This window comes from Oryx dammah, unplaced genomic scaffold (assembly GCF_014754425.2).
Source record: "Oryx dammah isolate SB20612 unplaced genomic scaffold, SCBI_Odam_1.1 HiC_scaffold_11232, whole genome shotgun sequence".
NCBI lineage: Eukaryota > Metazoa > Chordata > Mammalia > Artiodactyla > Bovidae > Oryx > Oryx dammah.
Window position 1 is genome coordinate 6,295,826 of NW_024080625.1, and position 72,089 is coordinate 6,367,914.

The 72,089-nt window shown below is 37.1% G+C and overlaps 2 protein-coding genes across 6 annotated transcripts; one reads left to right on the forward strand and one right to left on the reverse strand.

The window, feature by feature from the left end:
* Positions 1-1,955: 1,955 nt before the first annotated feature.
* On the reverse strand, positions 1,956-30,245 carry LOC120861265 (interleukin-1 receptor-associated kinase 4). 3 transcript variants are annotated; one of them, XM_040236886.1, is made up of 12 exons: positions 30,147-30,245; positions 24,169-24,338; positions 21,639-21,784; positions 20,804-20,986; positions 20,256-20,416; positions 18,987-19,051; positions 15,050-15,164; positions 14,519-14,628; positions 9,047-9,230; positions 7,859-7,921; positions 3,211-3,369; positions 1,956-3,095 (listed from the first exon to the last, which is right to left on the reverse strand). In XM_040236886.1, the coding sequence occupies exons 2-12, from the start codon at positions 24,327-24,329 to the stop codon at positions 3,060-3,062; spliced, it is 1,383 nt and encodes a 460-aa protein (XP_040092820.1). In that variant the 5' UTR covers positions 24,330-24,338; positions 30,147-30,245; the 3' UTR covers positions 1,956-3,059. The 3 variants fall into 3 exon arrangements, with proteins under 3 accessions (XP_040092820.1, XP_040092821.1, XP_040092822.1); XM_040236887.1 differs by lacking the exon at positions 30,147-30,245 and adding an exon at positions 30,031-30,121; XM_040236888.1 differs by lacking the exons at positions 21,639-21,784; positions 30,147-30,245 and having other exon boundaries at positions 24,169-24,340.
* Positions 30,246-30,334: 89 nt separating this feature from the next.
* On the forward strand, positions 30,335-53,156 carry LOC120861266 (pseudouridylate synthase 7 homolog-like protein). 3 transcript variants are annotated; one of them, XM_040236889.1, is made up of 9 exons: positions 30,335-30,449; positions 35,977-36,902; positions 39,553-39,712; positions 41,306-41,498; positions 44,189-44,287; positions 45,152-45,233; positions 46,749-47,029; positions 51,267-51,320; positions 52,499-53,156. In XM_040236889.1, exons 2-9 carry the CDS (start codon positions 35,990-35,992, stop codon positions 52,823-52,825), a joined length of 2,109 nt encoding a protein of 702 aa, XP_040092823.1. In that variant the 5' UTR covers positions 30,335-30,449; positions 35,977-35,989; the 3' UTR covers positions 52,826-53,156. The 3 variants fall into 3 exon arrangements, with proteins under 3 accessions (XP_040092823.1, XP_040092824.1, XP_040092825.1); XM_040236890.1 differs by lacking the exon at positions 30,335-30,449 and adding an exon at positions 31,536-32,446; XM_040236891.1 differs by lacking the exon at positions 30,335-30,449 and adding an exon at positions 33,284-33,372.
* Positions 53,157-72,089: the final 18,933 nt, after the last annotated feature.

The following is a 72,089-nucleotide window of genomic DNA, read 5'->3' on the forward strand; positions in this document are numbered from 1 at the left end:
TTTTTCCCCAGCAGCATTGGAGATACTGCTCACCTGATTAGTAATAACATTGGTTTTTATTTAACCAAGCAATGACATTCATTTTTATTTGACCAAGCAATTTTCTTATTTACCTTTCCTCAACAGAATCCACTTTGTTCATGAGAAGAACAGTGGTGGAGGAGTTCCTATTCACTTTTCTGCTATTTGATAGTCATAAATGTATAGGCTTTAGAATTTGAGGAAGTGGGGTGAGCATCCACACTCTGCCCCTTGATTAGCTGTGTGGTTTTTAACAAGTCATTTCTCCTCTCTCTGCCTGCTTTTTCTTTTGTAAATCACAGTTCATAGACTCTTTCTTACAAGACCGTTCTAGATATGGAAGCAGATAATCCAGGGAGAGCATTAAGCACAGTTTCAACGACAAAGAAAACTTCCTGAAACATCAGCCAAGCCACATCAGGCAACTGGCCTGTATATAAAGGAAATGCTGAGTACAGAGTAGATGCTTATGAAATTATTTCTGACTGATAAAGAGGGTAAAGGGAAGGTAACCTGTCACGTGAGAGCTCTCAGAGAACACAGTGGAGGAAGCCAACTTAACAAAGATTGAGTCTGATGGAACAGATTAGGTACCTTGTGCAATCTTACGGAACTACCTTTTGGCTCTTCCCCTGCGGAGAGATAGGGTCTTAGCTAATAACGCACATCCTTCTCTTTTCTCTGAAAGCCCATTTCCTGAGCAAATGCATGCTTTGGAGAGGTGGTTAGCGAACAACCCAGATCCCAGGTTTAATGGACAATTTCTTTAGGGTGAAATTGAAGGGTAGAGCATCATTTTCTGTCTTTCCTTCTCACGCCTCCCCCACCTCTCAAACAACCCATCTCACAGTCATTAAGGTCCCAATGGTGCAAGAAATCTCAACTGCATACAACATGAGAGCTTGCTACATCTATCCTGTGGGCATCCTCTTTTTTTTTTTTTTAATCCTGTTTTTGCTTACTAACCACTTTCATTTTGCAGACAAAGACTCCTTTGCCAAAGGCAGGATAAATAAACTCAGACACATCCTGTCTCTTTGACATCTTTGTTTATCCATAAACTGTCAAAAACACAGATGAAAATCCACTGAAGAGTGGATGAAGTGGTTAGACAAAGGCCAATAGAGACTGTTGCATAGAAGCTTGATGTCAGGGAAGATATTATCTAAAATGATACCAAGCCAGCTTGGTATGATGACATGAACAAAAATTAAAGTTACCAACAAAAGATGACCAACTAACTCAGCTAAGAACAGACTCAATTGTGTAAAAAAGTAATCATGAAAAAAATCAATGTGAGAAAGCATCTGTATAGTTAGTAGGAAACTGACTGCACTATTGGGATCCCAATAACCATGAGGTAAGTTAGTTGAGAGGTGAGGCAAGGGTGAGGAGAAAGAGAAAGCTGAAGGGTTAAGAGCATAGGCTTACATATGAGAGTGGATTTGAAGCCTGGCTCCTCGTTTACCATTTTATTTCAAGAAATAATTAAATTCTCATTATATTTTCAAACCACATCATTTTCAGTTATAGGCCATAATGTACCTCAGATTATGTGGGTCCCTAGTGAGATTGTTATCAAGTGATTTTACTTATTTTCCTTTCCCACTAGCAAACATTTCTTTTTGCTTAAATGCTTAGTTTATAAAGGTGATTTGAAAAGTGTACTATCTTTGATTCCCAAGAAAACATTTAGGAAAGTCTAAATAATATAGAGGACAATCACCTTCTACTATAGCTCACTCTGCCCATTCTTGAGAGGGGTTAATGAAAGAATTAATGATATCAAGATTATTGAATGAATGAGTAATTGCAGACACCTGGTATTGTGGATATAACCTATGAACATGGCAGACTGTCCCCATGGGAGAGCCATGGGAATATCTATATTCATTTTCTATTGCTGCATAAAAAAATATCACAGACTTAGTAGCTTATAGCAACTCATTTATTATCTCACAATTTTGTATGTCACAAGTCCAGGCACAGAAATCCATGTTTGCTACTGAGGGTCTCACAAGGCTGAAATTTAGGTGTCAGCAGGGGTTATGGTGTTATCTGAAATTTGAAGTACTCTTCCAAGCTAATTCGGGTTTTTGGAAAATTGAGTTTCTTGGTGTTACACAACCAAGGTTCCAGATTTTTCTTGCTGACTGATAGCTGGAAGGTAGCTCTCATCTCCTAGAGGCTATCAGTAAATTATAGCCAATGTGGCTTTCCTACAACATGGTAGCTTACTTCAAGGTCCATAGGAGGATTGCTCAGATTTCTTGTAAGAGCTTACCTTATTAGGTCAGGCCCCCAAAACAGCATCTTATTATTGATACTCAAAGTCAGCAGATGAGGGACCTTAACTGCATCTCAAAACACCTTCAAATTTGCCAATAACATAATAATGGCCACATCATCATGGGAATACCATCAGGGCATAACTGGCTTATGGTGAATGATTGCTAATAGCACACTGTGAACATGACCCTATAAACAAATGAAAACTATAATAGGATTTTATAATTATTTATATAAACACTAAGTTTTATATCCCTTTACAAGTTACAAAGTGCTTGTACATACTCTGCATCATGACTACCTGTCAGAGAGGCACAGTAGATATTAATCCAACACTACAGTTGAAAAAAACAAGGCTCAAAGCAGCTAAGACATTTCCCAAATCCTTACAGAAAACTAGTAGTAGAGTCAGGCTTCAGCACAGGGTCTTTTCACCCTATAGTCCCGTCCTCTGTTTAGCTAATTCTGAGTTTTCAAACTGTGTTTGCTGAGGTTCCGAGGAAATATCTCAGGGATTACTGTAAGAACTCAGAGTGACTCTAAGAAAGTTGGGTTGTGTTGCAACAGTGGTTCGACTATTGTTTGTCCTCTATATTGTGAGTTCTACATAAGCTTTAATAACCACTGCATTTCACCATGCTGCCTTATAAAAGATAAAGAATACTTACAAAAAAAAACCAAACACTTTAGTTTAAAAAATGATTTAGATAGCTGTATAGAAAAATCCAAGAGTCTATTCCAGTAAAGTTTTAAGAAACTGTCATTTCTTCCAGCAGCTGTTGAACCTTTTATAAAGAAAGAGAAAACAAACGCATTAAATAATTGATTGGAAATGTACACGTGGGAAAAAATGACAAACCCCACCTCCTTCACATTTTAAATACACATAAAAATGAATACCTTCTTAATGTCTGGTCTCTTATTTTTCTTTTCATGCAGACACTGACTGGCAACAGAGTACATAGTTTCAGTGGAAGTGGGATCAATGTCATTCATCTTCTTATCAACATAATCTTCAATTGTCTTTTCTTCATCTTCAATTTCTTCTTTAATATCTAGCTTTAAGGCAAAAGTTAAAACTTTAAAAGTTTCAAATAAAAGAGAAACAAGCAGGTAAATTCATAAGTGTATTTATAAATAAATATAAATTATAACTAAATTAATATTACTATGCTATAAAATAATACATTTAAATTATTTAATCTACATTATAATAACATTTACTCGTATTTACTATCTGCTGTTGTAACCTTATTAAGAATTGAGGACATCTAGGACAAACTCTATTTATTTACTTACTTATATTAATACATACATACATATCTCCTTCCTAGAAACATTTAGCCATTGCTCTCACATGCCCATTAGCAGCCCTTACTAGGCTTCCAGCACAGTGAGGTCTACTCCTGTGCTGTGCCCCCAATGATGCAGTTTCAACTCTTGAATGCAGATCTTCCTCTCTGCACAAGCACACTGCTCTGTAGGTACTCACATTGTTGAATCAAGAGAAAAAGGGAGGAAGAAAAAGGGGGCAAGGCCATGATAAAAAGGTAACAAATATGGAGAGAGGTGGAGAACGAGCATGCTGTAGTGGTTGAACAGTGGTCCCCCAACAGAAATGTCCAAGTCCTGATCCTCAGGACGTGTGACTATAACAGTATTTGGAGAAAAAGGTGTTTGCAGATGTAATTATGCTAAGCAATTTAAGATGAGATCATCCTGGATTACCCAGGTAGGCCTTAAATCCAATTATAAATATCTGTATAAGAAAGAAAGAAACACATACATACACCCACACACACACAGAGGGGAAGACAGTCACGGGGCAGACACTGGAGGGATGTGGCTACCAGTCAAGGAATGTCAACAGCCACTGGAAGATGGAATGGGCAAGGGAAGACTCTCTCCTAAAGTATCCAGAGGGAATGGTGCCTGGACAAAATTTTGATTTCAACTTCTGGTTTCCGGAACTATGACAGAGTAATTCTGTCATTGCAAGTCCTATTTTTGTGGTAGTAATCTTTTTCCCTCTTATATTTTTAATCTATACACTTTCTCTGTATAATACAATCAACATCCAAAGCTTTATGTATGCCTGTACATGAACGGCTCAAAAACTGCAACTCCAGCCCAGGCTTCTTTTCTGACCTCCAATAACCAATGGAACAGAGGATTTATTTCTTTGATAAAGACAAAATTTCACTATGTGCTACAGAGAAGCCTGGTGGGTTACAGTCCATGGGGTTGCAAAGAGTTAGATATGACTTAGCATGCACTCACCCTGTATAAAATATTATGAAATATTATAAAAATATTAACTTTTCATAATAATTGGAGGCTTTATACTTTACTATAAAATATTAGATACCATGTAACATTCAATTGGTAAAGAATCCGCCTGCAATGCAGGAGACCCCTCCAATCCCAAAGAAAGGCAATGCCAATTGCCTTTCAATTGGGAAGATTCACTGGAGAAGCGACAGGCTACCCACTCCTGTATTCTTAGGCTTCCCTTTGGCTCAGCTCGTAAAGAATCTGCTTGCAATGTGGGAGACTTGGGTTCGATCCCTAGGTTGGGACAATCCCCTGGAGAAAGGAAAGGCTGCCCACTCCATTATTCTGGCCTGGAGAATTCCATGGACCATATACGTCACAGGGTTGCAGAGTTGGACATGACTGAGTAACGTTCACTTTCACTTTTCAATATTCATTATACATATCCAAGAACCCATGGCAAGCTTTATAATATATACTTATATAAGGGACATCTGTAGCAACATTATAATACAGAGATATTACACTTATGGTTTTTCTTAAAAATATGGCATGAGCCTTTGAGAAAATATATTATACCTTTTGACTTTCTAATCTTTGTTCTAGGGAAATAATCTGGTATACACATGTCTGAATTTTTCTAATGTCCCATTAGAACACAGAAATTAGAATAAAGTCAGTGTAGGCCTTACAATAGCTGAGAAAAGAAAAGAAGCTAAAGGCAAAGGAGAAAAGGAAAGATATAAGCATCTGAATGCAGAGTTCCAAAGAATAGCAAGGAGAGATAAGAAAGCTTTCCTCGGCGATCGATGCAAAGAAATAGGGGAAAACAGAATGGGAAAGACTAGAGATCTCTTCAAGAAAATCAGAGATAACAAGGGAACACTTCATGCAATGATGGGCTTGATAAAGGACAAAAATGGTATGGAGCTAACAGAAGCAGAAGATATTAAGAAGAGGCGGCAAGAATACACAGAACTATTCAAAAAAGATCTTCACAACCCAGATAACCATGATGGTGTGATCACTTATCTAGAGCCAGACATCTTGGAATGTGAAGTCAAGTGGGCCTTAGGAAGTATCACTATGAACAAAGTTAGTGGAGGTGATGGAATTCCAGTTGAGCTATTTCAAATCCTGAAAGATGATGCTGTGAAAGTGCTGCACTCAACATGCCAGAAAATCTGGAAAAACCAGCCGTTGTCATAGGACTGGAAAAGGTCAGTTTTCATTCCAATCCCAAAGAAAGGCAATGCCAAAGAATGTTCAAAATACTGCACAACTGCACTCATCTCACACACTAGCAAAGTAATGCTCAAAATTCTCTAAGCCAGGCTTCAACAGAACGTGAACCGTGAACTTCCAGATGTTCAAGCTGGATTTAGAAAAGGCAGAGGAACCAGAGATCAAATTGCCAACATCTGCTGGATCACAGAAAAACCAAGAGAGTTCCAGAAAGACATCTATTTTTGCTTTATTGACTACACTAAAGCTTTTGAGCGCCGAACAATTGATGCTTTTGAACTGTGGTGTTGAGAGTCCCTTGGACTGAAAGGAGATCCAACCAGTCCATTCTGAAGGAGATTAGCCCTGGGGTTTCTTTGGAAGGAATGATGCTAAAGCTGAAACTCCAGTACTTTGGCCACCTCATGCAAAGAGTTGACTCATTGGAAAAGACTCTGATGCTGGGAGAGATTGGGGGCAGGAGGAGAAGGGGACAACCGAGGATGAGATGGCTGGATGGCATCACTGACTCGATGGACGTGAGTCTGAGTGAACTCCGGGAGTTGGTGATGGACAGGGAGGCCTGGCGTGCTGCGATTCATGGGGTCGCAAAGAGTCGGACACGACTGAGTGACTGAACTGAACTGAACTGAAGTGAAAGCTTTTGGCACAAAGTGACAAAGAACTAAAGAGCCTCTTGATGAAAGTGAAAGAGGAGAGTGAAAAAGCTGGCTTAAAGCTCAACATTCAGAAAACGAAGATCATGGCATCTGGTCCCATCACTTCATAGCAAATAGATGGGGAAACAGTGGAAATAGTGACAGACTTAATTTTCTTGGGGACCAAAATCACTGCAGATGTTGACTGCAGCCATGAAATTAAAAGATGCTTACTCCTTGGAAGAAAAGCTATGGCCAACCTAAACAGCATATTAAAAAGCAGAGACATTACTTTGCCAAGAAAGGTCCATCTAGTCAAAGCTATGGTTTTTCCAGTAGTCATGTATGGATGTGAGAGTTGGACTAGAAAGAAGGCTTAGTGCCAAAGAATTGATGCTTTTGAACTGTGGTGTTGGAGAAGACTCTTGAGAGTCCCTTGGACTGCAAGGAGATCCAACCAGTCCATCCTAAAGGAAATCAGTCCTGAATATTCACTGGAAGGACTGATGCTGAAGCTTTACCTCCAATATTTTGGCCACCTGATATGAAAAACTGACTCACTGGAAAAGAACCTGATGCTGGGAAAGGTTGAAGGCAGGAGGAGAAGTGGAACGATAGAGGATGAGATGGTTGGATGGCATCACAGACGGGATGGACATGAGTTTGAGTAGGCTCCGGGAGTTGGTGATTGACAGGGAAGCCTGGAGTGCTGCAGTCCATGGGGTGGCAAGGATTTGGAAATGACTGAGCAACCGAACTGAATTGAGGTATTTGAATAATTTTATGAAAAACATATGTGGTAGTATTTATGTAAGTTTTTAATTTTATAGGACCCTGTAAGTTCTTAAAATTTAGTATAAAGGAAAACAAGGCCTGGCATAACTTTACTGTAGTTTTAGCGTTCAGTTAGTCTATTTATATAATTGTCAATGAATCCCTATATAATACACAGGTAAAATTTTCTATAATAACTTTATTAAAAATATTCCATAATAGAAATGGAGAAAGAATTTTATTAGCAATTCTAGTCTGACACAAATTTCTAAGGAAGAATGTTATTTCTCCTCTGAAAATGGTATTAGTAATCACCATGAAAGTAACAAAATAAAAATACACTAGAGGAGATCTCAGAAATCATACAGCTCCATTGTGATTTTAGCTACAAAGAAACTAGAACATAGAATATATCAGTGTCTTTTCCAAGCTTCACAAATATTTCATGGCAGAGCTGAGATTAAAAATAATTGATGCTTTTTCCATATGCCACTATGTAATTGCCAACAGAAAGATTGCCAGTAGAAAATGACATTTCCAGATTCTGAATTTACCCACATAAATTTAGATTATAAACGAAAGAGAAAAGAGCTAGAAAAGTGAAATCTTTCTATTACCAATAACTGAGGTTCACGGTGTTCATCCACAGCTGGAAGTCCGGTTATTATTTCTAGTAAAACCTAAGAAGAAAGTAAAACCCATAAATATAAGACTCAAGACAACATATAAAAACTGGAAGGAACATGGCTCTTGATTATGAAATTGAATGAACCATTTCCATACACTGCATGCCTTTTAGGCATGAAAGTGGAAAGAACACAAGCTGTGGTCATTTCTTACCACCCTTTCTTCCCTGACACCTCAGAACTCATCAGTCTCCACACGTAATTCTTTAATACTGGCAACTCACTAAACAATCAGCCCCCTAAATATGTGTTCTGGACATACTCTTTTTCCTGTCTTGCAGAAGATATATCACAAGAATAATTTTCTCTGGCTTTTAGGAGAATACTATTTTCTAAACCTCAGGCATATCCTAGAAACTTGTGCCTTAACTTCACAGTGTTATGACAGTAGACATCCATAAAAGAAACACATACGAGTGTAAAAGATAAAGGATTTTCCAATTCTCCAACCACTCCTGCCCCACTCCTTACACCATCATAAAAGGTTATTATCCAACTGGTAGATCAGAAAATGCCACAACATATTTCCTTCAAAAAATTTCCTCTTTAAAATATGACACTAAAATGCATACTGTAGGACACAATTTATATACTAAGTTTCATGCTAATTCATGTGGCAAAAATATTATTTCTTACAGTAATTTCAGAAATCAATTTAAAAGCCTTACAAATTCAGAGAAGTTTTTATTACTTTCTCATTTAACTAGAGGTTAAAGTGAGCAATTTGTATCTTTACATATGAGAGCTAAGCAACATAGGTGTATTCAAAATATTCTATTTCAATTTCACAAGTAGAGCCAGAACGATTATTGTTACTAATTATATGTATAGTAAAATATAATATATTACAAGTATGTGTACATGCATGCTAGGTTGTTTCAGTCATGTCCAACTCTTTGCGACCCCATGGACTGTAGCCCACCAGGCTCCTCTGTCCATGGGATTCTCCAGGCTAGAACATTGGAGTGGGTTGCCATGCCCTTCTCCAGGGAATCCTCCTGACCCAGGGATCAAACCCATATCTCATACCTCCTGCATTGGTAGGCAGGTTCTTTACCACTAGCACCACCTGGGAAGCCTATTTACATGTATAGAGAAATACACATATATGAAACTTACCACACCAAAGCTGTAGATGTCAGATTTGGGTGTAATTTCTCCTCGCAAAGCTTCAGGTGCCATATAAGCTGTTGTTCCCACAATTCTGCTAGTCATGACTGTCTGGGCAAACTTCTCAGAAGCCCGTGCAAGCCCAAAGTCAGATATTTTGGCTGTAAAGTCTTCATCTAGTAAGATATTTGCACTGAAAAACAGTTTTTCTTTTTAAACAAATCAAATAGTTCCTTAGGAAGGTATAACACTGTATGTATTTACAGAGTATTTTATAATACACATCATAAAAGGTTGAATCTATGTAAATAAATCTGGATTAAGGATTATAGCTAAAGAAGAATAAAACTGTCTTCCTTTTTGTTTCTGTAAGGAAAATTTGAAAATAAAGTGAAGTAAAACTCTTCACATTAGTGATATTTTTATTATTTTACAAGTAATTTATTATAGGGCAACTTCCCTCAAAGTATGCGAAAGCACCCTTCTTAATTCCTCCCCTAAAATTTCTCAATTCATTTAAAAACAAACTTCCAACCAGAGTATCTCAACTATATCATTTCTTAGGGGGTACTCTTTCTGAAATCTTTTGAAGAGGAAATAATATGGCTAAAAGATCTTAATTCATTTATTTTATGCATTTGCTCATACAATCATACTTTCATTCAACAAAACTTTATTGAAGACCCACAACGTGTTACAGTATTTAAGCTCAGTGCTGGGCATGGGGACAATCTTAGGATCTTGTCTGTGACAAAGATATAGAAATAATTTTTAAAAAGTCCTAATGGTGATGCTGAGAGAACAACTGTGTGTGCAGAAGAACTGCAGAAAACTTCAAGGAGAAGGTGAAAAGTGTGTGTAGTCTTGAAGGATTATTAGAAGTTGAGGTTACTGAGGGAAAGAAAGGCATTTGAGGTAAATGGAACAGAATGGACACAGTGCTCAATTTGAAGTAACTAGTGTCAGTGGAACGTGAGGAGAACTTGAACTTTATCCTGGAAGCAACAGAATGCCCGCTGAATGTTTCTTAGTGAGGAATGATGTTATCAAACTTGATTTTTAGAACTACAACCTGGCAGTATATTAGAGAATAGACAAGAATTGGCACAGACCAATTAAAGGATGACCAGGAAAGTTTGTAAAAAAGCAAATAAGAGATAGTAAAAGTGTAAATAAAGGCTGAGGAGAAAAGGAGGTGCAAATGTTGAGGTACACTCAATAGAACCTTGTAATTTATATGGTATGGGGAATGAGGAAGTCTTTAGCTTAGAAGATGGGATGAATACTGACTTCACTTGATTAGGAAAAAAACACAGAGGGAAGAATTTGGGTTGGAAGAGAAATGAATTTGACTTCTAACATGTTGACTTAGGAACTGCTATGGAACATTGTGGTAGGGTGATTTGGTCTGGAGACACTGAAAATATAGGACTGGAGGCTGACGATATAGATTTGAGTCACCCACATGGAGGTAGCAGTTGAAGTCAACATATCCCTCAGTAAGAATACGCAGGATTAACAGAAGAGACAATGAGGTAGCAATCAATTAGAATACACAGTTAGAATACACCGAGTAAGGGATGGGAGATGGTGTATCTTCTCTTTTCTAAGGCCAATCCCTCTACAGGACTCCTCTCTACATTCTCAGGAACCTTATTCTATAAACTACCTCACTTCTCTCTTCTGTTCTATCACATCCCTCTTCCCACAGGCATAAAAGCACGCTTTGGTCTCTGCCATCTTAAGAAAAAAAAAGTTTGCTGAATGACACATTGATTTCCAGCTATCACCCTTCATGGGCTAAATAAAAGTGTCTCATTAGACTTATTTATACTCATATTTCACTCTCTCCTCAGTTCAGTTCAGTTCAGTCACTCAATCATGGCTGATCTTTGTGACCCCATGAATCGTAGCACACCAGGCCTCCCTGTCCATCACCAACTCCCGGAGTCTACTCAAACTAATGTCCATAGAGTGGGTGATGCCATCCAATCATCTCATCCTCTGTCGTCCCCTTCTCCTCCTGCCCCCAATCCCTCCCAGCCTCAGGATCTTTTCCGATGAATCAACTTTTTGCATGGGGTGGCCAAAGTGTTGGAGTTTCAGCTTTAGCATCAGTCTTTCCAATGAACACCCAGGACTGATCTCCTTTAGGATGGACTGGTTGGACCTCCTTGGAGTCCAAGGGATTCTCAAGAGTCTTCTCCAACACTACACTTCAAAAGCATCAATTCTTCGGTGCTCAGCTTTCTCCACAGTCCAACTCTCACATCCACACATGACCACTGGAAAAACCATAGCCTTGACTCAGTTCAGTTCAGTTCAGTCGCTCAGTCGTGTCCGACTCTTCGCAACCCCATGAATCGCAGCACGCCAGGCCTCCCTGTCCATCACCAACTCCCGGAGTTCACTCAGACTTGTGTCCATTGAGTCAGTGATGCCATTCAGCCATCTCATCCTCGGTTGTCCCCTTCTCCTCCTGCCCCCAATCTCTCCCAGTATCAAAGTCTTTTCCAATGAGTCAACTCTTCACATGAGGTGGCCAAAGTACTGGAGTTTCAGCTTTAGCATCATTCCTGCCAAAGAAATCCCCAGGTTGATCTCCTTTAGAATGGACTGGACTGGACAGACCTTTGTTGGCAAAGTAATGTCTCTGCTTTTGAATATGCTATCTAGGTTGGTCATAACTTTTCTTCCAAGGAGTAAGCGTCTTTTAATTTCATGGTTGCAGTCACCATCTGCAGTGATTTTGGAGCCCAGCAAAATAAAGTCTGACATTGTTTCCACTGTTTCCCCATCTATTTCCCATGAAGTGATGGGACCAGATGCCATGATCTTCATTTTCTGAATGTTGAGCTTTAAGCCAACTTTTTCACTCTCCTCTTTCACCTTCATCAAGAGGCTTTTTAGTTCCTCTTCACGGTCTGCCATAGGGTGGTGTCATCTGCATATCTGAGGTTATTGATATTTCTCCCGGCAATCGTGATTCCAGCTTGTGCTTCTTCCAGCCCAGCGTTTCTCATGATGTACTCTGCATAGAAGTCAAATAAGCAGGGTGACAATATACAGCCTTGACGTACTCCTTTTCTTATTTGGAACCAGTCTGTTGTTCCATGTCCAGTTCTAACTGTTGCTTCCTGACCTGAATATAGGTTTCTCAAGATGCAGGTCAGGTGGTCTGATATTCCCATCTCTTTCAGCATTTTCCACAGTTTATTGTGATCCACACAGTCAAAGACTTTGGCATAGTCAATAAAGCAGAACTAGATGGTTTTCTGGAACTCCCTTGCTTTTTTGATGATCCAGAGGATGTTGGCAATTTGATCTCTGGTTCCTCTGCCTTTTCTAAAACCAGCTTGAACATCTGGAAGTTCACGGTTCACGTATTGCTGAAGCCTGGCTTGGAGAATTTTGAGCATTACTTTACTAGCATGTGAGATAAGTGCAATTGTGCGGTAGTTTGACCATTCTTTGGCATTTCCTTCCTTTGGGATTGGAATGAAAACTGATCTTTTCCAGTCCTGTGGCCACTGCTGAGTTTTCCAAATTTGCTGGCATACTGAGTGCAGCACTTTCACAGCATCATCTTTCAGGATTGGAAACAGCTCAATTGGAATTCCATCACCTCCACTAGCTTTGTTCGTAGTGATGCTTTCTAAGGCCCACTTGATTTCATGTTCCAGGATGTCTGGCTCTAGGTGAGTGATCATACCATCGTGATTATCTGGGTCATGAAGCTCTTTTTTGTACAGTTCTTCTGTGTATTGTTGCCACCTCTTCTTAATATCTTCTGCTTCTGTTAGGTCTACACCATTTCTGTCCTTTATCGAGCCCATCTTTTCATGAAACTACCACCTGAATTCTGACCCAATTACTACATGGAAATAGATTTCCTGAAAGTCACTAATGACCTTCATGGCACTAATCAAATGCTTCATTTAAATGTTTTTTAAAATGTGTCATTTTTCAGTTTTCATTCTGACTTCCAGAAAGCAACTGAAAATTTTGACTAATCCTTCTCAGGCAACTGTCTTTCCTTGTTCTCAGGGATACCACACTCTCCTGGTTTTCAGCTTCATTGCATCCTTTCTTAGATTCCATTTTAGACTCATTTTGTTCTACTTCGCCATTAAGTCTTAAAGTTCCTCAGGGCTAAATCTTGTAACCTTTTCCTAATCTGTATCTTTCTTAAAGTTAAGGTACCTATGTGCTAGCTCTTCAAATCATACATAGTAACACAGAAATTGATATGTTCAGCTCAGACTTCTTTTAGCTCCACCATGTACCTCATGCTGATTAACATCTCTACTCACTTCTGTATCTTAAAGGAACCTTTAACACAACATGTACAAAAGAGAACTCACATTTTCCAATCCCAGCCTTGTCCTCTTTCTGTGCTTTCTCTGTAAATGAATCATGCCACAGTCATTCCAGAATGCAGTTCTGGAAGCCATAAATCCTCCTGCCATTCCTGACATGTTCCTCTCCCTGAATGCTACCCACCCACCCTGCAGGCAAGAGTAAGCAAGAATCCGTTCACATTTCTTCATATAAACTGTTATCACCAAATCTTCTGACAGGCTCCAAGCTACCGTTTCTTACAAATGAGTCTCTATACTCAAGCCAAAGTGATCTTCTCAAAACTCAACTATGATGCCACATTCCTCCTTATAATTATTCAATGGCATTTGATTATACTTATGATAAAAGTAGAGCTCTTATATTGGTCTATTAGGTCCTACACAGGGCTTAGCTCTCTTCCTACCTTATAAATTTATCTTATTTTTCTATCCATCACTCCTTCAATTTCTGCACTTCAGTCATTTATTTTACCTCCTGTAATCTATCATGTTCCCTCTGAACACTGGTCTCAGAAATGTGCTTCCTTATTCCCAGAATACTTTTTCCCCATATTCTATAGCTGTCCTCAAATTGTGCTCATGTCCTGTTCATTCTTTGGATCTCTGCTTAAGTATAATTTTCTCAGGGAACTCTTTTTTATACTAATCCTATAGACTATACACTAAAGTTCTACTATTATTTTGTGATTATCTGATTACTGACAGATGCTACAAATGCTACTTTTGCTAACTATATCATCTACAGTACCTGTCGTATAATGGATGCTCAATTAATATTTAACTAAATAAATACATAACAAGGAAAATAACTGAAATGTACTCATGAAGAATGAAAGTGATTCAAAAAAGAGTGATGATCCAGAAAATAAGAAAATTGACAGAATTCTGACAAGAAGAACAGAATAACATACTGTGGAAAACAAACAAAAAAACACAGGTTACTTAGGATGAGTACTAGAAATAGGTCACTGGGTTTGAAATAAGGGAGATTATAGACGTCCTTAGTGAGACAAGCTTTCATGGCAAGTTAAGAAGTTCATGTCAATAGTGAATAGGAAGAGTGAGAGAAAATTATTCTTTAAAGACCGTTCTCCAAAAGCTTTTTAAAGGCAGCATTTACCTTTTAATATCTCTATGAATATGATGGTTTTCATGTAAATAACTGAGGCCATTAGCTGTACCCTGGGCAATCTTGCATCTCATGTACCAAGAGAGTGGGGGAGTACCATCCTTACGAAGTAAGAAACAAACCAATTAAAAATAAAAGAGGAGAATAAAAAAAATCTATAGAAAATATATAACAGAACATTTCTTCTAAGCAGCTACTGACCATATTATTACATTGCTAACAATTTAGAACTACCACTTTTTAAGTTGTTAAACAAAAAGAGCTAAATAAGATCAAATGGAAGTTAGCATTTCTTATCAAACAATAAAAATATATGAGAGCATCTTCAAAGTCTAGCCTTGACTGATAATTTTACATTTTAGATTATCTGATAGAAAGGGAATTCCAATTGTTTAAATAACTGTATAGTTTTCACAAACTAGGAAAGATATTAATACAGTTTAAAAGATTCTGTCATAGAGAAAATATTAGAATTCCAACACAAAAACAGGAAGCCAAACAACCTAATAAAAAACATCTTACCAAGCAAGCCAGTCTGTCCAGCAATGAACCATTGGGCATGTAAACATACACTAAGCAGAGGTCATCGCCATCACTTGAGAAACCAAGGAGCTCTACTAAGTTTTCATGTTGACACCTGTGGCAAATAATTTTCCATCCAAAATTATTACCATATATACACATATTTCCCTGAAGGTTATGTTATTCAATTTGGAGCTTTAAAAGAACATAGAAAGAAATAATTATATGCTATACATTATTGCAATGTGATACGTATGTTTCTAAATCTTTATATATGTTTAGTATAACTGTTTATAATGTTCTGTAAACAGTTCCCTTTCGGTCAATATTAATCAACATAATTTTGATTATAAAATTAAAGCTCAATAATTCACATATAATAGTTTGGTTAAGAACTAGGTAGGTGTTTACCATTGTTTCACATAATTTTTAATGACAGCGTAAACAACAGCTCAAGAAGTGTATTGAAACGTGTACGATAACCCTTTCAAGAACTCTCAAACACATTCAAAGCACTGATTTACAGATATCTGATTTTCAATTACATCTAATTTATACATTTTTGATCTTTAATAGTATCTGGTTATTTATAACCTAATTTGAGTTTCTTTATATACTTGAGAGTAATAAGACTAAATAAAGCTGAAGTATAACAAAACTGCAGGCATCTATGGTACAGTAAGCACAAAGAAATCTGGGCTCAAATTCCTAAGTTTAAAGTACAGCTCTGCCACCTCCTGGAAATGTGACTTTTCACAAGTTAACAGCCTCACTGAGCTTCAGCAACTTTCCCTGGTAAATGTGGGTAATAATGCCTATTATGTAACATAAATGCTGTGAGAATTAAATGAGCAAATACATATGAGAGTCCTCTGGCTTCCCTGGTGGCTCAGTGGTAAAGAACCAGCCTGCCAAGCAGGAGATGCAGGTTCGATCCCTAGGCTGGGAAGATCCCCTGAACTAGCAAACGTCAGCCCACTCCAGTAATTTTTGCCTGGAGAATCCCATGGACAAAGGAGCCTGGTAGGCTACAGTCTATGGGGGTCACAAAAGAGTCAGACAGGACTTAGTGACTAAAGAGCAACAAATATGAGAGCCCAGAATATATTCTATGACGTGCAAATTAAAACAGCAAGTATTCCATTTTCCACCAAATTGGCACACTTTAAAAATGAGTAGATAACATTTGCTGAGTTTATACTAACAAGGCATGTGGTACTTGATTTACCTGCTTTGTTTAATTAACCCTTAAAATAACAAAACCAATACAGAATTGTAAAGTAAAATAAAAAATAAAATTAAAAAAAAATCTAAAATAAATAAATAAAAATAAATAAAATAAAACCTGTCTATATAAGGATGGACATTTATTGAAAATAACAGAATCCATGGTATCTTTCAAAGCAAAGATTATAATTTCCCTTTAATTTTTGATTAATTGGATTCCTCTCCAATAAAAAATTGCTATAGGTAAAAAAAAAAAGGAAAAAAAAATAATAACTTAATGAAACATTTCATTATTAAAATAATTATCCCATTTTATAAATGAGAAAACAGACAAGAAACTTGGCTGAGGTCATTCTGCTAGTAAGGGCCAGAGGTTGATATTTATTTTAAAAACAGCAATAATATTTAATGGTATTGTGGTAGCAGTTGTGAAATCGCAATAAACTGCTGGTAGAAGTATGTGAAGTGAAAGTCACTCAGTCATGTCTGACTCTTTATGACCCCCATGGACTGTAGTCCGCCAGGTTGCTCTGTCTATGGGGATTCATTCTCCAGGCAAGAATACTGGAGTGGATTGCCATAGCCTTCTCCAGGAGATCTTCTGGACCCTGGGACTGAACCTGGGTCTCCTGCATTGCAGGCAGATTCTTTATCATCTGAGCCACCAAATTATTATAACAACTACAAAGTCATTTAGACAAATATTCAGAAAGTCTTTAAAAAGTGCATGTATTCAGAACCAGTAAAACTTCTAGGACTATCTCCTGATGAAAAAAGCATATTTGCACTTAAATATTTATGTAAGAGATTTAAAGGTGTTTTAATTTGTAATACTGAAAATTAGAAACAAATATGGAAGGGTAATGGTTAAATAAAACATAATTTGTATATATGCTAGAATGTTATGCAATAATTTTAAATGTTTCAACATGGAAAAAATGCCACACACTCATCATGAAGCAAGTACATCAAAATACTAGCAGTGGTTATCTCTGAGTGATATATTCAAGGGATGAATATTTTCCTGTATTTTCCAGATTATCTATTTTGAACAAGTTATTTTTAGGACTGGAGAGTGGAAGTAGGAGCAGAAGGAACAAATCCTGGATAGTCTTTTTATTTTTTTCAGTGTATATTATTTTTACTGAAAAAATTAATTCCAATCTATTCTTTCTTTCTTGAAGTTAAGCAACTAGAATTGGTCATTTATAGCAATGGGTCTAATGAGAATAAATTGGTAAATCCTATTAAGGATTTATTTCAAAATCGCAAGTTCTGGAGTCAGACAGATCTGGATTTGAAACCCACATATTTATGTTTAAGTGACCTTGGATAAAGTTATTTAATGTTTCTGTATCTCAGTGGAAAAAACAAAGTGTGTGTATTGGGGGTGGTTACAACAATTGTGGTTATAACAATTGGTTAATGCATTACAGTTTTTGGTCTATGGTATAGAAGGTGAAAAGGAGGAGAGTAAAAAGCCTGGCTTAAAACTCAGCATTAAAAAATGTAAGATTATGGCATCTGGTCCCATCACTTCATGGCAAATAGATGGGGAAACAATGGAAACAGTGACAGACTTCATTTTCTTGGACTCCAAAATCAATGTGGATGGTGACTGCAGCCATGAAATTAAAAGATGCTTGCTTCTTGGAAGGAAAGCTATGATAAACCTAGACAGCATATTAAAAAGCAGAGACATCACTTTGCCAACAAAGGTCTGTATAGTCAAAGCTATGGTTTTTCCAGTAATCGTGTATGGATGTGAGAGTTGAACTATAAAGAAGGCTGAGTGCTGAAGAATTGATGCTTTCAAACTGTGGTGCTGGAGAAGACTCTTGAAAGTCCCTTGAGGGAGATCAAGCAAGGAGATCAAGCCAGTCCATCCTAAAGGAAATTAACCCTGAATATTCATTGGAAGGACTGATGCTGAAGCTGAAGCTCCAATATTTGGCCACCTGATATGAAGAGCTGACTCACTGGAAAAGACCCTGATCTAGGAAAGATTAGGGGCAAGAGGAGAAGAGGGCAAGAGGTTGAGACAGTTGGATGGCATCATTGATGCAATGCACATGAATTTGAGCAAATTCAGGGAGATAATGAAGGACAGGGAAGCCTGGTATGCTACAGTTCATGGGGTCGCACAGAGTCAGAAATGATTTGGCGACTGAACAACAACATATAGTGAAGTATCAATCACTATAATTATTAGAATAAATTTCCCAATTTGTTTTTCCTTCTCTTTCTGACAATTTTCAAACATACTGAGTCAATGGCTTCTAAACATTCTTGCATATAACACTTCCCTGGTTTATGGTGTTAACATATCAAATGGACTATTTGCCATGTATATATTAATATATAAATATATATTTATACACACATGCATATATATACTATAATTTACCTCTCATAAATTTTGAGAACAGAAAACATGATAATGGAATCATAGTTCCATTATCAACTATCCAGATAGTTGAAATTCCATATAATTTTGCCATGATTTAGAAAAATGACTGCTGTTTAATCTACACACATATGAGTGAGTATATGTAGCCAGAGAATTGTAGAGTTAAAGTTCTGTCAAGTTCGTTAAACTATTTTAGCCTATATTTAAAAATATCACCAGTTCTTAGCATACTCTGGGTAGGAAATAGGTCCTTTCTTGTTCTGCTCTCTTCCATGGTACCATACTGCCAAATTAACTTACTTTGCCATTACTTTTATTTCTTGATCAAATTGTTGTTTCAGTTCTTCAGTACTAATGTCAACCATCTAAAAATACAAAATAATATACAATATAATACCATACAATAACCCAGAGGCTCCTAAAGCTAGAAGGGGTACAAGAGATCATCTGGCAGATCCTGCTTTTTTTAAAAATATATGTAAGTCATCATTCTCCCCATTTTATAAACAACTGAGAACTAGAAATAGTGATTTGCTCAAGGTCTCATGGCTGGTTAAATGGAAGGGAGAAAACCGTATAACTCATATAACTACATATACTTCAGTGATTCATTGTGGGAACAAAATGAAATAATAAGAGACTTTACTGTAAACATTCTGAAAAAAAATTCAGTGTGTTAGAAAACATAAGCAATTTTGAAGGCAAAAAGAAAAACAAGATGTGCAAAAGTATTTGCAACATATATGACAAAGGGCTCTTTATTATAAAAAATGCATTGTATTGATATTTTAGAATATAAGAATAGATTTAAAATATAAGATATTCTAATAGAAATGCAAAGGGTGCAAATGAGAATTTTTTAAATTTTTTATTGCAATATTTTCTAATCTTTATTTTTAAATGAGAAAAGTAAATAAGGAAGATATTTTTATAAAATTTTCTTAGCATCTTAATGTTTTAATATTGATTCTACATGGAGCACTGTGTAGAATTTGGCTTCTCTATTTTATGAATCTCCCCAAATTATGTGTATAATTGTATGTATGTGAATACAACTAAATTCTTGTAGAGACAGTATCTGCAGCTTTCAACAAAGTTTTAAATGTTAAGAATTGCCAATTTAGAATGATGTTTACTGAGAGAAAATACACACTGAAATAATATATTTCCTAAAGATTAACTTAATATTTATTATTCCCTCATAGCTCAGTTGGTAAAGAATCCAGCTGTAATGCAGGAAACCCCAGTTCTATTCCTGGGTCAGGAAGATCTGCTGGAGAAGGGATAGGCTACCCCCTCCAGTCTTCTTGGGCTTCCATTGTGGCTCAACTGGGAAAGAATTTGCCTGTAATGCGGGAGACCTGGGTTTGATCCCTGGGTTGGGAAGATCCCCTGGAGAAGGGAAAGGCTATCCACTCCAGTATTCTGGCCTAGAGAATTCCATGGACTATACAGGCCATGGGGTCACAAGGAGTCGGACACGACTGAGCAACTTTCACTCACTCACATATAGCACACTAGGAAACAACTCTTCCTGTAATTTTTTCTCTTCCAGAAAATATAACTTACTGCTGTAAGCTTCTTCACTGCTACAGTCCTGTTGTTCACGTAGCCTTTATACACAACTCCAAACCCTCCTTCTCCCATTTTGTTACCACCAACAGAAATGGGCCGTTCATCAAAGTTATTTGTGACATCCTTCAATTCAAAAAATGAAAAACTGTGAAAACCTGTAATGTCAATAGAATAAGAAAAAGAGTGCTTCAATAAAAAAGAAATTGGTTTTCATAATTTCAGTATTTTCTCAATTTGGATATTTCATACCTATGCAAACATTTCAACTCTAGTCACTTATTTTCTTTATAAAATGATCCTTTCAAACTATGTAAATATTTACTTCTTTTTTTATCACAGCTTCTGTGGTTGTTCATATGTCCTATTACATCTACTCACCTATAACACTAAAACAATGAAGACGCCGCCTAATAAATCAGGAGGAAAACAAGACCACAGAAGAGCTATTGCCAGAGAAAATAAACAAAAGGAGAGCTTTATTTTAAAGCAGTGATGGTCTCATGACAAACTCACTAGCAGAAAGCAAGGCAAATATTACTTACGTGTATCACTAAATTCTAAGCTTGTATTTTCTGGACTTGAGAAGTCAGGTAGCACATAGTTTTGTTCAAGATTCTCATCAGATATCACAGATGTCCTGTCTTTGCCACAGAGGGGCTTCGGTTTCTGCTGAACTGTTACAGTGACTTTAGAAGGCAGTGTATTAACATTTTTGGGTACAGCATCTAACAAGTGAAATAAGATACAAGTTGTTGTTACATAAGAAAAAGTGTTTGTGAAAAAGTTAAATTAGGAACTCAATTTACTTAACATCATTCCAGTTTCTACCCATTAGCCCCATATTTTCACAGCACTCATGAGAATTTACCTAGTAAGAATTTGTAAATTTGGATAAGGATGGGGCAAGGCAGTGTTTCCAAAAAATGGCCTATAAGTCACCTGCAGCAGAAGCACTGAAGTACCTGTTTTAACACATTGACCTTGAACTTAATTCAAGAATTCTGATAATGAGGTCTGGAGTAAAGCCTGGGAAGTTACATGTTAATCAAGAACTCCAGGTAATTCTTATGCCCTCTGAAGGGTAAGAACTGCAAGAGCTTTTTGTCATCATTCTAAACTTCCTATTGGCATAAAGCTACCTGACTTTAACTGCATGTTCAGACTGAATCCTGAAGTCTTACCAGTTTCAGGATTTTCTCAGCAGCCAGTCTGCAGCATCTGGGGTGCTTGTTAAAGAGGTGGGGAGAGTTCAAAGAATGAAGAATCTTAAAGGTAAGGTTCATCTACTCTGAGAAAAAAGTAAGAGAAGAAACATTCCTATTTCTGTCACTTGTCTTTCCATCCTAGTCACTGATATCATAGACACGCTCAGTTTACCTGGTAGCAAAAGACTTGCAGGGGCAAAAAACTCATTTTGGACCAAAATATCCACAAGATCACCAACTGTGCAATTTGTGGTGCCCCAGTCAAACAGTAATTCACACGTGGGGCTTTTTCCAGTTTGCAGTAATGCTTCAAATCTCCTTAAAGCAAGTAACAGAGAAATAAGATTAGTATGTAAGTAGAGTTAACAAGTAGGTATTATTCCCCTCAATCCCCTTCTTGTCCACAGCACTTCCTATGATTAAAAAAAGAAAGGGGCAGAAAGAGAGTCAGCAAGAATTACAGAGAATAGGAAAGACAGGCAGAAGGAAGAAAAGATGCTGAAGGTGATGATAAGTTGACAGACACTGAGTATTTACAGTGGGCTACAGGATGCAAAACAGGAACTCATATAATTCTCAAAGACACTGTGAATATCATGCTAATGTACTAAAGAGAAAGCATGAGAGGTAAGCAGTCCACAGTCACACAGCCAATAAACTTGTATACAAACTGAGATTCAAACTGATATCTCACTGAACACACAGGTGTACTCTCAACATATGAAGCTATACTAGTTCCCTACATGACTTATTAACACTGTTAGCCATATGATTTTTAATAAAGCAGGCTGCTTAAAGAAATAGAAAATATATACACTTGGAGAATTATTCCTTGGATCTTAACTATATTCCATTTCAACTGAGGGAAAAACAGATCAGTTTTTCATGAAAAATTTCTTTATAAATAGTTGGTGAGAAGTTGCTGTATAATATAGGGAGCCCAGTCTGGCACTCTATTGATGACCTAGAGAGGAGGGATGGGGGAAAGGAAGGGAGGCTCAAGAGGGAGGGGATATATATAATTATGACTGATTTGTGTTATATGGCAGAAACAACACAACATTGTAAAAATTAAAAAAACATAAATAAAAAAGAAAAAAACTATCAACAGTTTTGAAAGCAATATTTAAAAACCTAAACAACTTAGCTCTCTCTGTTTTTTCCTGAAAATCTGTTTATTTCAAAAAATTTCAAACCTACAGAAAAGTTGAAAGGAAAATACCATGAGCTACCATCTAGATTCGCCGAAGGACCAGGTAATGTTTAACTGTGTTTATGCTTTCGCCCTCTCCCTCTTCATCTCTGTGTCTGTGTGCTCACTTTACAGAACTTAGACCAGATGTGTAGTAGAACTCTCACAGTCCAGATTTGTCTGACAAATCTCTCACAATTAAATTCAGATGAAAAACTGCTGGTAAGACCATTACATAGATGACAATGTGTCCTTTCCACTGCATCACATCCGAGGCACATAAAGGCAGTCTGTACCAATACTGATGACACCAGTTGGATTACTTGGTTAAAGAGGTGTACTGCAGATTTTTTTCTCTGCAAAAGCACCTTTCCTCTTTGCAATTCATAAATCATCTGTGGAATATACTTTGAAATCATGTAGGTATCTTGTTCATCAACACCCTTTTGCCTCGGGGTTTCAGCACTCACTGAGGAGCCCTCCATAATCAATTACTCACTGGTAGTTGTAAATTGGTAAGTTTTTAGTTCTCTCATTCTTTCAATATTTGCTGCCATTATTCTGTAAAGAAGAGTCTTTTCTCCTCATTCTCTCAACTATGCTTTCAGCGTTTTTTTTTTCTTTGTTTTTTTGGCTGTGCTGTATCGCGGGGCTCAGGCTTCTCCAGTTGCAGTAAATGGGCTCTAGAGCACATGAGCTTAGGAGTTGCTGCACACATGCTTGACTACCCCACGCCTGGTATGTGTGATCTTAGTTCCCCGACCAGGGATCAAACCCACATCCCCTGCTTTGGAAGGCAGATTCTTAACCACTGGACCACCACAGAAGTCCCTTCTCCCAAGGTCTTCAAGTGAATATCAACAAACTCTCTATAAGAATGGTTTCTGAGGTTTAAACTTAAGCTTCCTCCAAATAATTTAAGATGCTCATCCTTCACATGAGAAAACACTTCCTGGAAGGACTAATATGAAAACTAAAGTTTCAGATTTTTTTCAGGTTAATGCTGAAAGTCACAAATAAATTTATTTCCCTTTGCTTCCAGAGACATATTTTGACATGAGTTTTGGCTGAAATAACTGACAAAAACAAAATTTGTACTTATATCTCACACTGAATCAAGTAGAGACAAATAGAATGGAATTTTTCTGAAGACAGTGTTGAAAAATCCAGGGTAAGAACTAAGAAGTCGATTTATAGATGTATACATGTACAAGCAACTTTACAACATCAGTTTGAAAAATTCCCCAAATATACCATTTAAGTGAATTAGAGACTCATACATGAATTTAACCATAAAAATTTATTTGCAAGATCACAGTATTGACCTGGCTGATATACTGGAGAATGAAGCAAAAGTCGCAAAAAAAAAAAAAAAGAGGGGGGATTTATTACCATACCTCCCCTAGAGAGAGATTTATTTTCTGAACTGCAGCATTAGACAGTATTTGTACCTATTAATCATTCTAAATTGTGATGTAAGAATTTAAAAAGAGAAAGATTTTTATGTTACCTTATGTGAAACTGATTGTATCTATCATCACCAGATGGTTTTTTAATAGCGACTGCTAACTTCTTCCATCCTTCTTGAGGATCAATAAAATCAGACAGCTTTCTAATTAGTCCAAGACTGAGGCAGCGCACGTATGTTGATGCTGTTATGGGTTTGTTCATCTTTTATTCCTAAAATATGGAAAATTCTCATTAAAATTTTACAGTAGCTTTAGTGATGACATCTATAAGCTCACACATCACACTTTGGTCTAACATAGGAAATGCTGGCAACTTATTACACTGTAATAAAGGAAAACTCCAAGGTCAAGACATTGATATTTTAGTCTTTCTCCGCCTCTAAATATTAATTAAAAATTACAGGATTATTTTTCTGACATTAATATTTTCTAAGTGAAATTTACAAAAAGGTGGAAAAAATGTACTTTTTCATAAAAATTCATGTAAACATATTCAGGAATCAAATATATTATGAAAAATATTTTTCAATTTAAAATATTTTTCTCAATCTGTATTTCTTTACTAGTAAATATTTATGCAACATTCTTTGGTAGAAGTAAAAAAAAGAAATGTCCTGAAATAATTTGTATAGCATTCAAAGATGGTCTACTCACTACCTTTTTATGTAACATGTTCTTCCTTGACTCTGCTGCAATTTTTGAGTCCATCAGACTTGCCTGATGATAATTCATTCCCTACTAAGGTGAACCCTGTGGTTTGCCACCTAACTACTCTTTAGGCAGAACCTTTATTTGCTCACTCCCCTATTCTTCTGTTACTCCATCCTGGAGAGCTGTAGCTAGGGACCTCACAATTTTTCTTATATACAAGCACTGCTGAATATAGCTGTGGAGAACCCAGTAACTGAGCAGACTGGTGTAAATACAAATTTAGGGGACCCCTTTTCACTGGGCCTTCAACACTGCTGTTTATCCTTTCACTTGCCTTTGCTCATCCCCCTGAGTGACTATTTCACACCTTCAGGTCTCCCCATAATTTATCTGACTTCTGCCTCACTCATTCCCAGCAGGCCAGTGGCCTTTCCTTCTAATTAATCAAAACAAGTAGATTTAAATATTCTCCTATCAATTACTCTCCTGCTCCCTTACATACTTTTATTTTAAAAGGGCAATATAATTAATTTGGGAGTAAAGACTAGATTCATGTGGTATGAAATTCAGATGCTACAAAAGGGTAAGAAGAAAGAAGTCCTCCTATGTCTTAGGCTCTATATTGGCAGTCTCTTCTCTGCGGCCTTCTTTGATCACATCTAGATAGGTCCACCTACTCTCAACCTAATTATCTTTCATCATTGCACGATGTGTTTGTAATCATATATTTATTTGTTTAGCTGCTTATAATGGTCTCCACCATTAGACTATAAGCTCCATGAATTCAGAGGTAATGTTCATTTTATTCACTAATATATAACTAATTACTAGCATACCCCAGAAATTGGTATTCAGTATTACAAATGAATGAATTTCTTGCCCATGCTAGGTGACTTATATATTTCACTTGATCATAACAGTGACTAAGGCAGGGCTGGGATCTCTATTTCATGAAAGTAGTAAGTGAAAGTTAGTTCTTGAACCCATGTCTGACTCCAAATTCATGTCATATATGCCTGTTTCTCTAATTCAATTCACTGTTCATGTCATTCTCTTTTCTAGAAAGACCAGTCATTTCCTTTCATTCATTCATACACTTAATAAAGATATATGTCAGGCTTTGCACTAAGTGACGGGAGCTACAGAGAAGAGAAAATCTTTGTTTTCAAGCTTCTCAGTCTAATGGGGGATACAACCACTTACACTCAGTATAAACGTTACAAGAAGTGTTAGCAGTGTTAATGGGGCCCAGAGGAGAAGCATCAAGGAAGGAAGTCTAAAGAGTCTGAAGTCTGAAGACAGATTTGGGTGAGTGGGTAGTTGGAAGGAATGAGGATAAACCCCAAAGGGAATTCCAGGCAGCAGGATTAGCATGGCAAAGGGCGGGTTAGGCTAAGGTCAGGAGTTTGCTATGGCTGGACCTAGGATACGTGTCATTAAGCAGTAAAATATGAAGTAGGAGAGGTAGGCAGGGCCAAGTCATCATGCCCCTCATATACTACAATGGGAGATTTAAACTTCATATGAAAAGGTACAGGGGAGCCACTGCACAATTTAAGGAAAGGTGGTAAGTGATCTTATTTGGTTAACTGGATTCCTCTGGATAAAACTTGAAGGGGTACATATTAAGGAAAGAGATCAGTTTGAAAACTTTACAATAATCTGTAAATCAAAGTCTTAAGAAAGCATTCAGTCAGGGAAAGGAGAAGAAACAGCTTCAAAGATCTGGGAAGAAAATCAAGACATTAGAAGGATGGGAGACCGAGGAAAACAAGCTGATTCCTAACTTTTTCGGCTTGGGTAATTACGTAGATGATAGAGGAAATAATGTGTTCAGTTCTGCATGCGTGCTCGCTCAGAAGTTTTCAACTCTACAGACTATAGCCCAGCAGGCTCCTCTGGCCACAGGATTTTTCTGGCAAGAATACTGGAGTGGGTTGCCCCATGTTCAGTTTTGGTCAATGTTAAATGTGAAATATCGACCTCTAGCACCATCTGGGAAGCTGGCACTAAATAGCTAAATATACAGTCTGGAGATTAGGATAGATGTTTTGGTAATGAATCCTCAAGTATGAGCCTTCTCACATATTCCCATATGAATAGTTGGCTGAAGCAACAAGAAATATGGGCCTGCCTATTAGGAATATAAAGAGGAAGGAAGGAATGAAGGGGAAACAAAAAAAGAAACTATAAAAAAAGTATTGATAGGTCATGGAAGCTAAGAAAACCAGGAGGTAGTATACCAGAGATTTCTAGAATGGGGTATAGATTGGTATAAAAGTCCCTGAGAGATCAGATAAATACTGATGGTGTGCTCAATTTGGAAACCAAAAGGCCTTTGGGTGACTTAAGAACAGTTTTGGTGGAGCAATGAGTGCATAGTAGAAATACATTTTCCAAGAAGACTTTGGGTTCCTATGTAGCTCTTCCACAAGCCAATTGTGACTAGCATCAATAACTCAATTTCTCTGGACTTCGGTTTCTTCATCTGAAAACCGGAGATGGTCATATCTAAGAGTTTCTGTATAGATTAAAAATCAAAAGATGCCTAATTCTATCAATAATAAGTGATCAAAGAAAATATAGTGATGATTATTATAAGGCAGAAGTTATTCTTCTGTCATATTTTTAAAAAGAAATGTGCAGAGTTTTATTTAAGCTCAATTTCACAACAGCAGTGAAAGGCAACCGAAGGAGAGGAAGTGGAAATAAGAAGTTTGAGAACAGAGCTAAGCTTTTCACGGTGACAGTCATGTTACTAAGCATAGTATCCTTAATATGCTTATAATCTTCCCAAAATACATTATTCACTCCCATGCTTTCTTCAGTAAAGGATTGTAGATAACCATTTACCTAGATCAAAAGTGGTTGTCCGTTTTTGGACAACCCAACACCATCATTATGAACAAAAGTCTGTGATACCTTCTAGACCTAATAGGTTATACAGGGCTGCCCTTCTCAAACTGGGATGTTTGCTAATATGCCATAAATTAAACACAATATATTAATACCATCCTCAAAAATCAATTTAACTTAATGGTAAGTAATTTGAAACATTTTGGATATATTTTTAAAAAAACAAAATATTATTCATTTATGAATATTTACTGAATCTCTATTTTGTGCTGGATATTGATCCAGGTCCCTGGAGATAAAGCATTAGGAAAATAAGAAAAAAAAAAATTAACTGAATTCATGGAGTGAGTGAAGTCACTCAGTTGTGTCCGACTCTTTGTGACCCCATGGACTGTAGGAGACTACCATGCTCCTCTGTCCATGGGATTTTCCAGGCAAGAGTGCTTATATTCTAACAGATGAAGATGGGTAATAAGCATTTACTCTACAGTACACTGTGCTGTGTTAAGTTGCTATAGTCATGTCCGACTCTTTTGTGACCCTATGGACTGTAGCCCACCAGGCTCCTCTGTCCATGGGATATTCCAGGCAAGGATACTGGAGTGGATTGCCACTTCCTTCTCCAGGGGATCTTCCCAACTCAAGGGACGGAACCCGAGTCTCTTATGTCTCCTGCATTAACAGGTGGGTCCTTTACCCCTCGAGCCACTGGGAAGTCTTTATATGATGCCAAATGAAAAGGAAAAAAAAAAAATAACTGAGAAAGGGTTTTAATTTTAAATGGAGTACTCAGAGTAGGCCTCAATAAGGTGCCATGGGATTAAAGGTTTAAGGGAATGAGAAAGCTAGCCACTGGGATATCTGTGGTAAAAGTTTCTGGGCAAAAGGAATAGAGAACGTAAGGGTCTGGAATGGGCTCACTGAGGAACCACAAGAAAACAGTAAGACTGGAGAAGAGGGAGCAGGAAAGCAGAGTAGGAGAGAGGGGTAATGGGGCCAGGTCCCCTAAGGTCCTACTTCATTTTCATCTTCTGAGGGAGATGAGAAGACAGGGGAGATTTTGAGAAGCGGACAGACGTGCTCTATACTTAAAAGGACATCGGGGACTGCTGTGGAAAATTATTGTTGTTTAATCGCTGTTTAAATTATTGTTGAATAAAGTATATTAAAATAAGGGCAGAAAAGCAGGAAGAGATCAATTAAGTACATCAACAATCCAGGTGGGAGGTGCTTGTGGCTTACATCAGAGTGGTAGCAAAGAAGGTAGAATTCCTAGGATGATGGATATTTTCTGAGGTAGAAACCTCAGAAATCACACAGAATCCTGTATGCTGCTATGAAGAGTGAGAAGTTGGCACCAAGGTTTCTGGCTTGAACAAGCTTCCTGACCTTTACAATACGATGGAGAAGACTGTGAAAGGACCCTGACCCTCTGTCCCCAAGAGGAGCGCGCTGTGCGCTAGTATCTCGCCTTGAGTTAGGCGGGGATGGGGGTGGAGAAGACGCCCGTGGTTCCGCCTCTCTCCGCCCCCTTCCTGACTTTTACAATAAGATGGAGCAGAATGTGAAAGGAGCATGTTTAGCCTGGAAGTTCAGGATTTCTGTTTGGACAGGGGTAAGCAAACGTCAAATGAACGTTTAGCACGCAAACAAAAGTGAAAAGAAATCTTAACTTTCTGACAGGTCTCTTCAAGGATTACCCCCAGAAAGGGAAAAGGCAAATCTGAATATCCTCTGTTCTCAGCTCTTTAGGCAGAGACGTTTTTGAGGCACTTGTTCAGTTGCTAAGTCCCGTCCTACTCTTTGCGACCCCAAATAGCCCCTCAGGCTCCTCTATCCTCCACTATCTCTGGGAATTTGCTCAAATTTATGTCCAGTGAGTCGGTGATGCTATCCAATCATCTGTTCCTCTGCCACCCCTTCTGCCTTCAGTCTTCCCCAGCATTCCATCCTAAATGGCTAAAATGCTTTCTGAGGTTGCATTTCATCCCTTTGCTCCCTCTCGTTTCCAGGCTGTCGGTACCCTTTCCCCATCTGATAACGTACTGACAATGCCGCTCCACTTTCTAATTTCCTGGAGGCCTGAGAAACTAGCTAATTAGAATCTTGTGGGGGTTCAGAATGCTTTCCACGCGGTCAGCATCTTTGTTGGGTGCTGGTCCTACTTCCTGGTTCTGAGGAAAAGAGATTTCATTTCGTAAACAGGGTTCTCGGAACACATAGCTCGGGAGTTGAGAAACTCGAGGCGGGGTCCGACCACCGAGTGACGCTTCTCTTCGCCCCACGGTCCTCCAATGGAGGACCCACCAATTTTCTAATCCCTAGGGACCCACCCAAGCCTTTATCCTGGAGCAGGCGCTGCCCACGCAACCTACTTCCCCTCTAACTTTCCTCACTTGGGCTGAAGAGAAGTCGATTTTCCTTCCGAGCAGTCCCTCCACAACCCTGAGGCCAGGGCGCAGACCTCGGACACTTCGCGGAGAAGGTGACGCGCAAGTCCGAAACCCCTTACCTGCCCGGGCGCGCGGCGCAGGGGCGCACAGGGCGCCGTGGGGCTGAGCCAGCGTCGTCAGGACCCAAGTACTCCGAAGGGCCGGGGCGTGCCCAATCCGTCAGGTCCCGCCCCCGCCCCTCTCCGCCCCCTTCCTCTTTGTGCTTCCCCCTCGCCTCTTCACTGAGTGAAAAATTCCCGAGAGGCGTTTCTTTAAGTAGGAGCCTGTCCCTTTAAATACTCTTCGGTCGGAGACTAGCTAGTTTATGGCTTCCGGGCATGCGCACGGCGAGGTGCGGAGGAAACCCTTCAGCTGGACTTGAGGTAGACCGGGCTGAGCTTCTTGGCGCCACGTGGGCTTGTGCAGGGGGCGATGACAGTATTGGCATTGAGACCCTGACCCTCTGTCCCCAAGAGGAGCGCGATGTGAGCTACTGTCGCGCCTTGAGTTAGGCGGGGATGGGGGTGGAGAAGACGCCCGTGGAGCCAATGGCTGTGTCGGGGGTGCTTTTGAAAGTGCCTTAAGTCTGTGCTGCAGGAGTCAGTCCTGCTGGTTGGTGGCAGAAGTAGGAAGTAGGAGTGAATTAGGTGGAGCATTGGCGGTGGAAGGAACAGGAGGAGCTACTGTCCTTTTTTAACATCCTCCTAAACTCTGCCCTTAGCCACAATCCAAATTCCCAAGCCTTGGGTCAGCCAAACTGCCCTCTCCATGTCCGCCCGGCAGGCTTACCGACACATCTGTTGCATGGAAACTCGACTCTGTGTGGGTTCCTTGGCTGCCCTTCAGCACGGTTCCACTCTTACTAAGATGCTTGGTTGTAATTCCCTCATCATTGTATTCTCAAATTGTTCTCCTATGCCACTAGCTTAGAATGTTTTCATATCTTCTTCCTACAGCTGAGCTCTTGATCACATCTTGTTGCTTTTTATCTCCTCTAACTGTTCAACAGATTCATCCTGCCTAGTACTATCAGTCATCTTACTAAAACATCTTTTAGGATTGTGTTATTTTCCTGCTCAGACACCTCCAGTGGCCATCGATTAACCACTCAATGGATTCTAAGCCCCTGACAGGGCATTAAGTGTTTTACCTAGTTCGGCAGTAATCCGGCCATATTTTCCAGAACTGTGCTAGAAAACACTTTCTCCTACTGCTCTGTATCTGGGCTGTTCAGTTTTTTCTTAACACGTTGCATAGTTTGTTTATGCCTTTGCCTCATTTCTATCTCCTGAAGTGTTTTGAAAATGTGGCCACTTCTTGCATTATGCTTTACTGATTATTCTAGGCAAAAGTGACCCCCTCTTTCTTCCTCTTCACTCTTACTGCTCTTATTTTGTACTAGTCATTTTATTTATTCCACAATCAGTATTGATTGTGCACCTACTATGTTCTAATTGTGAGATAATCAATGAATAAGGCAAACAGGAGTCTTTCATGGAGCAAACATTCTAGTTGGGGTAGGTATTTAGTAAATAGTGAAGTAAAATGATTAAATAGAAATATGCAGAAAATTAAATAAGATTTTATGAAAAATAGTGACTTGCTGGTTTCTTCCAATTATTGGTCAAGGAAGATCTCTTTAAGGATATTATTGAAGAGAGACTGATTTAATCATCAGGAACAATTGGCATAAAGGAACTGAAGAAGGCCAGTGTAGCTGGAGTATAGTGGATAATGGGGAAAGGGTACAGGATAAATTAGGAGAACAGAGTTCAGAATCTTAGAAGTCTTTGGAAGCCAGGGTAGGTAATTTGGATTTTATTATAAATGTGATTAGAGGGTTTAAATAGGGTGGTGATATGATTTAATTTTCCTTTTAAAATCATCATTCTGGCTACTATGTGGAAAATTGACTATGGTGGACTAGTAATAGAAGCAGAGATTAGAGCCCTTCATAGTGTATAAGAATTTCTGGAATGAACATATTAAAATAGAGGTGATGAAAGGGCAGTAGGGATAATCAGAGAGCCAGATGCTTAAAGGTGATGCAAGTTTTGGTGATGAAAAAAATCAAAGCTAAGACTGAGACAAAGTGGAAGGTTTGAGGTTGAGATTAAGGAACTGAGGGACTGTGATGTTAAATGAATCATCCATACGGATGGTTGTGGAGGTCAGGCTGGATAGTATATTTGAAGCTAGGTATTAAAGTCATTAGTGAGTGAAGAAGAATTGTCCTGAGACCAGAGAGAGGGTGGCAGCAAATAGTACAGCCTGATGGCCTGAACTTCAAAGGAAATGGGATTTGAAGAGGTAGAGGAAGAAGTGGTTTGGAAGGAGCAGCGGCAAACACGGAAAATATTTACAACCTCCAGGTCCCCAGGTGGGTATGAAAGGAAAAATAGCTGTCACATAGGAGGACTACAGAAGAAGCAGCCCAAGGGAAATAGCCAGGTTTCAGTTCAGGCAAGAAACTGAGGAGTCTGTGCAGGAAATTAAGGAATGAGGAAAAATAAATATATCCTATTTATTTCCTAGGACAGTAGCATATTAGGATATTTCTGTGAGTTCCACATTACAGAAAGGATGGAGTGGAAGTGGTTTTCTAAATTGGTTCAGATGAATAGATACACCATAGAAATGGGATGAAGGTCCAGATGATGTATTACCTGGAGAGCATGATGAACACAAAGAATCGGGCAGTACCAGTTCCTTGGGCATTTTATCTTTCCTGAAACTCCATTTGGTAGCCATGGGTTGTGCAAAGAGTGAGTGAAGGTTGCTTCAAGAAGCTCTGTAAATGTGTCTTCTCTCTGATGCCAGAGAGAGATGGTTGTACTTTTCTTATGGGTCAGCTGAAAAAGTTTGTATCTGAGCTTTCATGAAGATTTAAGGTCCAAGGTTAACATAAGCCTTCCTTGAAGCCTAATCACATTGCATGTTGGTTTTATTTAATTAATTTTTTTGGCCGTGTGCCTCGGAATCATGCCCAGCAGATCTTAGTTCCCTGACCAGGGATCAAGCCTGCACGCCCTGCATTGAAAGCTTGGAGTCTTAACCACTGGACTACCACGGAAATCCTGCAAATTTTTTTTAGTACTTCATTATATGTCGTTGTGGACTGTTTTTTCCTGTCTTCCCCTCAGCCTTTACCCTACCCCTATCCCTCCATATATTAGTATCTAGTCACAGATTCTCTGAAATTAACTGGAAATTTTAGGTTTCAGGGATGGGATTCAGACAACTCATTGTAAAAAACAGTGTATGTTCCAGTCTCTTCTTTGTTGGTCTACCGATGATATTTTAAAAGTGAGCTTGAAACGAACCCATTTTAATCCTGGAATTTTAATAGATGAAAACGTGGAGTGGTGAAGAATCAAGATGCAAATGACCAGACATGCCATCTTGGTATAGGAGAGTCAAAATACACATGATATATAGAAATAAATTAGTAATGTCATTTAATTTCAGTTTAGTTCAGTTCAGTCGCTTAGTCGTGTTCGACTCTTTGCGACCCCATGAATTGCAGCACGCCAGGCCTCCCTGTCCATCACCATCTCCCGGAGTTCACTCATACTCACATCCATCGAGCCCGTGATGCCATCCAGCCATCTCATCCTCGGTAGACCCCTTCTCCTCCTGCCCCCAATCCCTCCCAGCATCAGAGTCTTTTCCTGTGAGTCAACTCTTCGCATGAGATGGCCAAAGTACTGGAGTTTCAGCTTTACCATCATTCCTTCCAAAGAAAATCCAGGGTTGATCTCCTTCAGAATGGACAGGTTGGATCTTCTTGCAGTCCGAGGGACTCTCAAGAGTCTTCTCCAACACCACAGTTCAAAAGCATCAATTCTTCAGCACTCATCCTTCTTCACAGTCCAACTCTCACATCCATACATGACCACAGGAAAAAACCATAGCCTTGACTAGACGGACCTTAGTCGGCAAAGTAATGTCTCTGCTTTTGAATATACTATCTAGGTTAGTCATAACTTTTCTTCCAAGGAGTAAGCGTCTTTTAATTTCATGGCTGAAATCACCATCTGCAGTGATTTTGGAGCCCAAAAAAATAAAGTCAGCCACTGTTTCTACTGTTTCCCCATCTATTTCCCATGAAGTGATGGGACCAGATGCCATGATCTTCATTTTCTGAATGTTGAGCTTTAAGCCAACTTTTTCACTCTCCTCTTTCACTTTCATCAAGAGGCTTTTTAGCTCTTCTTCACTTTCTGCCATAAGGGTGGTGTCATCTGCATATCTGATGTGATTGATATTTCTCCCGGCAATCTTGATTCCACTTGTGTTTCTTCCAACCCAGCGTTTCTCATGATGTACTTTGCATATAAGTTAAATAAGCAGGGTGACAATATACAGCCTTGACGTACTCCTTTTTTCCTATTTGGAACCAGTCTATTGTTCCATGTCCAGTTCTAACTGTTGCTTCCTGACCAGCATACAGATTTCTCAAGAGGCAGGTTAGGTGGTCTGGTATTCCCATCTCTTTCAGAATTTTCCAGTTTATTGTGATCCACATAGTCAAAGGCTTTGGCATAGTCAATAAAGCAGAACTAGATGTTTTTCTGGAACACTCTTGCTTTTTCCATGATCCAGCGGATGTTGGCAATTTGATCTCTGATTCTTCTGCCTTTTCTAAAACCAGCTTGAACATCAGGGAGTTCATGGTTCACGTATTGCTGAAACCTGGCTTGGAGAATTTTGAGCATTACTTTACTAGCATGTGAGATGAGTGCAACTGTGCGGTAGTTTGAGCATTCTTTTGCATTGCCTTTCTTTGGGATTGGAATGAAAACTGACCTTTTCCAGTCCTGTGGCCACTGCTGAGTTTTCCAAATTTGCTGGCATATTGAGTGCAGCACTTTCACAGCATCATCTTTTAGGATTTGAAACAGCTCAACTGGAATTCCATCACCTCCACTAGCTTTGTTCATAGTGATGCTTTCCAAGGCCCACTTGACTTCACATTCCAAGATGTCTGGCTCTAGATTAGTGATCACATCATCATGATTATCTGGGTCATGAAGATCTTTTTTGTACAGTTCTTCTGTGTATTCTTGCCACCTCTTCTTAATATCTTCTGCTTCTGTTAGGTCCAGACCATTTCTGTCCTTTATCAAGCCCATCTTTGCATGAAATGTTCCCTTGGTATCTCTAATTTTCTGGAAGAGATCTCTAGTCTTTCCCATTCTGTTGTTTTCCTCTATTTCTTTGCATTGATCGCTGAAGAAGGCTTTCTTATCTCTCCTTGCTATTCTTTGGAACTCTGCATTCAGATGCTTATATCTTTGCTTTTCCCCCTCTCTTCTTTTCACAGCTATTTGTAAGGCCTCCCCAGACAGCCATTTTGCTTTTTCGCATTTCTTTTCCATGGGGATGGTCTTGATCCCTGTCTCCTGTACAGTGTCACGAACCTCATTCCGTAGTTCATCAGGCACTCTATCTATCAGATAGAGTTAGACAAGGCTGTGGTCCTAGTGTGATTAGATTGACTAGTTTTCTGTGAGTATGGTTTCAGTGTGTCTGCCCTCTGATGCCCTCTTGTAACACCTACCATCTTACTTGGGTTTCTCTTACCTTGGGTGTGGGGTTTCTCTTCATGGCTGCTCCAGCAAAGCACAGCCACTGCTCCTTACCTTGGACGAGGGTTATCTCCTCACTGCCAGCATTCCTGACCTTCAACGTGGGATAGCTCCTCTAGGCCCTCCTGTGCCTGCGCAGCCACCACTCCTTGGGTAGCTCCTCCCAGCCGCCGGCCCTGTCATTTAAGGGGACTCAGAATTGGAAGGGAGAGAGAGAAGCAGAATTAAATAAATCCTGCAGACCTATTTCTTTTTTAGATTTTTTTTTCCAGATTTTTTTTTTCTTCCTGGTAATTGATCGCCTCTGTTTCTTTTGTAGGCATTGTTCAAGAATGGAAGAGGATACAGATTTCAGAATCAGATTTAGTTCTTTGTGTTTCATAACTGATCATGTTGGTTTTTGTGGCACCATAAAAAGTTCACCAAGTGACTTCATTGTTATTGAGATTGATGAACAGGGAGAGTTAGTTAATAAAGCAAGTGACAAACCTGTTTACAAGGTTACTAAAGTACTACCTGAGCCAAATAATTTGGCTAAAAAAGCAAAACTAGATCTTCAGACTTTATGTTTTGAAGAGACAAGCAATCAAGAAGTCAGTACTTTGGCTGGTAGCTCCAGTGATGACCACAATGTTGTGCCTTGTTCAGAAAAGGAAGATACTATCAAAGATAGAACTTACAAAGGTGAAGAAGAAAATGTTGACGTATTAGGCTCCTTGTTAGATGAGAAAACTAATGAATTACTGAATCAGTTTGCCTGTGATATAAAAGAGAAGTGGGACTCCAAAACTGAGCTAACTGGACCATCTCCTGAATTCTCATTAGGCAGAGTCCTTGATAAGAACCAGAGGGCTACCTTGCATAGTGCTATTAGGCAGAAATTTCCTTTTTTAATAACCGTAGGAAAAAACAGTGAAATTGTTGTAAGACCAAATCTTGAGTATAAAGAACTTTGTCACTTGGTATCTGAAGAGGAAGCATTTGACTTTTTTAAATATTTGGATGCAAAGAAAGAAAATTCCAAATTTACGTTTAAACCTGATACGAACAAAGAACACAGAAAAGCTGTCCACCATTTTGTCAACAAGAAGTTTGGAAATCTTGTGGAGACCAAATCCTTTCCTGAACTGAATGACAGTGCTGATAATCCAAATGTGGTGATAACTGTAAGATTTCGGGTCAAAGCACACAAGCACCGGAAGAGGTCTCTTCTTGAATGCCAGGGAAGAAAAGATACATACACAGGTAACAAGATATCATTACCATTTTCTTAGGTAAACTTAGATAAAATTGTGTGAAATCTGTGTAATTTCAAATGAATTAAATAGACATGTCCAGAGGGATATTGAAAACAATATATGGGTCCTTTTTTAAATGGAAGATAAGCCTTTCACAATATACTAGTTGTAAAATATTAACCTTATTGATGAAAGTGTGATTAACACATGTTTATAGTTAATGTAGTCACAAATGTATAAAGTTAAAGAATTAATAAATCTCACGGGGGTGAATCTTGATTTCATATTTTGAAAATTATCTTAAATATTTGGAGAGATGTAAAATATGTTTGCTGTACTTAGGGAAGTGAAGAGAATACCTTGTAGTCTGGAACAGCTGGACTTCATAGCCTATGGAAAGAATCCTGCAGATTTACAAGGAATTCCTTCGTTTGACACTGTCCCATCTTTTAAAGAAGAGTTTCTCGAAATTTTGCATTCATATAATCATCAAAAGGGCTTGTTGAGAGAGATTTCTGAGCCCTGTTATCAGTTTCTGATTTTTACTCTATGTAATACACTTTCTTGGTCTGTTTTTCACACTTTGCAGTTCCTAGCCAGGCTGTTCCTATACTTGTAAGATATTTTAGTGATGTCTGTCCAGTTCCATAGATTTGGTATATTTAAAATACTATTTTTTTTTTCACACTATTACTAACTGATACTCAAAGTTTTGGCTCCAGGACTAGGATAGTTCTTGTAAATTATTATGGATCTCAAACAGGTTTTGCTTATGTTGTAATTATGTTTAACTTATTGGCAATTTAAAATGAATTGTTAGAAATATGAATTTATGTTTATTGATGGTGGTGGTCAAAAGGTACACACTCCCAGTTATAAAATAAACAAGTTCTGGAATATTGTGCACAGACAGCATGATTGTTGTTGTTTTGTCACCAAGTCGTTTCCAACTCTTTGCCATCCCTCTGGTTGTGGCCTAAGTCGTGTCCTACTCTTTGGGACCCCATGGGCTATATGGTCTGCCAGACTCCTCTGTCCATGGGATTTCCCAGGCAGGAATACCAGAGTGGGTTGCCATTTCCTTCCTCGGGATCTTCCTGACCCAGGGATCAAACCTATGGATTCTTTACCACTGAGCCATCAGGAAGCCTGTACAGCATAGTGACTATAGTCAATGATATTGTATTATATATTTGAAAGTTGCTAAGAAAAAATTTTTTTAAGTTGTCATCACAAGAAAAAAATTGTAATTATGTGTGGTGATAAATGTTGACTTATTGTGGTGGTCATTTTCCAATATGTTCAAATACCAAATCAATATTGCAAATTTTTAAAACTTTTCATAAATAATATACACCCTGCATATTTTTGAAACTTGCTGTTTCCATGTTTTTAGAGATTCTTTATAGAGAGATACAAAGAACATACAGATCTTTCTTTTTTCTTTTAAACATGATTTCTAAAGAATAGATATTATAAGCTTCTGTTTAGCTATTTCATTTATTCAGAGATAGATAGATTTCACATCCTTCTGCTTCCTGAGTCAGGCTTATGTTAAATGTTCATTTTTCTTAGAGTGCTCTTCAGAGAGACTCTTGTAGCTCCTGATGATGGTTACAGGAGTTGTACAAAACAGAAATTATTCTGCAGAATACTTTGAATTTCCTTTCCATGATCTGAGGGAAGAGGACAGTACTTTGAAGTGTCATATGTTTATGTTGAACTGAGGACTGAGATATTTTCTTACTGTCAATGTTGGTAGGTTATATAGGCCAACAAGTTGGCAGGGGTGGGGGTAGTGCTTGGTGGTACTTGTTACGGGGCTTGTTCCTCCTTCCACTTTTGCGATCTCATTCTCACCTTCTCATCTAATAGACATTTGAAGGCTCTACCATGAGGCAACAAGCTCTGTTTTATTTACCGATTTCCTGGCCTGGAACTCCCAGTCTACCGGGCACACAAACTTAAATAGATAAATTATGGCATGGTGTTCAGTGTCATGATGTAGATAATGACAGCTTGTGAAGACATGTAGGTTTAAGTAATCAATTCCTTGTAACGTTCGTTTTTTCATCTAGTCAACAAATATTTGAATACTTACTGTGTTAGTCTGAGGGTATAATGGTCAATGAAACAAACATGATCCCTACTTTGGGAGCATTCAGCCTCCAGAACCTGGAAGGAATTTGAGGGAAAACTGCTGTGGCCCTTGGATCTTGAAGCATGAAAAAAAGTGTGGCAAATAATAAGTGGAGAGAGCATGTGTTTTAGACAGAGGACCTCAATGCACACAAGTCCACAACAGTGAAAGGCTTTAGTTCATCCAAGGATTGTGACAAGTTCTCTGGGTTACAATTATAGGATATATAAGATAGCCCAAGTGCAGACTGGAGGGGTGGATTAGGGCCAATATGAATGCCTAATCAGGGAATGTGGATTTTTTTTTTTTTTCTGTAAGCCTCCTGTGAACCAACTAGCATTTTAAAAATGAGAGCTGAAATCTGTGAGGTTTGTATTTTACTGATTGTATTTTGATTAAAAAATACTCATCTAAATTAATGATTTGATTCACTATAATGATCTGTCAGTTTGCTAAGAATGTAAATGATGTATTTAGCTGCCTTTTTTTGTAATTGAGGATTTTTTGTTTGTTTCAGCTTTTACCCTACGAAAAGAAAATCTAGAAATGTTTGAAGCAGTTGGTTTTTTAGCTGTCAAACTTGGTGTGATTCCTTCGGATTTTAGTTATGCAGGACTTAAAGACAAGAAAGCCATCACTTATCAAGCGATGGTGGTTAGAAAAGTGACACCAGAGAGGTAATAAGATGTTTAAAGGATAGAACTTTATTTTCTTATTGCATCAAATAAATACTAGATTAAAAACTGAGAATAATACTGGGAGCATATTAACCTCACTATCAATAGTAATTATAGGCTTACTGAGCAGCATATTCTGCATTAATAGTATAATTATCTTCTAAATAGACTTATTATTGTAAAAATAATACATGTTTATTGTAGAAGATTTAGAAAAATATAAAAGAATATAAAAGAATATTAAATGTCACTAAAATTTCTCTTACATAGAAATAACCACAAAAACAGTTTGGTCTGTTTCAGACATTTTTCAGAGACTAAGATATTTGCAGATGCTACAGAGGCCTTTTTTATATATGTGAAAATCATACTATATATGTAATTTGTATTTTACTTAATAAAAGTAAAATAGTATTTTTAATGAAAATTTATGTCATGAAATATTTCAAAGTCATGTTTATTATATGGACTAATTTGTTTAACTTTCCCTTGTTTTGGGATATAGAAATTTGTTCCAATTTTTCACTGTAAATACTACTGTGATTAACTTTATTACACTTAAATCTGTGCCTTATGGATGCTTTCCTTAAGATAAAGTTAAAAAAAGTTGAATCATTGGACTAAAATTCTGCCTAACTTGACGTATTAAAAATATATTAATCTTTAGTCATCAGATATTTAAGTACTATTTTCTGTTAAATATTTTTAAGTTCTTATATGAGGGACAGAAAAATGTTTATGATTTTGTCTTTGTGGTCAAAAAGTGCACTATGCTAAGAAGGAATGACTTTAGATGTTGAAAGGTATTTAGATGTTAAATGTTTTTTAACCACCAAAAACGAAATCTTTTATTAGTTTCTAGGAGAAAAGAGTAGTTTGATTTGGCTTATGGGTATGGAATTTTAATTTAACCAATAGTAAGATTTTAGCAGATGCAGAAAATCTGAAGATATTTTGGAGGGCCTGTAAGTAAAACAGTCTGCCTGATAAAGCAGGTGGTTCCTTTAAGGACTACAGAAAATATAGATGTAAAGAAAAATTTACATCAGTTCTTACAGGATCTTAGAAGTTAGGATAAGACAATTGGGATCTAATATTGGTGAAGAACTGAAAATTTTAGTAAAGAAGTGTTCAGAGCAGAACTTTAGGAAAGTCCTCTGGCGCTGGTGGCTTTTTGGTAACGGAGAAAAACTGAGAAGGAAAGGAGCAAAGTCTAAGGACAGAAGAGCGAAGAACAGTTAAGAGGTTCTATCACTTGAACTGAGGAGAAGTCAGAAGCCTACATAGAGTGATAGCATTAGGAATATGTGTTCCAGAGTTTAGAATAACTCTGTTAATATAATCCTATGATAAAGGGTTTTTAGTGCACATCTGTTGAAATAAATTAAAGATGTGTTTTTGAAATAATCCCTCCAGTTTTTCAGTATTCCAGTATAAGTGGTTGTCTGCCATCTGTCATTTAAACTTTACTTTAAATTAATTTTTGACATTTTTAATATTTTAAACATTAATAATTTTTAACACTAAACACAAACTATTTTTTAAATGTAAGAGTTAACTGAATCCAAATGATAAATGATTTATCATTTATAGGTTGAAAAATATTGCAAAAGAAGTTGAAAAGAAAAGAATGAATGTGTTTAACATTCGGCCTGTAGAGGATTCCCTTAGACTTGGTCAGCTCAAAGGAAATCACTTTGATATTGTCATCAGAAATTTAAAAAATCAAATAAATGATTCTGCAAACCTGAGAGAGAGAATTTTGGAGGCAATAGAAAATGTTAAGGTAAGAAAACTGCACTGTAGAGTATTTTGGGAAAATCTTCATTTACATTGAGATATGAAGGGAAATATTTTATTTTGTACATTTTCTTTTTATGTGCAGTATAATTATTTTTAAAAATGATAATTGGGTCCATTTTACTTATTTTTTATTTTTTCTTCTTAGTATATATCTTTGTATTGAAAAAAACACAATGTTAGTGTAATTTAAAAAATTGTATAGACTCCCCCAGTTGGAAGGGTAAAACCTATCTGTTTAAAAGGACAGTTTTTTTTTTTTTAGCGTCTGCCATTTAGAGTAATATTACAGGCAAAGAGATTAATTTGGGGGGAGACTTTGTTCAGCGTTTCTTTTCAGAAATCTTTGGTAAATAGTTTTTATATTACTTTTCAGAATGTTTTTTCTTTTCAATCTAATTTTGAATTTTGTATCAATGTATGCAAATGGGAAATCATATACATTTTGTTATTCTTACAGTAAAAAAATTACTTACTGTAAGTTTTAAAATGATATTTGCTGGGCATCTAAATGTGTACATATAGCCATAGCCTTCAATCTGATCATATAGACTGTGGGTCAGCAAACTTTTCTCTGTGAAGGGCCAGAAAAGAAATGTTTGTGTTTTGTAGACATATGGTCTCTGTTGCAGCTACTCTAGTGCTATTGTGTGGGTGCATCCATGAACCATACATAAATGAATGAACATGGCTGTATTCCAATAAAACTTTATATACAAAAGCAGTGGTTACAGGGCCAGATTTGACTTGTGGGGCAGTTAAATAGCTTGCCAACCCCTGATCTGGACCAGAAATTCTCAACCTAGGGTGTTTTAAAAAAATTTCAATAATCTGTTTTTTCTCCCAGACCGATTGAATAAGAACATTTGGGGATGTAGCTTAGGCATTAGCATTTAAAAAAATCTCCCTAAGTGATTCTACTCCACAACTAACATTGAGAAACACTGCTGCAAGTTTCTGACCACAAAGACCTTTTCATACAATTTTATGCCTCTACAACAGGAAAACAAACAGAAACCAGATTTTAATCACTATTATACCCTAACAGTCAGGAAAATATCTTCACTAAAGATATTTAAAATCCTCATATGGTTATTTTTTCCTTTTCTCTAGACCTACCTAGGACTATATTTTTTTTTTCTTTCCCCCCTGTTAAACTATTACAAAGATAATCTCTTAGAAAAGGGAGTGGGGCTTTCTGAACTCTGATGTTATTTATTGCCCATCTTTCATTTGGTACCTATTTATATATATTTTAAAATCTCTGTAGGAATAATCTTAGATTTAGCCAACTTTCCTTTAGTTCTTATGATGAGAGGAAGTGAGCTGAGAAGTCCTGAAAATAAGAAATCTTTGGAGTTTTGTTTTAAAGGGTTATAACTCAGATTGCTATAAACATTTTATTGTAATCAACCCTGAATAACTTGGCAGGGGTACTTAAAACTCTCCTGGTGTTTTTAGGATATTGTCTAATGTTATTTTTCCAAATTTGAAATAGTTAAAAGTATTTAACTGAGAGACTTAATACAGGGGGTACTTATTCTATCTGCAGTTGATCTTTGTGGCATGAGATCAGGAAGGATGCAGTTCCTTGTGTAGCATGCTGACTACAGATTATCTTTTATTTGCATCTGTTATTGAACAGTCCTGGAACTGGTGCTCGATAATCATCACTGAATGAATATATTAATATATTCCCCCCATAGAGTGAGTGTAGAGAGCTCTTCTGTTTTTCAGGAAACCATATGGGCCTGTTGTTTGCTTTGTTAGGACATGTTTAACCACCAACCAGTATCCTCAATGGTTGCAGTAGTAAATATCAATTTTCTGTTTCCTACTGAAGTGATGCTGTGCCATTGTCTTGGCTCAGACTTTCAGAAACTGAGATAATCGAAAAAGCAACCATTATATACAAAAAAGCCAGGACTTGCTGGGTTTGAAAATAAATCTGCTTCGTATTTCAAGCATCTGCAGACAGCCGAATCCTTGAGATCAGGAGGAGCTTCAGGGATCAGAGCAGATGCAGTACTAGGTAACCAGTTTATCCCAGTTTCCCCAGAGCTTTCCTGATTTTAGCACCAAGAATCCCACATGCCAGAAAACTCCTCAGTAATGGGAATGAAAAGCTCACATATTTTTAAAGCTTTTTTACTTATTTTCTGATTTTCAATCATTTATTCTTTTCCTTTGTATTCTTTAACCATATAGTGTTTCTCAGCCCACTTGGTATCCATCTGTGTATTGCCAAATTACAGGATTCTTTTGTTACAATAAAGACAAAGAGAAAGACTTGGTTACATATTTTGACACAATAATTGTATTTATTTATCTTAGTTTGAGACTGTAACAAAGAACCATAGGCAAGGTGATTTTTAAACAAGAGAAAATTACTTATAGTTCTGGAGGATAGAAGCCTGAGATCAGGATACCTGCCTGGTTTTATTGTATTCACATGTGGTGGAAGGAGAGTCGGCTAGCTCCACCCCCTTTTCTTATAAGAGTTCTTATCCTATTCATGAAGCCACTATGCTCATGATCTAATTATCTCTTTAAGGCCTTATCTCCAGATACCATCCCACTGGAGGTTAGGGTTTCAACATGTGATTTTTGGGAGGACACAGACATGAGTCTATAGTAATATATTTTTAATTAACTGATTTTTTTGTGTGTTTATAGAATAAAGGGTTTGTGAATTACTATGGACCACAGAGATTTGGGATGGGAAGGAAAGTTCACACAGACCAAATTGGATTGGCTTTGCTGAAGAGTGAAATGGTATGGATTCTAAAAAGATATGATCTTACCTGTTTTGTCAGATGTACTTATTACATAAGCCAGCTCATTGCTTTCTTAACCCAACATATAGATGCATGTATACCCCCATATATATGTACTGTACATCATGTTTATTGAACAGCCACTATATTCATATCACTTTACAGCAAAACAGATGCTGAATAATAATTGTTTGAATGAATGAATAGTATAAAAGAAGAATGAGTTGGAGGCTAGATTGAATGCCCTGTTTTAAGATCCTTTCCTACTCTAAGATGCATACTTAGAAATAAGTTGTAGTACTGGAAACAGTGATAAAATACAGGAACTAGTAGATATGTTTTTTTTTTTTAAGGAGCATCTTTTAATCTGTTTATGTTTTAAAAGAAAATGTTAAAGTTGGGAATTTTTAAAACTTTTATTTACATTTATTTTTTTAAAAATTATTTTTAAGACCAAAGACAAAGAGTTCTGAAACTTGAGAACACAAATGAAATTAGTGGCTTGCCACTTTCCTATGTTTATTCTCTCCCCCTTTTTTATTGTGTGTGTTGGAAAAGCCTGAGTTTTCTGTCACCACTTAATACAGTGTACTTACTTCTATGATAGAGGCAAAAAATGACAGAAGAAGATGTATGGAAGTTGTGTCGACCACTTTTCCAGTCCATAAGATTTTAAATCTGTGTATTAGGTTCCTTTGCACTGGAGTTAATTCTAAATTGTTTAGCTTATGAATGCTTAAAGATAGAATTGCCATGTCAAATATCATGTTAAGTGCCTATTCTTTAAAGATGTACCTTTTTTTTTAAAGTAAGTAATTTGTCATTTTCATCTAATACGTATTTGCTTGTTTGGTCTTTAAAGGTGAAGGCTGTAAAATTGTTTTTTACACCAGAAGATTTGGATGATCCTGTAAATAGAGCAAAGAAATATTTTCTTCAGACTGGTACTTTAAAAGTTTCTTTACCTCGTATATAGTTAGGTAGATATACAAGTGTTATATCATCAGGATAGCATTCATTTCTACATAAATGTGATAAGAAATAGACTGTAATATATTATATATTTAAGCATTTTTATTATGTGCCCTAGGTACTCCATTTTTATGGGACTTTTGTATAACTCTTACTTCGGGGTTGGGTGAGGGGAAAGATGCTTTATGAGTTTTTCCTGGCCCAAATCCTCAAAAAAGAAGAGTTCCCAGTTCTAAACTGACATTGATATAATTCACTGCAATCAGGAGACTGAAAAATAAATAAAAGTACATTGGTTACATCTGGTACTTTGTGCATTGTTTTTGATCTAATCTCCATTTAGCCCTGATTGCTAATTTTGAAAACTTTAGCTAAGTATATGTAGAATACTTAATGAGAAGCACTAAAAAAAATTTGTTGAGTGTGGTTCTAGAGTGAATCTACATGGGTTTAATACAACTTTAGTACTTCCCAGCATATGGTCTCATGCAAGTGATTTAGCCTCATTGTTTTAGTTTCTTCATCTGCAAATTGAAGCCAATAATGATACCTAAAAGACTGTTAATATTTAAATGAAATAATAGATTTAATGCTTTTAAAATAATGCCTGGCTTATTCTGAATACTGAATAAATGTTATGTGTATTTAAATAGTAACAGCAACCATAAGATTTTAGATTCATTAAATATATGATCAAAATATATGATCAACATATATGTGCATATTAAATTTCACTTGCATACAAATAAAGGACATCAGTTTCTAATACCTCCATTTTTTTAAATTAGGTACATATTACATATATAATGATTAATAGGTGAAAAATATTTTTATGCCACACCCAAATCTATAAACCAAATGAGCATTTCACATTGTTATGAGTAATCTAAGTAACACTAAACAAAGTTCAAAATTACATCTATTGTAGGGTCCTGAGAAAATAATTTCCTTATGGCAGTGACTGTTAAATTTTAGTGTGTGCAAGAAACCTGGTGCATTTGTTAAAATGCTTACTCCAAGGCCCTACCTGAATAAGCAGGTTTGCCACGGAGTCCAGTAATCTAATTTTAAAAAGCATGCTGAATAGTAGAATATTGAATAGTATACTTGAAGGATCCAGATGTCAACCCTTTCTTATTCAAAAAATTCTGTAAAATGTCCATAATAGCTCTTTAAAATCTCAGCTCAGGGACTTGTATAATGCTTTAAAAAAAAGTGTTCTAAATAACTGCAAATTAGTTAATCTCCATCCTGAAATTGGAGTTACTAATGTCCTCTTTTTAAAGCAGGGAAAGTGAATGAACCATATGATTAACGATTTTTAACAAACAAAAAACCTCTTCAAATGTAGCTCTGGTTTATAGTTGGTGCTGAGCCTCATCTTCATATTCAGGTTCCCAGGATAGCTCAGTGTATTTAGAGAGCATGGTAAAGCTCTTAATAACTGGCCTTTGAATAAAAGGAACTGACTGTTCTCTTTGTTTCAGAGGATGCTAAAGGCACACTTTCCCTGATGCCCGAATTCAAAGTTCGGGAGAGAGCACTGTTAGACTCACTGCATCGCTTTGGCATGACAGAGGAGGGCTGCATCCAGGCGTGGTTCTCCTTCCCCCATTCTATGCGCATATTCTACGTTCATGCATACAGCAGCAAAATCTGGAATGAGGCAGTATCTTACAGACTTGCAACTTATGGCTCAAGAGTTGTGGAGGGTGACTTGGTCTGTTTGGATGAAGATGCTGACAATGAGCAATTACCAAGTAGTAAAGTAAGTATCATTTCATCAAGAGTAGTTATGTATCAGGAGCATTTATTTTCAGAAACTCTTATTTTAGAAAAAAATTAAAACTAAACATGCTTTTTTTTTTTAAAACTTATATTTGCTCATCTGCTTCTGCTCTGCTGTCAGCTGACACTTAACATGCCATTAGATAGAAGTATACAAATGGTCAGTGGTATGAAGTGAGAGTTACGAAGATAGTAAGCCTTCCTTAAAAGAACACATTCTTTAGAAAATTCCACAGCAGTTCATGAACCGGGCTTCCCCAGTGGCTCGTTGGTGAAATCATCCGCCTGCCAATGCCGGAGACGCAGTTCCATCCCCAGGTCGGGAAGACCCCCTGGAGGGAGAAATGCAGCTCCTCTGGTCTTCTTGCCTGGAGAATCCCATGGACAGAGGAGCCTGGTGGGCTACAGTCTGTGGGACTGCAAAGAGTCAGATAAGACTGAGCAACGGAGCACACACCCAATGCATGAAACAGGCTCCTTAAAAATCCAAAACAATACAGATGGAGAGGTCATTCCTGCCACCACTCTATTGTGATTTCCTCTGCCACTATCAGAAAATCAGTCTCTTTTGGCATATTTCCTTCTAGACCATTTTCTATACTTTCCCATAAATATCCACAGAAAGTGGATTTTTATTGTTAGTTAACAATGAGAAAAAAAAATACAGAAATTTGAGACTCGAAACTCAAACCATGAAAAGGAAAAAGAATAAAATTTCTATAATAATGCTATAGGATATGAAATGTCATTTCTTTTATATAAGTGTGGTTTTACAACTTGTTTTTTTCTCTCTTAACAAGATCTTAGAGACATTTATATGAATGAAATATAATTTGTCTTATAAAATTGATCCTTCCATTTCCTCCATGGTATTTTGGATATTTTGGATATTGGTATTTCCAACTAGTATTTTTATGGTATTTTAATCTCTGTGAATATGACCTAAATAATGAAATTGAATTCCATAAATCACGTAAATTCATTTCATAGCTTTGTAATGCAAAAAGAGACTATTCATCATTATCTTAATTCAATCTCAAAACTATATTTTAAAAATTAATGAAGGGATTTGAGTAGTGCTTTTGTATATAACATCATAAAATCATTAAACTTTAGGGGATAAAATTATTTTAGAGACTTCTTTTCTAATTCCCATTTCATAGAAATGAAAATTGAGACCCAGGCTGGAGAGGAGACAGGTTAAGTGACGTAGGTAGCAGAATTCAGAAGACCTAGTTGTCTGATTCCTAGCCCAGCTTGGTCTCGACTAGAGAAATCATGGGGTATAGAAAAGTGTCAGCATGCGGAGATAGGGCATGGTCCTATTTTTCAAAAGTGGAGAAAAAACAGACTCTGACCTTACCATAATGGATGATTTATCTAAATTAATGGCAGAGTTTTAGATGTATAAGTTAGGATTTTGTTTGTTTGTTTGTTTCAAGTGATAGAAGCCCACCTCAGACTAGCTTAAGGAAAGCAGACAAGAATTTCTTGGCCCTCATAACTGGAAGTCCATGATTGATTCAGGTACAGCTGTTATGAAGGGGCTTAGACAGTGTCCTAAATCATCCATCTCATTTTCTTCATCTTTCAGCTCTGCTTTCCTCTGTTAGATCCATTCTCAGTTTCTTCTCCAGCAAAGAAGTCTTTTATTTCCTAACAGTTTCAGTCAAAGCCATGGAATTGAGTCTCAGAATGGCTTGGTTTGTGTTCCATGTCCCCAGACCACTTACTGTGGACTGCAGTATGTGATTGGCAAAGCCTGTGTTCCAAGGACTCCTTCCTGGAACCATCCCACCCAAACCACATTCAAGAACTGGGAGGGAAGCTCCCAGGAAATTGCAGATACACTATCAGAAAAGGAGTCAAGGCTGAGTGATGAGTGAGCTACAACAAAGAGGTCTGCTTTACTATTCTATTAAATGAATGACTTGTGAATATTTAGATAAGAAAGCGAGGGACTTCCCTGGTGATCCAGTGTCTAAGACTCTGTGCTCACAAGGCAGGGGGCCTGGGTTCCATCCCTGGTCAGGGAATTAGGTTCCACATACTGCAACTAAGAGTTCTCATGCTTCAACTAATGTTCACATGCCACAGTAAAGATCCTGCTAGCTGCAACAAGTCGAAGATCTTGCCATGCCACAAGTCAGACCCGGCATAGTCAAACAATAAAATATAAGAAACATTAAGGGGAAAAAAAAAAAAGTGATCACTAGGAGCTTCATTAAGAATGGTCATTTAACTGAGACACAGATTCTGAAACTGTGTAAAAAGAAATCTAGCAGCATCTTAGGTTTTATTTTACCTCATATAAATGGAAGAAGGGCTATGTCAGTTGATTCCATTTTGATAAATAATGGAAAACATTAAGTTTTTTAATACCTTTCAGAAAACATGTCCTTTTAAATATTTCTTGGCAATACATTATTTAGTAAGTCAGCCATTTCTAATTCAAATTTTCAGAAGTTCACTTTGACAAGATATAGCAATAATCTCTGAAATGCATGTGTCTCATAAGACTTTGTTCCAGGTAACATCTGCAAGGATATTTTTGTGATCAAGATTTTGTCTGCTTTTCTTTCAGGAGATATAGGAGAAAAGAAAAAATTTTCTCTTTCACATTTTGCAGAGTTTCCTTTCATTAGCAGCGAAAAGTATCTGTATTTTTTAAATTGATTATTTATACTTTATTAGTTAGCACTGAGAAAAGAAAAGGCAAGAATTGGAGGCTCAGGACATAAAATATGGAAAATATGGAAAAGGAAAAAACAATATTTGTAGAATATTTCATGTTGCACATCTACATTAAAAATTGTAGGAAACTATAGGAATCTAATCTGAGTCCCTTTTCGATAGAATTACTAGGCCTACTGCTGCTGCTGCTTAGCTGCTTCAGTGTGTCCGACTCTGTGCGACCCCATAGATGGCAGCCCACCAGGCTCCGCCATCCCTGGGATTCTCCAGGCAAGATCACTGGAGTGAGTTGCCATTTCCTTCTCCAATGCAGGAAAGTGAACAGTGAAAGTGAAGTTACTCAGTCGTGTCCAACTCTTAGCAACCCTGTGGACTGCAGCCTACCAGGCTCCTCCGTCCATGGGATTTTCCAGGCGAGAGTACTAGGCCTACAGATGTAGCTTAATTTCAGGTGACTTGGCAGATTTTCATAATTTTTCTGTGAGTAAGATGGAGAAATGTGAATTAGACAATGAGAAATTCATGTGAATTCATCTTTGTGGAGATGCCATACGACAAAGAATGGTTAGTTCATCAGTTGATATCAGCTTGGAGGGACTTCTCTAAAGAGAGCTACGGTGTTCTGTACTTGAAAATGTTTGTTCAGTATTTTCACAGATTGCTTAAATTGTAGTATTTTAGGAATGCTTATGAATTTGTGAAAGGCAAAGAGCTGGAATTGATGATGCAAGAGAGATCATAGACCCATGTATTTTGGTCAGATCACATCTAGAATATTATGTCCATTTCTGAATGCAGCAGTTAAAATGGGTTATTAACATGTAAACAAACAAATAAACCCAAAATGAAAAACCAAAAAGGAGGGATATTATTGATCTGAGTAGGGAGAATTGGGAAAGCAAGCAAGTTTAGAGACGATCTAGGCATTATATGGTGAATGCTTTAGGAAAATGAGACTGTGTTAATCCTCATGGAGTGATGGTAGCTACCTTTATACTTTTGAGCTTTCATGTCTCAGAGAAATCAGAATTATTTATTCTGTGTCCTAGAGCAACATTTCTCAAACTTATCACTCACTTTTTTTTTTTCCCACGTACGTGTGACAGTTATTCCTGGTCTATGAAACACATTTTGAGAAGGACTATTTCTCATAGAGTACTATGATACCTGTTGGGGACAGGGGATGGAGAGGGATTTCATGGAAACAGATTTTTGATTCAGTGGAATAAAAAAATGGTTTGCTATTTAGAAAAAGATGATTGATAACTGAGGTGAAGGTGTTGCTTCAGAGTGATAAGCTGCCCCCTTCTCTGGTTCCTCTGCAGTCATCGGGTTAAAGCAAGAAGAATCATCCTAATTTTTAAGTAGTCTGCTCCTATAGAAACAAGCTGTGGAAAGATCTTATTTGAGTATGAGTCTATTCAGTTAAGAAGTTGTATTATACATAACAGAGTTAGGAAAAGTTGAGGGAATTTGGAACATTTGTGAATCATCTGTATTTTCATCATGTTTTTTAAAAATAGGTTCATCTAGTAACTGAAGAAGAGGAATCAGCTAACACATATGCAATACATCAGGTAAACGTGCTTAAAAATTAGTATCATTTAGACTTAAATATAGCCATTGTGCTGAAAAGACAGTGTACTAACCATTTCTCCTCCCCGCCTCCTTTTTTTCCACCACTTTTTATTCAGATATACTTTATATACAATAAAATTCACTTCTTAGTTTATAGTTCTATGAGTTTTGATAAATGTAGACAATCATATGACTACCACGAGAATCAAGATAAAGAACAGTTTCCCGTCTCCCTCAAACTTCCTCTACCCCTTTGCAGTCACCTGTCACCCCTGCCCCTGCCCCAACTCAGCTACTTCCTGCCCTACAGTTTTGCCTTTGAAAGAATGCCATAGAAATGGATTCATATAGTGTATGTGATTTTTTGTGTCTGGCTTCTTCCAATGAGCATAATGAATTTGAAATTTTCATGTTGTGTGTATTTGAGTTTTTACCTAGTGCCTTTTGCTGCCTACATTTTGGTTCCAGTTAAAGGAAAAATATCTAGAAGTCATCAGCAAAGGAGGAAACCTCCACAAAATGTAGTTTACTCATGAGCAGCTGAGAAAATAGAAATTAATTTGGCAGCTTCTTCTGTGCTTTCATGTTTTTATTAATAAGTAAGCAACGAAAATGGAAAATTGTCAAATTTTCTGTGATTGAGCAGTAGGGATTATTCTGTTTGTTCCAGAAAGAATATGCTTTTAGCATTGTATGACTGAATAAAGATTAAGTTTGTTGGGTAATTAGATGTACCTCAACTTCTTGTTCCATTTCTTCTACCTTAACAGCAATTTGTCAAATAATATCTGACTTGAATTGGTTACCTTGTTAACTAAGAGTCCTTCTTGATTTCAGTTAGCTCTTCTTTTTGCCTGGCAGCATTAAAAAGAATCAAAATAGTGTAGTATTCAGTGGCATGTTTTAGAGTGATTGCAGTGTTTGTATTCTGAGTGTGTTTTTACATATTCAACTCCCAGTCATAAAAGTAAATTTAAAATATGATTGCATATGGACTTCCCTGGCAGTCCAATGATTAAGACTCCATACGTCCACTGCAGGGGGTGCAGATTCAATCCTTTGTTAAGGAAGTAAGATCCCATGTGCTATGCAGGGTGGCCAAAAAAAGAGAGAAATGATCACATATTTTTCTGAAGGCTGTTTCATGTACCTTTTTTTTCCCCTTTCCCTTGCATAGGTGGTTCTTCCAGTGCTTGGATATAATATTCAGTACCCTAAAAACAAAGTAGGGCAGTGGTACCAGGAAGTACTCAGCAGAGATGGACTACAGACATGTAAATTTAAAATACCTACCCTGAAACTGAATGTTCCAGGATGCTATAGAAAGATTTTGAAACATCCCTGTAATCTCTCATACCAACTGATGGAAGACCATGGTATTGATGTCAAGAAGGAAGGTTCCCACATCGATGAAGCAACGTTATCCCTTTTGATCTCTTTTGATCTTGACGCTTCGTGTTATGCTACAGTTTGTCTGAGGGAAATAATGAAGCATGATTTTTAAAACTGATACCCTTGATATAATCAGTATGTGCCACTTTTTAAAGGAAAGTGAAAAGGGAGCTAAAATTTGAGTGTCTACCATGTGCTAGCAGCTTTATAATTGTTATCTTAATTACACACCATTGCAATGAAGTAGGAATTTGATACTCACGTTGAAGAGGACATACAGTTAGTAAGTGGCAAAATCTGAACTTAAGACTCCAAAGCCTTTGTTTTTTTCTATTAACTAATATCTCAATGACCTTTATTCTGTGCTATGAAAGTTAAAATCTTTCTGGACTATTAGGAGCATACTGCAAGATAACATTAAAGAAGGTAACATTAAAGAAAAACTTGGAGTAGTGTTTATATCCTCAGGCTCCTTGCTTAAAATGTAGATTAAACTAGGTTGTAATGAAAACATATGGTTGGAGGGAAAGATGAAGCATTTTGTTAATTAGTGCCATTCTTTTCTATTTTTGAAATTATTGATCAGAATAGTACTTAAGGAAAATATTATCCCTCTATTTATTAACATGATATGCAAGGTGATCCAACCAGTCCATCCTAAAGGAAATCAGTCCTGGGTGTTCATTGGAAGGACTGATGTTGAAGCTGAAACTCCAGTACTTTGGCCACCTCATGCGAAGAGCTGACTCATTGGAAAAGACCCTAATGCTGGGAAAGATTGAGGACAGGAGGAGAAGGGGACGACAGAGGATGAGATGGTTGGATGGCATCACCGACTCAATGGACATGGGTTTGGGTGAACTCTGGGAGTTGGTGATAGACAGGGAGGCCTAGCGTGCTGCAGTTGATGGGGTCGCAAAGAGTCGGACACGACTGAGCGGCTGAACTGAACTGATCCCAGGGTAATATTAGTATGATATCCCCTTTATGAAATAAATAATCTTTGATGAACATTGAAATAAATTTTTATACAGTTTCTTTATTTTGACATATACTGACCCTCCACTTTTTTGTAATTTTTGTTCTATCATCTAGAACATAAATTTTTAGAGTCAGATCTGCACTCAGACTCCAGCTCTGACACTTACTAGTGACTATTATTGATTCTTTTTGAGGTTCATTTAAGGAATCAAGGTGGCACCAACCTCATAAACAACAAATAATAGAATTATCTCCACCTTTTTAATGTTTCTAGAGGAAGAAAACATTTTACCCATTCCGACATTTAAATACGTCTTAAATATATTTATTTATTTTAATTAGAGGATAATTACTTTACAATATTGTGATAGTTTTTGGCATACATTGACATAAATCAGCCATGGGTGTACATGTGTCCCCCGACCCTGAACCCCCTCCCTGCTCCCTCCTCACTTCATCCCTCTGGGTTGTGCCACAGCACTGGCTTTGAGTGCCCTGCTTCATGCAATGAACTTGCACTGGTCATCTGTTTTACATATGGTAATATACGTGTTTCAGTGCTGTTCCCGCAGATCACCCCACCCTCGCCTTCTCCCATAGAGTCCAAAAGTCTGTTCTTTACATCTGTGTCTCTTTCCCTGTCTCGCATGTAGGGTCATCATTACCATCTTTCTAAATTCCATATATATACGTTAATATACTGTATTTGTGTTTCTCTTTCTGACTTACCTCACTCTGTATAATAGGCTCTAGTTTCATCCACCTCATTAGAATCGACTCAAATGCATTCGTTTTTTTATAGCTGAGTAATACTCCATGTGTGTGTGTACCACAACTTCCTTATCCATTCATCTGCTGATAGACATCTAGGTTGATTCCATGTCCTAGCTATTGTAAATAGTGCTGCAATGAACGTTGGGGTATTTGTGTCTTTTTCAATTCTAAGTATTTGTTGGGTTAACTATTCCATGTCACAAATCTCTTTAACCACTTTATATCAGTTGAATTTGGGAGCAAATGGAATATACTGATTAGAAAAAATCTGAGCATTCTTTTATTGCTGGTAGCATTACATAATGATTTAAATTTAAAATACTGTAGAGAGTATTATGTTAGTAATGTGGTACTTTTATATATTTAAGTCAGTCAAACCATTTTGGATATATTAACATAAGGAAATAAAATTCAGAAGAAGAAAAAAAACTATATGTCATGTGAGATTTGCTTAGTGTAACATTTTTATATGTAGAAAAAATCAGTTTGAAAGGCCAGCATTAGCTAACCTAAAGTGAAATGAGATGGAACAATTTGATGGCAAAACATGTAGGTATTAACAATGAAAGTTTTATGTATGTGAGAAAATATTGCCCCTCAAAAGTATATGTAAAACACAAATGGAGTGTATACACTAAATGCAGCTTTTACACAGGAGGCGCACTTCCGAATAGTAATTAAAAGCGTGGATACTGGAGACAAACTCCTCTAGTTTAAAGCTTGGCTCTGCCATTTACCGCAGTGTGGCCTTAGAAGTTTGTGTGTTTCAGTTTCAACTTCTGTAAAAACAGGGATGGTAATAAACATACCTCTTAGGATTATTGTGATGATTTTCTGAGTTAATATATATAAAGCAGCTTAGAAAAGTACCTAGCACTTAGTTACTGTTAAATAAATATCCGCAAATCCAAGTTTGGAAGGGAACAGAAAGAAATGAAAAGGTCATTCTGTTAATGTCATAGAATGTTTGGAATTTTTTTAATACCAGAAGATTCCTGTTTTGTCTTTATATATTTTAATAATTAATAAATTCAGGACACCAAAATTGCAGATTGTTGTACTGTGGATTTTCAGAATTACCTTTATTATCTAATGGTCATTGAAAATGAAATGATGCTGTATTAAGTAGTAAAAAAAAATTAAAAGTAATGTTTTAACTTTTATATGATAAATTATATCCTGTAAATATAATCTGAAAGTGAATTACTCAATAATTAAATCCCAGTTTTCTTTTAAACATTGGGTAGCAATTAGAAAATATGAAAGTATTGTGTGCCATTATTGACAGTATTTTCTTTGCCTCTAGGTGGCACTATAATTTTAGCTATCTTTAGTTAGCACTTTGGCCCTGTGTAAAGAAAGGATCACTAAACTTACCATAAAATGTATTCAGATACTGTTCATGTGGAAAATTATTTAATATACTAATATTATTTGCCATGTTAATTTCTATTTTTTTTTCCCCAGTAAGGACTTGAATAGACTTTGGACCAAACGAGTAGTCATCTAGGGTTTTGCAGTTTTTCTGGAGCATTTTAGGCTCTCAGAAGAATCTTTGGATTAGCTTTAATTTTCAAGGTAATATTTGAAACTGAGCAATAGTGACTCAGGCTTACTAAGGTAAAACAAATTTAGGTCTTTTATTAAGATAAAAACACTTGGATTTTTTGTAAGTTATCATAAACAAACTCATATGCAACTTTGATCCAGGTAACATCTGCTGAGTGTTGTGACAGGCACTTCCACTCCTCTTGTTGTAATCCATGTTTCCACCCTGTAGGTGGGTAGTGTTTTCCCTGTTTTTGCAAATGGGAAAATATTTGAGTGGTTTACTGACCTGTTCAAGTTCAAGCAAGATGGTATTTGATTGAACTTTATTATGCTTCTAGATCAGTACTGCTTTCATCCACTTAATATTTGCCTTCTGAAAAGTTTTTGGTTAATAATAATTTCTATTTCTACCAACTTAATATTTCTTGATATTGATTAATAGACGTATTGGCCAATTATTATGGCCAATAATATTGGTTTTCCACTTTTTTGATGTTTCTTTGAAAAATAAGTTTAATTTTGAAAAGAGGAAATCAATGTAAAGGTAATAAGCAACTACTAGTATAGAGATAGCAGTAATTAAAACAGCAATACATGAACAATTGAAGTTTGGGGAATAATGAGAGTACCTGAATTCAGAGAGGGCCTGTCACTGTGTTAGTGTGTACCTGGTGGCTCAGAGGCCAAAGCGTCTGCCTGCAATGCGGGAGACCCGGGTTCAATCCCTGGGTGGAGAAGATCCCCTGGAGAAGGAAATGGTAACCCACTCCAGTGTTCTTGCCTGGAGAATCCCATGGACAGAGAAGCCTGGGAGGCTACAGTCCACGGGGTCGCAAAGAGTCGGACATGACTGAGCGACTTCACTTTCACTTTAGTAACCCACTGAATTTCTCTGTTGTGATGTCAGGTGTGAAGTTATGTTAGTAATAATTTCCCAGTCCAGGACAGTACAGCATCAAACAAAACAATGAAAAATACACAAATTCAATATATTATAAGCACAAGTACTAATGATCACATGTCATATCTTAAAATTGTACTGATAGGGATTTTCTTTCAGAAAATCTTATGTAAGTGGTAGTGCGTAGCACCTAGCAAATTCTTAATAAATGTAACTAGCGTTCTTTTAGTTAATATTACATTACTGGGCTCTCTGTTGAAAGTTTTATAATTGAATGGCTAATGAATTTCCCTTGAGATCTGATCTGACTGTCTTAGCATAAAATGATTATAATTCAACACACTTTTATTTATTTATTTTTTATAAGTAGAATTACATGTTTCTAAATCTGGGAATTCAGCAGTTCATTCAAATTTAGAACTATCTGGGTCACTGTTCTTCAATATTTTCCACCTGAGAACTACCCTTAAGAGACAAGAAATGAAGCTGCATATAACAATGGAAAACTTTCTTGCATTAATGTTGGAATAGGAGAAGAGGTTGGAGGGAGATATGGAGAGGAAGGAAAATAGGACTTGTCATATTTTTTCTTTATTTACTTCTGAAACTGAAGAATACTTAAAGAATACTGAAATTTTAACAAGTATAAGGTGAGGAAATTGAAGGATCATGATTGCATTTTTTCAGAATGGTCTGGTTGCTCATGCCAACATATCACTAGAGAGACAAAAATTTATGCATTATACATTTTCACAATACTAATTGTGGTTAATGTAAATAATTTATTAATTATCTATTTAATTATTTATTTGACCATGCCACATGGCTTGTGGGATCTTAGTGCCTGGGTCAGGGATCAAGCCCAGGCCCTCGGCAGTGAGATTGTGAAATCCTAACTACTGAACTGCCATATATAAATAGTTTAAAATGTAGTACCTGTGCTATAGATTTTGCTTTCAGACTCAGAAAGATTCTTAAGGATAGCTTGATGTCTTATGGTACTGTTTTAATTTATTTTCCTAAGCCCCTCTCCCTTTACCTATTTTTGATAGGCCGCAAAACATGCCCCTAAATTCACAGCACTCTGTAAGATGCAATGGGGAAAGACAAATCAGTAATACCCTGCCTTTGAGGGATATCCTTGACAATATCATTTGATTTGAAATGCCATCTGCAAAAAGAGTATGCAGACCACTAGATGACGAAGAGAAAAACAAGTGGTGTCTTCATTTCACTTCTGGCTCACTGTAGGACCAATAATAGACTTCTTGACCACTCAGCACCTCATTCTGAATCCTTAAATGATGCTTATATTAGCATTTCTAAGCATTGTGAGATCTTCTCTTAAAATATGCTTTGAACTATTCAGTCTAGATGCTGCTTTCTAGAAAGCTACTAGTTTAAAGAATGGAAAATGGTGTTAATGGAGTTAATCTTGTGTAATTTCAGCGTGGGCTATCAGGAATACCTTTAAGCAAAGAAAATGACTCTAATCTTAAGCAATTCATTTTCTCAGCAACTGAGAGGCAGGAGCTAATTTACTCTGCCTGTGTACACAGACCCTGTCTTACTAAAAGAAAATTTTACTTACGGAGAAAAGTCACGATACCCATGAAATTATTTATATTTAGACATTGGAAAATAGGGCAAAATATAAGAAACATTAAATTGCCTTTCCTTTATCAGTTTCCTTTCTACATACTCAACTCAATTACTAATATTTTCTGTTACAAAGAGGAAATTTAATCATGAAGTCAAAACAAAAGCTATTTGGTTGTTTTTAGGGGGAAGAGAACAAACAGCTGGTCAGTCCTCAGCTGAGGGTGTTTGAGCAATAAGATGAGTGGGGAGTGGAGAGGGTTAGGGACTCGATTCTTTCTGCTTTGATTCCAAGTCACCCTTTTCTGGTAAGCCTTACTGGCATTTTCTTAGACTCATTAAATCAGAATTCTGAATTTTTCACTACAATAGGGTTTTAATCTTAGCTAATTATTGTTTCCACCCCCACCCCTGGTCATAAAGGACTAGTGTTTGTTTCTGAAAAGGGAAGGTTTAGACTCTTTCTATTAACATAACCTTTATAATTTCCTTAGGTTATGATAAAATGTGCTGGGTTTTTTTGCATATGATTTTCAAAAGGAAACTAGTTTTTCCATGAAATATTTTAAGAGAAATTAATAGATTTTATGATATGTAAATAATAACAATGCATGTTTTAACGTTTAGAAACCAGTGGACAAACTGAGAAGCAGTTATTCTGAATTCTAAGAGCATTCTTCCAAGGCATTGAAAGAGAAAACTAATTTCATATGAAGCATTTGATGATTTGTGTTTTTAATGTACATATTGTCTCTCGTTTTGATTGTTGTTATAATTTTCTAACTGACTGCCCCCATTCTTCACTCTAACTGGTCTATCTTTGTATACTAATGTCAGTTACCCTCCTGCCCCGCCTGAAAGTAGAAATCTGATCCTGTCATTGTGTTGAGACCATATAACATTTCTGTGGCTTCCCAGTATTAATGGAATGAAAATCCAAATTCCTAAACACAGCACATGTAGACCTGCACAGTATGGCTTCAGATTATCTTTCAAGTGTCATCTGCCTCCTGTTCTGTGAAAACATACCTTTTGTTCAGTTCTGTTTGTTCCTTTCCAAATATAGCAAGTTTTCTCATGTTTTCTCTCTCAACCTCTCCATTTCTCTCTGTTTAGACTTAATAAATGTCTCATCTGTAAAATCTGTGTCCTTATAACAGTCCTACATCACATTATATTTATTTGAGTGAATATCTGGTCATCTATACTAAGTATTCAAGGGCATTCATTTTTATACCTCAGGTACACATCCATGCCTCACATGTAGCAGGCTTAATAATTTACACCTAGGTAAATTTGCTTGGTAAGTATATGTATCTCAGGAAAATTCTAAAATAGTCTTTTATCTTCACAGAAAATTTAGAGTATTAGAACTGAAACTCCTTATAATGCCTTTCTACTTCTACATGAATTGCCAAAATAATTTTAATCTCTTCATCTTTGTTATCACTACCTATAAAATGACTACTTTTGATGTAAATATTAAATGCATTGCAGAATTTCACTTACAACTCAGAACCAGCTCTCAGGGAATGTAACTATTCTCATTTTACAAGTGAAGATTCTAGGGCTTGAAGAGGTTAATAACTTACCCTAGTTTTCAAAGAATATTTACCCTAGCTCTCCTTGTTTTCAAGCCCATGGTGATAAATACTTTGCTCTGCTGGTTCCTAATGCAAAGTGTCGCAGTGCAGTTTGCTTATTAATTAGTGATTAATTTCTTCCCATTTCTGAATTTGCATGCATATTTCTAATACTTTATGACATTAAGGCAAGCTGGGGGAACATAATGATAATGGGATTTTAATCATTGAGTACTATGTGTTTAACATTTTACATCTTACCAGTAAGTATTCATCTGTGGGTTAAGTACTGTTATTTTTATTTTATAGATGAAGGCACAGAGATAGAGGGCAATTAAAAAATTGAGAAGGGTAAAACACAGAGCCAAAGCTTAAGCCCAGATACTTTTTCTTATAGAATCCAAAGACTCTTAAGCCATGAACTTGGTTTGAACTTAAGTGGTAGTAAGTCCACGTCATAGAAGCTAGCACAAATGTTCTCTTGAGGAAACTTATCCCAGGTTTCCCATTTATGTTCAGACACTAAGCAGCACAGGAGAAAAAAAAAAAAGTAGAAGAAGCAATACATCATGCATGAGTGTCAACAGAAACAAAAGATGGTATAAGTAGACCTTCAAAATTCGGGACATGGGCTTCATGTTGACTACTTTTAAAGAAGTAAGAAACAAGCTTGAAAATATGCAGGAAACAAGAAAAGTAAAATACTATCTAGCATATTTGAAAAAGAACTAATATACTTTCCAGAAGTGAAAATTGTAAAAATCAAATGAGTTTAATAACTCATGAGTTTAATAACAGTGCCCAAAATTGAAAGCAAAATCAATTCAGTTCAGTCACTCAGTCATGTCCAACACTTTGTGACCCCATGGACTGCAGCATGCCAGGATTCCCTCTCCACCACCAACTCCTGGAGCCTGCTCAAACTCAAATTCATGTCCATCAAGTTGGTGATGCCATCCAACCATCTCATCCTGTTATCCCTTTCTCCCACATTCAATCTTTCCCAGCATCAGAGTCTTTTCAAATGAGTCAGTTCATGTCAGGTGGCCAAAGTATTGGAGTTTCAGCTTTAGCATCAGTCCTTCCAATGAATCCTCAGGGCTGATTTCCTTTAGAATTGACTGGTTTGATCTCCTTGCAGTCCAAGGGACTCTCAAGAGTCTTCTCCAACACCACAGTTTAAAAGCGTTAATTCTTCAGTGCTTAGCTTTCTTTATAGTCCAACTCTCACATCCATACATGACTACTGGAAAAACCATATCTTTGACTAGACAAACATTTGTTGGCAAAGTAATGTTTCTGCTTTTTAATATGCTTTCTAGGTTGGTCATAGCTTTTCTTCCAAGGAGCAAGCGTCTTTTAATTTTATGGCTGCAATCACCATCTGCAGTGATTTTGGAGCCCAAGAAAATAAAGTCTGTCACTGTTTCCATTGTTTCCCCATCTATTTGCCATGAAGTGATGGGACCAGATGCCATGATCTTAGTTTTCTGAATGTTGAGTTTTAAGCCAACTTTTTCACTCTCTTCTTTCACTTTCATCAAGAGGCTCTTTAGTTCTTCTTCACTTTCTGCCATAAGGGTGGTGTCATCTGCATATCTGAGGTTATTGATATTTCTCCCGTCAATCTTGATTCCAGCTTGTGCTTCATCCAGCCCAGCATTTTGCAAGATGTACTCTGCACATAAGTTAAATAAACAGGATGACAATATACAGCCTTAAAGTACTCCTTTCCTAATTTGGAACCAGTCTGTTGTTTTCTGTCTGGTTCTAACTGTTGCTTCTTGACCCGCATACAGATTTCTCAGGAGGCAGGTAAGGTGGTCTGGTATTTGCATCTCTAAGAATTTTCTACAGTTTGTTATGATCCACACAGCTTTAGCGTAGTCAATGAAGCAAAAGTAGTTTGTTTGTTTTTTTTTTTCCTGGAATTCCCTTTCTTTTTCTATGATCCTACGGATATTGGCAATTTGATCTCTGATTCCTCTGCCTTTTCTAAATCCAGCTTGAACACCTGGAAGTTCATGGTTCACATAGTGTTGAAGCCTGACTTGGAGAACTTTGAGCATTACTTTGCTAGCGTGTAAGATGAATGTAGTGTGTGGTAGTTTGAACATTCTTTGGCATTGCCTTTCTTTGGGATTGGACTGAAAACTGACCTTTTCCAGTCCTGTAGCCACTGCTGAGTTTTCCAAATTTGCTGGCATATTGAGTGCAACTTTCACAGCATCATCTTTAGGATGTGAAATAAGAAAATAGTAAACTAAAATATAGGCCTAAAGAAATCCAGAATGGAACAATGAGGTTAACAACAAGAACAAAAAAGTGCAGAGATGAGACATGAAGGTTACAGTGAGAAAATTCAAAATGCGTTTAATTGGAATCTGAAGGAATTGAATCTGAAAAAAAAAAAACAATAAGGTAAAGACAACACTTCAACAGATAGTGGCTGAGAATTGTCTGGAGCTAATAAGACAGTAAAATACAGATTTAAGAAGTCCAATCAATCCCAAATAGTATAAATAATAATAAAGCCACTTTGAGACACATAATAGTTAATATGTAATATATCAGTAATTTAAAAAAAGCTTAAAAACATCCAGGTAAAGATTATTCTCTGGGTATGATAGCTAATTCCAGACTAGTGATGAAATATATTGAAATAACTCAGAAAGCTTATCACCAGAAGAAATTAAAACAAACATAATCCTCAAGCAGAAGACAGAAGATCCCAAATCAAAAGCCTAAGGTAGAAGAACAAGTGATGAACAAAAAATGTGGTAAATATGTAGTTAAATATAACCAAGCGTTGACTTGAAAAAATGCTGATATCTATAATATCTTTGAGGTTAATATAGATGATAAATTAAAACATAGCACCTGGGAGGAAACTAAAATGTATTAACAATATAAGTTTATCTGTAAAAATGGATAAATACATTGATTAATTTTTGTTAAATTGGAAAGATGTGGTATAATGTCTATAATGATCACTAAAAGAATAAGAACAGTCATAACATCCAAACTAGGTGCTGGAGGATTGCTCTAACAATGTGTGCTCCTCAAATTAGAGCTGTATGATTAGTTGATAAGAGACATTTGATTAGATACAAGAATCATTTCCATTGTCATGAAAAATTTTAACATTGAATTTTTCAAGAAAAATAGGAAGAGTTAATTCCTTCAAACATGATTTCAAAGCATTTTAAACTTTGAATATATGATGGAACAATGGACTGGTTCCAAATTGGGAAAGGAGTACATCAAGGCTGTATATTGTCACCTTGCTTATTTAACTTATATCAGAGTACATCATGCAAAATGCTGGACTAGAAGCACAAACTGGAATCAAAATTGCCGGGAGAAATATCAATCACCTCAGATATGCAGATGACACCACCCTTATGGCAGAACGTGAAGAGGAACTAAAAAGCCTCTTGATGAAAGTGAAAGAGGAGAGTGGAAAAGTTGGCTTAAAACTCAACATTCAGAAAACTAAGATCATGGCATCCAGTCCCATCAGTTCAGTTCAGTTCAGTTCAGTTCAGTTGCTCAGTCATGTCCGATTCTTTGCGACCCCATGAACTGCAGCACGCCAGGCCTCCCTGTCCATCACCAACTCCCAGAGTTCACTCAGACTCACATCTATCGAGTCAGTGATGCCATCTCATCCTCTGTTGTCCCCTTTTCCTCCTGCCCCCAATCCCTCCCAGCATCAGAGTCTTTTCCAATGAGTCAGGTCTTCACATGAGGTGGCCAAAGTATTGGAGTTTCAGCTTTAGTATCATTCCTTCCAAAGAAATCCCAGGGCTGATCTCCTTCAGAATGGACTGGTTGGATCTCCTTGCAGTCCAACGGACTCTCAAGAGTCTTCTGCAACACTTCATGGCAAATAGATGGGGAAGCAATGGAAACAGTGAGAGATTTTATTTTCTTGGGCTCCAAAATCACTGCAGATGGCGATTGCAGCCATGAAATTAAAAGACACTTGCTCCTTGGAAGAAAAGCTATGACCAACCTAGACAGCATATTTAAAAGCAGAGACATTACTTTGCCGACTAAGGTCCGTCTAGTCAAAGCTATGGATTATCCAGTTGTCATGCATGGATGTGAGAGTTGGACCATAAAGAAAGCTGAGCATCGAAGAACTGATTCTTTTGAACTGTGGTGTTGAGAGTCCCTTGGACTGCAAGGAAATCCAACCAGTCTATTCTGAAGGAGATCAGCCCTGGGATTTCTTTGGAAGGAATGATGCTAAAGCTGAAACTCCAATACTTTGGCCACCTGATGTGAAGAACTGACTCATTGGAAAAGACCCTGATGCTGGGAAAGATTGAAGGAGGGAGAAGAAGGGGATGACAGAGGATGAGACGGTTGGATGGCATCACCAACTCAATGGACATGAGTTTGAGCAAGCTCTGGGAGTTGGTGATAGACCAGGAAGCCTGGCATGCTGTGGTCCATGGGGTCGCAAAGAGTTGGACACAATTGAGCGACTGAACTGAACTGAAACTTTGAATGATTGTAAAAGATTTAAAAATATTTAAAATTTCCCCACAAAATGTATGTATGTATGTATATATATGTAGTATTTACTATTTTCTATACTCTATCACTTATTATTCTCTTAATCATAAGTTTAACCAGAAAGTGTGTGGATGTTGCTGTTTCACACACAAAACCCATGATTAAGCCATGATTAGAGAAGCAAGCTCAAATTCTTTATTAAAATTTAAAAAAAATTTTTAACCTTTATATATTTTCAATACTTACTGTCTTCCACAGTAGGTACATTTTATTTTTCTTATATTTGTATAAAGAGAATATTTTTTCCTTAATTCATACTCTTGAATTCTTTCTAATCTACTTTGCTGCTACTGCTAAGTCACTTCAGTCGTGTCCAACTCTGTGCGACCCTATAGACGGCAGCCCACCAGGCTCCCCCGTCCCTGGGATTCTCCAGGCAAGAATACTGGAATGGGTTGCCATTTCCTTCTCCAATGCATGAAAGTGAAAAGTGAAAGTGAAGTTCCTCAGTTGTGTCCGACCCTCAGCGACCCCATGGACTGCAGCCTTCCAGGTGCCTCCGTCCATGGGATTTTCCAGGCAAGAGTACTGGAGTGGGGTGCCATTGCCTTCTCCGAACCTGCTTCAGTGTGATACAAATATTTTCTACATATGAAAGAAGAGACTGGGAACACTATATTAAATAGAGCCAGAGAGAGTGGAGGAGCGTATGATCATTCTGCATTTTAAAGGCTATGTTAAAAACAAAAAATATTAGAAGATATATGTATATAAATATGGCTACTCATAGTTATTTCCTTGTTTCCCCTTTACTTTTCTTTCTCTTTGGTTCATGCCCCCATGCTCTCAGTCTACATTTGACAACTGACTTGATCAGTTCCATAGCCACAAAAAGTCATGTCGTTAGCTTCATAAGATACTTCTGTGACCTTTGTACTGATGGTTTCTTAGTATTCCCAGGGGAAAACTCAGTAGGAGACAGCCTTCAACTTTAATGCCTGCTCTAATTTCACAGTGAAATATATCCTAGTACTTATAAGCCCTTTGTCACTCATCTAACTCTACTAAGTATTCTCCATGTTTTAGTGCTCTAAAGAAAGCTGGGGACTATTTCAGAATTTTCTCTGCCTGTTTCTGAAGTGTTAGAATGTTTATTTTTATCATGCAGTCACTTTCTAGGTGACAAATCAAGTAAAGTAATTTGACAGTCAGCTTAATTGCTCTAGTAATTGCCGTGGAATAGAATTTCTCCTAGTTGGAGCTATTAGGAAATATTTCACATGTGTTTAATAAGACAAATTAGAGAACTTAACAGTTAAATCCTCAGTTACTGTTTTTATAATTGGGTTTAATGTCATCCAAGAGACATTAAGTCTTATAAGTCATTAGGTCTCTGCTAAAACACCTTCAGGTGACTTGTGATATGAATGTGGTTGTGTAACTGGGCTTTTTCACCATTCTCCTGAATGGAAATCATAGCAATATGCAATAAGGAAAACAGCATTTTAAAATCAGCAAACAATATGATAAGCAAATTTAAAGTGCATGTAAATCCTGCCAAGAGCAGTTTTTACTGAAAAAACTTGCATGGTAGGAAGTGGGGGACAGCAGATCTCAAAAACAGCAAGAAATGCTTTTTCTAAATATGAGGGGTGTACCCTAAAGAGAAAAATTCAGTAGGTAGGCTGCTGGCAAAAATACTGCCAAACCTGGTTTGAGGCTAAAAAAAAATCATCTCAAATAATGATGTATCAATACTTGTAGGAAGCAGAAGAGAGAATCTTTGAGTCATAAATCATGGAAGATTATCCTGGCCTTACCCTCCTAACCAAGAACCTCCTGCAAATAACTGGCCCAGGAAAATTCAAGTCATTCAATACTGAGTAACAAAGAAAACTGTCACAGTCTCAATACAAAGATGAACATGTGGGGGGAAAAAAGATAAACGTGTGGAAAAGAGAAGCAAAATTTACTAACAGCCTGCAAAAGAGTGACCATAAAGAAGATAAAAATTGTGACACATACTTTTATTTTTTGGTAAAGCAATCACTTCTATGAAAGAAGACAAAAAAGAGATATAAGGAACTTTCCTGTTAGTGGTTAAGACTTCATGCTTACAATGCAGGGGGTGCTGATTCAATCCCTAGTTGGGAAACTTAAGATTCCACATGCCATGTGGTGTGGCCAAAAAATAAAAAGAAATGGAAGAAGAAAGAAGAGAATCTAGGAAATATAAGACATGATAAATGGAGGATGAGAAGAAACCTGAGACGGCAGATTTCAAAAAAGGCACAGAAGAGAAAAACAAAACCATCAGAGAAATGAAGATGAAATTGAAGCAAGTACTAAACAGTAGACAAGTAGAAGAATATCAGGGACAAAAAGGAAAGGAGAATGAAACTGAACTCTCCTAAATATCTGAAGACTTACATACACACAGAAAAGACAAAATATTGTGGTTAAGATGCCCAAAACCTTTGTGTTTGTGATGACAAGAGAATCTGGGACAAAATAAAAATTATGCTTTTCTCAGTTCAGTTCAGTCACTCAGCCGTGTCCAACTCTTTGCAACCCCATGAATTGCAGCACTCCAGGCCTCCCTGTCCATCACTAACTCCCAGAACTTACCCAAACTCATGTCCATCAAGTCCGTGATGCCATCCAGCCATCTCATTCTCTGTCATCCCCTTCTCCTCCTGCCCCCCATCTCTCCCAGCATGAGGGTCTTTTCCAATGAGTCAACTCTTTGCATGAGGTGGCCAAAGTATTGGAGTTTCAGCTTTAGCATCATTCCTTCCAAAGAACACCCAGGACTGATCTCCTTCAGAATGGACTGGTTGGATCTCCTGGCAGTCCAAGGGACTCTCAAGAGTCTTCTCCACAGTTCAAAAGCATCAGTTCTTCTGCACTCAGCTTTCTTCACAGTCCAACTCTCATATCCATACATGACCACCGGAAAAACCATAGCCTTGACTAGATAGACGTTTGTTGGCAAACTAGTATCTCTGTTTTTGAATATGCTATCTAGGTTGGTCATAACTTTCCTTCCAAGGAGTAAGCATCTTTTAATTTCATGGCTGAAATAACCATCTGCAGTGATTTTGGAGCCCCCAAAAATAAAATCTGACACTGTTTCCCCATCTATTTGCCGTGAAGTGATGGGACCAGATGCCATGATCTTCGTTTTCTGAATGTTGAGCTTTAAGCCAACTTTTTCAGTCTCCTCTTTTACTTTCATCAAGAGGCTTTTTAGATCCTCTTGACTTTCTGCCATAAGGGTGGTGTCATCTGCGTATCTGAGGTTATTGATATTTCTCCCGTCAATCTTGATTCCAGCTTGTGTTTCTTCCAGTCCAGCATTTCTCATGATGTACTCTGCATATAAGTTAAATATGCAGGGTGACAATATACAGCCTTGAAGTACTCCTTTTCCTATTTGGAACCAGTCTGTTGTTCCATGTCCAGTTCTAAGTGTTTCTTCTTTGCCTGCATATAGGTTTCTCAAGCTTTTCTAGGGAACTATAAAAGAGTGCTGTATGCCAGGAAGTGCGATGGGCTGAGTACTGGGGTGAGATGAGTTCTTAATAGTTAGTAGAGAGCCATTTTATTTCCATATCTGAGGGTAGGTAAACCCACTCTAATTAAACTGTGGGCTATCCTCAGAACAACTCAAGCCCCAGGAAGATTCAGAATAAATAGCCTTTCTTTCCAACAGCCAAGTTAGGAAGGAACTTGTACTGTTTGAGAAATAATCTAAAAAATACTGATGATCCTTTATGCTTAACACTGGGGATGAAATTTTAAAAAATAAAACAGTCAATGAAGCCAGAAAATATGATCCATAATTAAGAATAAACTTAGCAGTGAAATATTGTAGTTTCTGTTAAGATCAGAAAAAAAAAGGTAATATATCTGCACTCATCACTTTTGTTATACTAGACATCCTAGACAATGGATAAAGCAAGGAAAAGAAGTGCATAAAGTTTGGAAAGGAAAAATTAAATTTTTGTCTTTGGAAGGCAACATGATTTTATACAAGAAAATACAAAGAAATCTACAAGAACAAAAGAAATAGCTGAAAGTAATAAATGATTTTAGCCAGTTCACAAACCACAAACAGTGTACAAAAGTCAAGATTTTTTCCATATAATAGTGATGAATAATTGAGCAGTGGTATTTTAGAAATGACACTATTTACAGTAGCATGAAAACATGAAATATTTAGGAATATATTTAACAAAGATTTCCATGTCCTATATATCATTAACAAGATAGTATTTCTGAGAGAAAAAAAAACTAAGAAAATGAAGATAGATATGATATTCATTGAGTGGAAGACTCAATTTTGTTCAGATGTCAGATCATCCAAAATTGGTATGTACATTTAATGAAATAATAATCGAAACACAACCAACTGTGTAAAAAATGGTACAAATAATTTGGAGTCCTATATGGCAATTTTTCATATATTTAAACATATCATATGAGTCAACAGTCCAATTCCTAAATATTTATCAAAGATTAATGAAAATATACATCCACAAAATTTTACAAAATGTTGTACAAAAATGTTCACAATGACTTTGTTTGTAATAGTCAGCAATTGGAAACAACCCAAACATGTATACAAGGAAAACGGATTAAGAAATGGTGGTGTATTCAGACAATAAAAGGAAAACTTTAAGATACATGCAAAGGCATTAATGAATATCAAAAGTATTGTACTGCATGAGTGAAGCCAGGAACAAAAGAGAACATGTGTTGTGATTCCATGTACATAAAGTTCAAAGAATGCAAAATAAACTGTGGTAATAAAAATCAGGACAGTTGGTGTTTCAGTGTGTATGTGTGTGTGGTGGGGGCACAAGGGAAGAAGGTTGGATCTAAGGCCAGGAGGGAATATTTTTGTGTAAACGAAATCTTCTACATCTTATTTGGGATGCCGTAAATGGATTTATAAATTTGCTAAAACTCGTTAGGCTATATACATTTAAGATTTGTACATTTCACTATATGTAGGTGGTACTTGAGTAAAATAGCATGTCCGTGGCAGTCACTGAACTCTTTCACTCAGCTATCCCTTCAAAAGTGACCCTGCCATGTGGCAAGCTATTAGCCTATCAGCTCCAGCTGCAGCATCTTCAGAATGTGCTGACGCACTGGAGCTGACATTTTCTGTCTGCCACTGCAGCCAGTAGCTTGGATGACATGGATAGCAGAGACTCCTCGATGGGCAGTCTCTCTGTAGACTCCTTCTCTGGACTGGTCATAATGTTTTCAGGGAGCTGCGTTAGCCTGAATCTCTTTCCTAACCAGCTGTCCTTCCTTTCTCCTCTCTTTGCTCAATTTTCTGACCTGTACCTTGGTCCAAAAGCTTTTCCATTCTACTTCTGTTTCCTCTCACCTTAGCTTTCAGAGACAGTATCCTCAGTGATTTCTTGCATGTCTAACTCTATCTTGGTTTTGGACATAAACTTTCAATTAAACAGTAATCTGGGATAGAAATGAGGCCAAAAACATTTATCAGTACATTTATAATGGCTTAATCCCAGAAAAGTTTTTTTTTTTTTTAAAGATATCACTCTTTGTGCTTTTACGCTATATGCAAAAGGTTCACCCAAAACAAATATTTTTAATGGTTGAATATAAAGTTGTGAACAAAGGCAAATGCCAACAGAAAGAAGTCCTGATCTCAATATCAAATTGAAATCATAGTCTTAATATCAAGTTAAGAACTCTTAATATCAAGTTAATATTCAAAACACATTAAGAAGAGGAAATTTTCATTTTGACAGCATGAGGAGACATTCTGGATGCAGGTAATTTTTAAAGGCAACTGACAAACTTAAGGATAAAGAGAGTTAGGTGAAATTTCCCTTGTAAATAAATATTTGAACATGCAAATCATTCTATAGTTAATTTAGTAAACTTTGTAGATGAGACAAAAATTTTAATTCATATTGTATATTCTTGGATCCAGCTCTCTCTTCAAAAAGTTATTTTCTTCAATATCCAAAATATATATTCTGAGAAACTTTTATAACATCTGTTTTAAATAGCTATGCCTATTTCCAAAGTAATTCAAGTCCACTCCCAGCATTTATCTCATTTGAAACTATAAATTTATTTCTGTGATTATTTGATTAATGTATCATCATATAATGGCATCCATGAGGGCGGGAGCATTATTTTTTGGTTGATTGGTTGTCTTACTTGTATCATTGTATCCTTCATATCTTACACACAGTGTGTGGCACATAGTAGGTCCTCAATGATTCTTATGAATGAGTAAATGAAGAACAGAGCACAATAATATTGGCATAATTCCTTCTGAAGGATTACAGCTAAATTTATTCCTTCTAGATGCAAGTCTTTCTGGAAACAGAGAGAAGCTGTTCTCACTTAACTGAGTCATCTCTTCATTCAACAAATATTCATTTAGTTGGCAAACACTATGCTAAGCATGAAATATACAGTGATAGCAGGAATAGATAGAATTCCTGCCCTTGAGGAGCTCACAACCTGGTAAGTAACTGCTCAAGAAATTCTCAATTCCCTTTCTAATATTTTATGTACAGCTATAATTATGTATTTGTAGTAGTACTATATCAGCATTCATAAGCTCTTTTCTTATTCAATCCTTGAAGCACAGATGTCATCTCCATTTTACAAATAAAGGAACAGTTTAAAAAAGTTATGTTTCACATAAATTAGTTCATGTTATTTAAAAAATATTTATTGAATGCTTACTGTATTTCAGGAACTTTTCCAGGGTCTGGAAATACAATACACAAGACAGAGAAGGACACTTCTAGTGGGAGGTTGCAAACAATAAGAAGTAAAAAAGCAAATTTTAATAGCTTTAGTATGACAGCAGAAATGATCAAGCGATGGAATTAGTAAACAGAGGAACTTCAGGAGAGGGCTCTCTGAGGCAGTGACACTGAAATTAGGAAGGTAGGAGTTAGATAGGACATCTGAAGAGTCATGAAAAAGAAAGCCTTCATACGGAAGGCAGAGTGGAAGGCATTGGACAGGACATGAATGAGCTTAGCATATTCAAGGGGAAAAAACGCTAATGTTACTGGGGCTGTGGGTTACATGGTATGAGTGAAGATTCAAGATGATATGAGTCAGGTCATATAAGTCCCTACAGACCATGGATCTATTCTGCATGCATTGATAACTCAGCTAATGGGAATTTATACAAGGAACTTAGCATGGGTATTCACGATTGAAGATTTCTTAGCAAATATAAAGTAAGGAAATTGTGGTTAAACCTGATTTCAAAGAAAACATAGACTCAATAGAGAAGCTGAAAGTGATTATAATCAGCTGGGTAGTTTCCCTTAGGTTGATGAATTGCCTTGCAAACATTAAAAGTGGTCTCTTTCAGAAGTGTGTGTGGTGGGGGAGGCAGGGGGTTGAGGTTAGGGGAAGGGGTGGAAATGCCCAGGAGA

Bases quoted from the DNA above. Each gene is read 5' to 3' on its own strand.
- LOC120861265 (XM_040236886.1), bottom strand. From the start codon at position 24,329: ATGAACAAACCCATAACAGCATCAACATACGTGCGCTGCCTCAGTCTT. The intron at 9,231-14,518 runs GTAAATGCTGCC...ACTGTTTTTCAG, and splicing joins ATTCATAGAGATATTAAAAG to TGCAAATATCTTACTAGATG. The intron at 3,370-7,858 runs GTAATAGAAAGA...TTTGCCTTAAAG, and splicing joins ACCGTGAACCTCAGTTATTG to CTAGATATTAAAGAAGAAAT.
- LOC120861266 (XM_040236889.1), top strand. From the start codon at position 35,990: ATGGAAGAGGATACAGATTTCAGAATCAGATTTAGTTCTTTGTGTTTC. The intron at 36,903-39,552 runs GTAACAAGATAT...TGTTTGTTTCAG, and splicing joins AAGAAAAGATACATACACAG to CTTTTACCCTACGAAAAGAA. The intron at 51,321-52,498 runs GTAAACGTGCTT...TCCCTTGCATAG, and splicing joins ACACATATGCAATACATCAG to GTGGTTCTTCCAGTGCTTGG.